Raw genomic sequence first — 72,089 nt, 5'->3', positions numbered from 1 at the left:
TGGGTCATAGTTGGCATCAAACTGGTGCACGAAATCCAAGGCTTTCTTATAAGCCACCCACTTCTCTTTCCTTAGCTCTTGCTCATCTAGATCAAACTCATTTCTGATGAGGTCTTCAGGAAACTGAAATTGATGGGGCCTACCTCTGCATGCTGCCTTCTTTCTAAACATGTCATTGAAGAAGTCTTCTGGATCAGCACACCTAGATACTACAGTGGACAAATGATAAGGCTTGAGGAAATCCTCAAAGCAATTCCAACCTCCCTTTGTTATTACAAATTGGTGGGCTATGGTAGCTGCAGGGAAAATAGTCCCTTTACCCCTGCTTGTCAACTCTGCCTCTTGTAAACCACCAATTTGTCTAAGGATCTCTGCAATTCCCACTTTGAGAGGGACCTGGTAAGGTAGCAAAAATGGGGTGCCTCTAAAACCAAACACTCTGAAAACTGTTGAGACTGGATACAAGTAAATGTCACCCCAGTTATGAACAATTTTTATGTTCTCTGTGAATTCTTTTGGTCTTATGAATTCCAGAAGAACTTTGGGGATTCTTGGGTTCTCAGAGTAGAGGAGAGTCCTAATCTTGGATGCAAATTATTTTTCAAACTTCAAGAAACTGGCATCCTCTCTATCCCATGATAACACAGTACTCCATAATTGTACCGGCATTTTTTCTCCTTCTTTCTCCTTAACAAGGTCCAGTCCACTGACAAAGTAATCACCACCTTTGAAAAGAAAAAGATGCATCAGGAGTGAGTACCATCCGAAAGGCCTATCCACCTTTCCATTCTTGATTCCTGTTAACCCTCCATGGATAGCATCAACAATGAAAGAGGCATAATCAAATGTAATTGCAAGAGAAGGATTCAAAATCTGAGCAATCATTAACAAGTAATGATTTGGCATATTTGCTTCAGCATCTTCTCCCAAAACTTGTCAAAGTGCCCAATACATTCCTTTAGCCCTTAGGGTGAACATACTTAATGAAAAGGGCTCTTGTGTGTTGGGTCCTACAACTGTTAACCCACCTATCTTCACAAAAAACTCCTTGAGAGGCCCGTTCCTGAGATGACTCCTCTGTGCACAGTAAATTTGGGCTAATGATGTGAAATTTATAGGTTCTAGAAAATTGGTAAACACATTAAGCCCAAAAGCTTTCCTGAATTCTTCAGCATTAATTTCAACAAGGGTTTTCCCATTTATATCCTGAATGCTTCTTGTGACTGCATCATAGTTGAGCGCAATTTGGGTCAATAGATCTATGTCCATAAATACCCCTGGGACTACCAATTTCCCAACATCTAATTCCCAAATACTATTTTGCGGGGCCAGAGAATTTCTCATTCCAAATCCAATCTTAAATAACCCCAACCCAGACAATCCAACATGTGGGTCTCTCAACTAGTTACCCTTGTCATACAGTCCTTCTCCTATCTTTAAACGGGGAGCTCTAGGCACTAATTCTTTTGCCTTTGATGCCTGATTAGTTGACAACGTCAACTATTCTAAAAAATCATCATAGACACTCCTTTCTGAATAATTAACTTTGCCAGAAAATTCTCTTTTAGGAGCCATTTTGAAAACGTAAGAAATGAATACCACTCTTAGACAATTTTGTGACGAATCAATTATCCTATCTAAAACACACCACACAGGAAATGCTACACAGCAGTACGAGAAAACCTGTTCTTCACTTGAAGGAATTTGCTCTACAACTGAACCGACTTGCTCTGTACCTGAAGAAAATAACTCTGCATCCGCTCCTCTGCAAAAATTCTTTAAAAGATATCTTCACCCGATTGATAGGAAATCGAATATTGTACTCAGAGTCTTAACTACAACATTGATTCTGCATGCTTCGGTCGTCCCTTCAAAATTGAATTCATATGAGAATTCGTATTTTTCACTCCAACGGGTCACAACGTTCTTGCAAGTCTTTCATTTCGCTCTTTCGCAACTTCGCGAAGCATAACTATTGGGCATCTTGGTCCTGTGAAATAGCGTCGATCGTCTGATCAAAAGAAACTTGATCGAGTGTTATACTAACTAACAGCTTTGGCTCCGCGTTGGGTCCCACTTCTCTATTGGCTACATGATACCACGTGGTGCTCAACCATTGGCCTTGAAATTTCCTTCACATTCAACTTAATACTGGCCGCGTGTCTTTCTTTTATACTGCCGGTTCCACCTTGGCGGGCCCACAACTTTTTTCTAAGACCACGTGTCGCTGGACACGTTGCCATCCACCATGACACATGGATGGCTCTCATTCACTCTCGCTATTTTGTAGGGGCTAAAGCACGAGCATCTTACCCTTACGAAATAGCACGGGCCATCAGATCATCTTTTAAGTGATCGGCATTTAACCATCTAAAAAGGCTTACGGGAGTGGTGGGCCCGCTGACTCACTTTGAACACCTGGCATCCAGTCACCTTCGGAGCTGACTTGTCACTTTTTCATACGCCGAGAGAAAGCCACTGGGCTCCAGTTAATTCTTGACAGCTGTATCCGCTAGGTCATCCACCATGACACATGGACGGCTCTCGTTCACTCTCGCTATTTCGCAGGGTCTAAAGCACGAGCATCTTACCCTTGCGAAATAGCGTGGGCCGTCAGATCATCTTTTAAGTGATCAGCATTTAACCATCTGAAAAGGCTTAAAGGAGTGGTGGGCCCGCTGACTCACTTTGAACACCTGGTGTCCAGTCACCTTCGGAGCTGACTTGTCACTTTTTCATACGCCGAGAGAAAGCCACTGGGCTCCAGTTAATTCTTGATAGCAGTATCCGCCAGGTCATCTCCTAACTGCGACCTGACTCACCTCTGGAGCCCGTCTTTTAGCCTTTAATCCTGACCCGCTGACTATTGTAACTTATGCCACGTGCCGCCATTTTACTTGCTATCATCAACTAGCTAGACCATCTATGTGGCATGCCATGTCATTTTCGCAACTTCGCTGGTTTTAAACTACGTGCAACTTCGCCTAGCGAAATAGCGAAAGTCGTAGATCCGTCTGCGAGATGCGCACTAGTTACTGGGCCCAACAACTTTAGGAAAAAAAAAACATATAAGGCATAAATTTTGCGATTTATTAACATGACCACCTAGGCAAACAACAAGGGGGGACACTTCCTACGACCCCATGACCCATTACTTAAGTGAATAAAGTAACGAAAGAATAGAAACCAGAGCGTTTAAAACAAACATTAGAGGATCTAAAATCAAAAACCCTTAAACCCTTAAGGCCTAAAACAAAGCTGAAGCATTTGAAAAAGCGCCCTACTCAAGATTTCAACAAACCATAGCCAATCATGGGAAAAGAAAAGCCCATTTTAAATCAGTGATAACAGAATATACATGATTAACAAATAATAAGACACTACTAGCAAGGGTATATCATTTTCTTCTTTCTTTCTACTTACATTTGATTAACTCATATTATTACTTCCATTTGTATGGACCATCTAAAGTAACTCATGAATACATTATTGGTTATTTTTACATAGTATTGCAATCATGAGTATCACTCACTTCTTATATAACATTGTTAGATTAATACATGATTTACATTTATCTATCATAAGGTGTACAATACATGAATTTGCTCCAAGAGTTCGGAGTCAACATGAAGAAAGCTCCAAGTCCACTTATGAAGACAACACCAAAGAAGAGGGAAAATCCCCAATGGAAAAAAGCTCCAACTACCCGACTAATATGGAACCTACAAGGAACCACCCCCTGAGCTAGGAGATCTCGCTAGGTCCCAACTCTCACACTAAACCAAGGTTGACGCTTTACCAAAGGGACTAACACCAAACAACCTCCATACACATAACCATGGACAAAACAAACAAGAGACTCTAGAGGTCGGTAACAAATCATAATAGGAATGCAAAATTAAACAAAGGACTCACATGTATGAGGGAGTGTCATCACATGCCAACCGAGAAAAATGCACTAGCCTATGGCATGCAGAGCCATCTCAACTTTGAGAGAGAAACCAAGGGAGATTAGCCTACTGTCTCCATGGTCTTCCCATGCTTAGCCTAAAACATCCTCCCTAGGACTGAGTCATGAGGCACTGATAAGTTATTATCTTTTAAAATTATCTAACTACCCATACCCATTTATTAATTAGTTATCACTTGATTAAAATATGGTAAACTCCCTTATTCCCAAAAGGTCTGGACTTCACGCATCCTTACAAGGAACCTTGTGAAAGTCTATCTTTCATGACCCCCGGGTGTCAAAAAGAGCTCACTCCCTCTACATGGATCTGAAAACAATAAAACAAAAGGCTCATACACAAGTAAAAAAAATCGGACACAACGCCAACAATGCCAAACCATGACACACACATACCCAAAGGACTAAACAACAACACATGTAGAAGAATGAGCCTCTCAGCCAAAGAAATATAACTAACTCATGATCCCACTACACTAAAACTTATCAACATCGCGAGGTATTCACACTTGCTACCACAAAATCAGCGGTATGGTTATTTCCTCCTTATGGAAAAATTCTCACTAGGCCATGCCAAAATGGGCAAGTAAATCTCTTGATACACAAGTAAAAGCAAAAACTCACATTAACCATTGGTTTAAATCAACGACGCAAACGGCCTTCAGATGCAAATCATAAACTGAAAAGACTCTTAATTGGAAAATGGTCAACTTAAAGGCAATCCACAAATACAATGATATGTTCACGTGTATATATATATGTATGTATGTATGTATGTATGTCCATTAACATTTAATATCACCAATTTACATAATAGCATTAAATACAATAAGCCATTGATATAATATCGTAATATAATGATTACATTATTATCACTTAGATAGAATTTGCTTATTGACATTCTATCATTAATTGATTATTTAAATGCTTTAATCTATTAAAATCCCATTAACTTAATACTTTATTATTATTATTATTATTATTATTATTATTATTATTATTATTATTATTGATGTCATGGAAATGGGGACAAGGCAACAACAAAGTTCAATGTTAATAAGTTAGTTTCAACCATAAAACCAAAACAAAGAACTAAAAACCATTCCAAACATATCAAAAGAGATTTCAAAAAAGCATGAAAGAAGTTTAACAAAACAAAAGAAAGGAGAAGAGCATCCCTAAGATGTTTCCATGATGCCTTTTGATGCTTCTCCCTTGTTTCTTCCCTCTCCAAGTCCCAAATGAGTGTAGCTCTCAGCTTTTAGCACTAGTCATGGATGCCATATGGAGATTCAAGATGGTTGGATGTGATAAAAAAATGCTATGCAAGTGTAGATAGTGATGCTATGAAAAAACTCTATGCTAATACCAGTATAACAACAATACTCTAATGCTTCCTCTTTGCTTGAGGAGAAGGGTTCTATTTATAGAAGAAATGGGGAAATGAAGGGTTAAGATTGAGAAATCTTAACAAAGGTTAGGATTGAAAGATATTCAATCCATGTGAGACTTTCAACCCAATCCCATGTTGACAAGTGTCACCATGAGGAGGCTTGAGAGGAGAGATAAGGAGCATTAAATGCTTGAGGGGACATTATGGTTACCCTAGGGGGTTGGGTTAGGGTTAGGTTAATGGATATTTCTTTTATCCAAGGGATAAATGAATGTGCAAGGGTTAAATGGTTACCTTAGTCAAAGAAATAAATTCTTTGAAGAGACCCATGAGTCAAAAGGATGGTTAAGTTAGAGGAAAGTCTCTAACCAAAGGTAAAAGGTGAGTTAACCATAAATGGTTATGTAAGAGCCTTTAATGGTTTGGAAGACTTTAGAGGTTAACCATTTGAAGACATAAAGCCTTTAATGGTTATTGAAGACTTTGGAGGGCTTTTTGAGAAGTGACTTCCTTTTATTTAGGAATGTGACAATGATTAGGATAGGATTAGGCTAATTAGAAGGAGTTAGAAAAATCTAGAAGGGATTTAGGCATGCAAGTGGATTTTGTAGGAGAATGCAAGTGGGAGGAATTTTGGGATTTTCAATTGAAATAAAAATCATTTATTTCAATTAAATGGTGTAATTTGCATTTCAAATAAATATTAATTAAATGCTTGAAGACTTTAAGGGAAACCTTTAAAGGCTTAAGAAGACTCTAGAAGGAAGCCATTAAGTTTGAAGACTTTAAGGGAAACCATTAAATGCTTAAGAAGACTATAGAAGGAAGCCATTAAGTTTGAAGACTTTAAGGGAAACCATTAAAGGTTTCAAGTGGGTGAGGATAAATAGGATTTTAAATAAATAATTTATTTAAAATAATTGTGCAACTTGCATTTGTAGGAAAACGCAAGTGGGTGGAGGATAAAGGTGATTTAAATAAATATTAATTTATTTAAATGTGAGAGATGGGATTTTGGGGGATTTAAATAAATATTAATTTATTTAAATGTGAGAGAAGATTTAATTAAACAAATATGATTTATTTATTTAATTAATGGTCTGAATTTGGTTAAGTGAATTAAATCAAATAAATTAAATAATTTATTTAATTAATAAGAGAAGAGGGTTAAGATGAATTAATTAAATATTAATTTAATTAATTATTGATTGATGGTTAAATAATCAAATAAATACTAAATATTCATTTAATTAAGTGGACAAATTTATGTGACTACATTTGCCCCTCTTTGAGACGGTGCGATTATATCACATCGTTTCAAAGAAAGAAAAATAGGTGTGAAGAAACATGCCCCATAAATGTTTATTTAGTGGGTGGTATGCCCCCTCGAGAGATGGGCCAAAAAAATTTTAAAAATCGGGCAACCTCTCGAAAAAGAATGAGAAGTGGAGGGGAGGTAGAATAGAAAAAATTAGCAATGACGGTGAAAGAATGGAAGAAAATAGAGTGAATACAAAGAAATGGCAAGCCAGTGAGTACCCGTAGGTTATGCAGGAGATACAGTGCAAATGTGGTGTTGTGCTTTTGATTGATATTGTACAATTGATCAAAATTGGTTGGACCATTTGGTGTAATCGGTTTAATTGCCCCGGTCGAGTCAAAGCATGATAGTTGATGTCAGTTGTTCGCTTGGACAGGATAAAGTCTGAGTAAGTGAATGAAAGTGACCTGATGGTGACTCAGACAATTGATGTAATTGTCTGATGAAGTCAAGGGATTTGAAGGCAAATACTCGTTGAGACTTAGACAATTGATGTAATTGTCCATTATGATTGTGTTTGATTGGTTGATCAATTGATAGTGTGTGTGTGTGATGGATGATTGTGGTGAATCATAGTAGCCTCGTTGAGACTAGGTCATTATGATAAATGTCTATTGTAGTCTAGGTTTGCCATAATCGATTACATGTTGAGACCCGAAGATACTTGATCAGAGTATCTGTTGATAGTCTACGTGTGTGTGAGTCGATGTGCCTGTGTAGACAGAGTATTTGGCTTGATTGGGTTGATGGGAGATGATGTAGAGTATGTGATGTTGATTATCAAGATGGGGAGGGTGAGGGGAGGTTCAATGTTAGATAGAAGAAATGGAGGACCTATGACTCATTCCTATGGAAGAAGAGGAAAATAGAGTATGCACCCTTTGTCATTACTATGAATGCATGATATGTATCTATTATGAATGTATGGATGGATGGAATGCAACGGAATGTAATATATACATATGAGATGGAATGACGATCCATAGTGCTTTATTTTTCATCATTGATTGTGGTAGTATCAATCTTGGATGAGGCAGTAGGAACCAAGGATGGAGCATTGTACCTACAAGCAAACATCATATATAAAGAATAAAGAATATGGACCCTCGATAATGGTTCATGCTCATATGGTCGAGGTATATGCTGTAGTTAGCAAGCCATAGTGATCCATGACTGTATTTTGCATAAGATCACGTAGCTTAGTGAACTTCCCACATAGACACCATTAGTACATGCCCCAAAACTTCATTGGAATAATTCGCAGAATACATACAAACAATGCTTAGGAACCATCTCGGCCACTCTAATCACTTGTGGATATCCTGGAGTAGCATAGGAACCTGATAGAAATGAATAAATAACCTACAAATCAACCAAGTACTTGATAGCTTAAACAGAATTTTCTTGTCAAAGACAATGTTATTATGTCTTTGTTTTGGGTAAGGAAGGATGCATCATTGTTAAGACAGTTTGCGTGTCGATGTTGATTGTTTGGTCGATGTGATAAGTGGTCATCGTTTGATTATTTCACAATGTTTGTTTGGTATCTGCTTTGAAAAACATATGTACAAGGTGTTGACATGTTTTTGTTTGTTTGATGTTTTCTGATGTTTTTGGATTTTGTGAGATAGTTTTTCAATGTTTTTGGATTTTGTGAGATAGTTTTGAATGAAGAACTCAATGAATCACAAAATAATGTAGAATCCACTTCCATCAATTAGATTAAGGGTATTGCCGCCAGTTTAGATATGACTATGAAAAAGCGGGATGCAAGACGCATGAAGTACTATCCTTGATTGCAGATCAATAACAAGCCATGGTTTTGGACTGATGGATGAGTGAATGTAGTGAATGTGATCACAACAAGTTTGAAAGACAATGGAGCCATAGCCTTTACGAGTGGTGCCCGTTTGCCACGTTTTCACCATCGCACTTACCCGAGGTGCCACTGGAGTGGTTGTTCACCATTTGGATGCATGATTTTTCTTTATTATTTTGATGTTTTTGTATTTTCTTTAGGACATTTATCTGAATGTTTTTGGTGTTTTTCTCGATATGCGTGGGAGCCTGATACTCTGTATAGCTTATGTATAAAACTGTTTGAGGTGCATGTTGTTGATCGGATCCGCTAGCAATTCTCCTTCTGAAGTAGCCAAGTGATATGCCCCAAACCCAAATACAGCAATGATAACATATGGACCCAGCCAATTTGATTCAAACTTTCCCTGATGTTCTTTGTTTGGTTGGTTACAAGGATTTTCTCGGAGAACAAGATCACCTACCTCAAGTGTACAAGGTCTAACCCGATGGTTATTGCTTCTTCTCATGCGTTGTTGATAGGCCTTGAGGTGATTGTATGCAGCTTGTCGCTTCTCATCAAGTAGCTCCAAGTATTGAAGATGTGATACTCTATATGCTTCATCATCTATCAAATTATGCAAGGAAACCCATAGAGATGGTATCTCAACCTCGATGGGAAGGATGGCTTCTGCACCATAGACCAATGAGTAAGGACTTGCACCTGTAGGGGTTCGAATACTAGTTCGATACGCCCATAGTGATGGATTTAATTGAACATGCCAATCACGGTCGGCATCATTGACTGTCTTCTTGAGGATTCTCAATATGTTCTTATTTGATGCTTCGGCCTGACCATTTCCTTGTGGGTAATAGGGAGTGGAAAAGTGGTGTTGGATATGAAACTTCTCACAGAGTTCATGGACATCCTGATTTTTGAAAGGAAGATTGTTATCCGTGATGATGGACATGGGTACACCATACCAGAAGATGATGGAATTAAGGATGAATGAGGCGATCTGATTGTCAGTGACTTGGGTAAGTGGAACAGCTTCGATCCACTTTGTGAAGTATTCAGTGGCGGTAATAATGAATTTATGGCCATTGGATGAAGATAGATAGATTTTACCCACAAGGTCAAGTCCCCATTGACAAAAGGGCCATGAGTCAAAAGGATGGTTAAGTTAGAGGAAAGTCTCTAATCAAAGGTAAAAGGTGAGTTAACCATAAATGGTTATGTAAGAGCCTTTAATGGTTTGGAAGACTTTAGAGGTTAACCATTTGAAGACATAAAGCCTTTAATAGTTATTGAAGACTTTGGAGGGATTTTTGAGAAGTGACTTCCTTTTATTTAGGAATGTGACAATGATTAGGATAGGATTAGGCTAATTAGAAGGAGTTAGAAGAATCTAGAAGGGATTTAGGCATGCAAGTGGATTTTGTAGGAGAATGCAAGTGGGAGGAATTTTGGGATTTTCAATTGAAATAAAATCATTTATTTCAATTAAATGGTGTAATTTGCATTTCAAATAAATATTAATTTATTTAAATGAGAAAAAGGAAGATAAAGCATTAAATGCTTGAAGACTTTAAGGGAAACCTTTAAAGGCTTAAGAAGACTCTAGAAGGAAGTCATTAAGTTTGAAGACTTTAAGGGAAACCATTAAAGTCTTAAGAAGACTCTAGAAGGAAGCCATTGAGTTTGAAGATTTTAAGGGAAACCATTAAAGCCTTGAGAATACTCTAGAAGGAAGCCATAAACTTTGAAGACTTTAAGGGAAACCATTAAAGGTTTCAAGTGGGTGAGGATAATAGGATTTTAAATAAATAATTTATTTAAAATAGTTGTGCAACTTGCATTTGTAGGAAAATGCAGGTGGGTGGAGGATAAAGGTGATTTAAATAAATGTTAATTTATTTAAATGTGAGAGATGGGATTTTGGGGGATTTAAATAAATATTAATTTATTTAAATGTGAGAGAAGATTTAATTAAACAAATATGATTTATTTATTTAATTAATGGTCTAAATTTGGTTAAGTGAATTAAATCAAATAAATTGAATAATTTAGTTAATTAATAGGAGAAGAGGGTTAAGATGAATTAATTAAATATTAATTTAATTAATTATTGATTGATGGTTAAATAATCAAATAAATACTAAATATTCATTTAATTAAGTGGACAGATTTATGTGACTACAATTATTATTACTATATGTTGCACCTAGCCCCATGACATTCAGGTTTCCACACCCACTCCCCTGCCCCCCCAATTCCACCTTTTCTGATTCAATTTTTTTATTAATTTAAATTTTTTGATTAATTTTTTTTTTTAATTTAAATTTTTTGATTAAATTTTTTTTTATTAAAATCCATATCTAAATTACAGTCATTGTGCCAAAATGACAACAGACTGGTAGAAGAAGAATGGGAGGTTTTAATCATTCAAATCGCATTTATTTCTATATTTATACACTAATTTAAAAATCAAACACACTAATTCCTTTGAATAAATAATACAGTTAAAATAATCAAAACAAGTAGATAATTAAAGATTATAATTGCTAAATGACAATAGCGTCAATAACGCGAAAACCAACAAATATTCAATAAATTAAATTAACTTAAAACGTAAATGGCCAAATAAAATCTTGAAATCTCAATATGAGCATTAATCAGATTTTAAACGCGAAAATAGTAAATAATTAAAAATCGTTAAATCTTATTAGCTTTTAAAATAACAAGATTACTAACGAGGCCGTAACTGGCATCAAGTAAACACTCAAACACAACCAATCAAATGCCAAAATTAAATATGCTAAATAGTAAATCAAACACTACTCAAGGAACTTAAATAAAATAACTGGATAGTCAACTAACCATGCCACATACTCACAAGTCATGACGATGATGATGACATGACGAACTTGCCAGACTGATAACAAGGACTCGACGTCAACCCTAGACCTAGAGTGCAGGAAGGGAACCAATGACATATTTGAACCACATATTTCCATTGGCAAGAGGTGCGCTCGCACCTGTCAAGCCAGGAGAGCTCGCACCCAGTTGCCCAGGAGGAATGAATTCCTTAGTACCTGCAACCCTACAACCATAAAATGATACATGTGCATATATATACGTACATAACATACAAGTGGAGGAATGTGACAACGGCACATCCCACTCGCAATGAGTGATGTGACGTTGATTCCCCCATGCATATATTCAAATAATACTCATACAATGAGCAATACATCTTACATAAATCAAAACTGGGGTTAGTATTTCCATCTCATAATAAGCAATAATCAATTAAATCTATCCACCTAAGCATCAACTTGACATAAATACATGTAGCAATGAGAGCATCATCATGATATCTAATCACATAAGGTCACAATGAAGCATGAGCAAAATCAATATTATTAGAAGTCATGAAGCATACAATATCTATCAATAATCATCAATGAGCACATATAAAATCCAAAATACATCTATGCATCTCGTGAATCCAAACAAGTCTATCATATCCATCGCACAAAAATAAATATCTAATCAAGTCTATCAAAATGGAATAAGAGTCTGCTCAAGTGTGGGCATTACATCCTTCACCCCTTTTCTTGGCTTACTCCTGAAAGCCTAAGAACAAGTAGGGGTATAGCTCTCTCATCCGGCCTGCATCCTCCCAAGTGGTCGATGTCTATTCATTCGGGTCCCACTGGACCCTTACCTGCTCTATCCCCCATCCTCTAAGGGACATCTCTCTGCGCTGAAGAATGTGCATGGGCTCTAAAGAAAGTTGCCCATCCTCGACCTATAAGGCATTCCAATCAAGAGCATGAGATATGTCAGGATGGTATAGTCTCAAAACTGATACCTGAAATACATCATGGATTCGAGACAAGCTAGGCAATAATGCAAGGTGATAAGCTACATGACCAATCCTCTCCAAGATCTCAAATGGTCATACAAATTGAGGTGCCAACTTAGAGCCTTTTCCATAACGGATTGGGTTCTTTTATGGGCGAACTCGTGAGAAAACCCTATCAACAACTAAGAACTGCCTATCTATCCTATGAGAATCTGCATATTTATTTTGTTTGTCCTATGCAGTTGTCATATTGTCTCTAATGCGAGCAACCTGCTCTCCATATCATGTAACATCTATAAACCAATATGCACCTTGTCCTCTAATATGTCCCAACTGAGCGGAGTACAACATGGTCTCCCATATAGAGCTTGGTAGGGGGACATGTCGATGGAGTTATGGTAACAATTATTATAAGCAAACTCCACTAAGTATAGATAATCCTCCCATTTGGACTGCTGATCCATAACATACATACTCAACATATCCTCTAAAACCCTTATTCACCTGCTCTGTCTGACCATCCATCTCTGGGTGATATTTTGTATTGTAATTCAACTGAGTCCCCATATCATGTTGCAATTCTATCCAAAATGCTAAAGTGAAGACAAGATCCCTATCTGATATGATCTTACGTGGGATTCCATGTAGTCTAACTACATCTCTGACAAAAAAATTGTGCAACTGTGGATGTTGTGTATGAGGATCTAATCAATGAAAAATGTGCAACCTTGCTCAACCGATCAATGGTGACCATAATGGCATCATGTCTACGAGAGGAAATGGGTAATCCAACTACAAAATCCATGGAAATAATATCCCATTTCCACTCCGAAACTGTATGAGACTGTAAAAATCCTTACGGATGTTGATGCTCTGCCTTAACCCGCTGACACTCAAGGCAACATGCAACAAAATCTATTATATCTCTCCTCATACATGCCCAAAAATAGAGTTGTCTCAAGTCTGCGTGCATCTTCTTGACACCAGGATATGCCAAGTAAGGTGCACAATGGGCCTCTGTCATGATCAATTTTTGAAGTCAATCGGATGGTGGAACATAAATGTGTCCCATATACCTCAAAATACCATTGTATCCACTGAATAACCTATGTACCTACTCTCCAAGGTTGTACCTGATGTTATCTCTGAACTAACCTCCTGGTACCATGCATCCGCGGGTAATTCTCTAAGTATGTGACTCCTCAAATCCACCTCCAAAGTCACTGCTGATATCTCATGTCTCTTGTGGCTCAATGCATCTGCCACTACATTCTCCTTACCCTATATGAACTTCACCTCAAATTCACACTCACACAAGAACTCCATCCAACATCTATGCCTGGCATTCATATTTGTCTACGTAAATATGTACTGTAAACTACGGTGATCCAAGTGCAACTCAAATCAATGCCCTAAAAGAAAATGTCTCCAATGAACCAATGCATGTACTACTGCCGCTAACTCATTGTGAGTGGGGTAGTTCAACTCATGATCCTTGAGTTTGTACGACTCATAAGCTATCACTCTGCCATTCTCCATCAATACTACTCCTAATCCCTCCAGTAGTACAAACCACAAAGTCACCCAATGGATCAGGAACTGCAAGTATCGGTGCACTAGTCAATTTCTCCTTAAATGTCCTAAAGGTTGTCTCACAATGATCTGACCAAATAAACTTCTTCCCTTTCCTCTGGAGGGAAGTAATGGTATGAGCAATCCGTGAAAAATCTTGCACAAATCTGCAGTAATAACCGGCTATTCCCATAAAATTGTGCACCTCACTCACATTAGTGGGTGTTGGTCAATCTACTATCACCTAAATCTTTGAGGGATCGACTACGATACCCTCTCCTAAAATAACATGGCCTAAGTATCTAACCTCTATTTGGAAAAACTCACACTTCACCAAACTGGCGTATAGATGATTCTCCCTAAGACACTGCAAGACTTGTCTAACATGATCCTCATGCTCCTCCACTGATCTGCAATAAATCAAAATATCATCCAAGAAGACCAGTACAAATCTGTCCAAATAGGTCTTGAACACACCATTCATCAAGCTCATAAAGATTGATGGTGCATTCGTAAGACCGAATGGCACAATTGTAAACTCATAGTGTCCATATCTGGTACGAAATTATGTATGGTGTATATCTACCTCATGGATCCTCAACAAGTGATATCCGGACTTAAGCTCAATTTTGGAAAAGACCTTTGCATCCTTAATTGTTGGAATTATGCCTCTAATTCACTTGACCTTTATTCATACTGATCAAGTTAACTCTAGTCGATGAAACAATGTGAAGAAAATCTGTGAACTCTATCGGTATATCCTTTGCCGATGAACTTGGCATATCGGAGCTCGGAGTAGTAGGTTTGAAGTCATCCCAATGACCTGACAAATTTGTCTTCAATCATCGAGGTAGCATCAATTATCGGATGGATGAAAGGATAAAAGACTTGCAGTTTAGATCCTGATCCAACGGTCATCGCTTTACCGCTATGGAAAGATGCACATATGTTATTTCCTGTGACTTGGCAACCATGGTGGGGCCTGGCATAAGTGAGCGGTCCAGACGAGATCCAACGGTGGTCGTTATGTCATGATGGGAAACTACTCATTATTATATTCCTTGCGACATGGCAACCAAGTGGTGGGACCCGGCAGGAGAGCGGCTAAGGCGAATTAAAGGCCGAGAAGATCGAAATGATTGAACAACGATCACAAAAGATCTGACGGTGATCACTAGGTTGCGATGGGAAATTGCTCATGAGACTTTTCATCATGACCCAATGACAAAGAATAATTCCGAGCGGATAGTGAGTTCGTGCTAAGATGTCAGAGTAGGGACCTGGAACCAATCAGGGGGTGCCACGTGGTGGAGCACAAAGAGAAAGATCAGACGTTTAGAATAGTTGATTGTTTGTCTTCCCGATACCCGATGGAGTTGACTTGTCTGAGCTGGGGTTTTTTAATACGAACCAGTTTGATTCCTAGATGCATGTGGGATAATTGTTTTCTCATGAATGCAGACCGATGCAGACAGTTAGATGTCTAACCGATTGGTGCAAACTGACAGTTGAACGGTCGACATGAAAATGTATATGAAGCCAAGAGGAGACTCGAACATGGTTGTTATTCTGATGATAAGCCGTATACTATGGTGTGTAACCGAAGTGATCAGAGTGAACATTTGTGCTATGATAACAGACTTTATTGTAAAGTTTCTTTGTTGAGAATAAAGTGATCTTGTTGTCGGTGGTGGGTTTTTTCCTGAAAGGGTTTCCCACGTAAATTCATGGTGTTTATCTCTGTGTATGTTTGAATTCTGACATTGTCTCTGTTTCATATATGCTAATCTTAGTATTCTGTAAAGTTATAAAACACACTAGTCTTGTTTCCCCTGCAAATTGACATTAGGGAAGCATTTTTCCACATTGTGCTTTCCTTACATTAATCTGATCAAATAAATCATCTATCTGAGGCAAAGATAACAGTTCTTCACCATCACCTCATTCAGTTGTCTATAGTCAATGCACAATCTGAGAGAACCATCCTTCTTCTTCACAAACAACACCGACGCACCCCATGGGGATACGCTAGGATGGATAAACACCTTCTCCAACAACTGCTCAAGTTGTACCCTCAACTCACTCAAATCCTAGGTGGTCATCTTGTAAGGAGCCCTAAAGATAGGCTCAGCTCTTGTTACTAGATCAATCTGAAAGTATGTGTCTCGCTAAGGGGGCATACCAGGAATCTCACTAGGGAAGACATCTGCAAACTCTTAAAGGATAGGATGTTGTTGTAACAACTCCTCTCTACTAACCTCCTCATCCATATCCCTCAACCTGACTGCAAATAACTGACAACCCTTTTGTGCACACCTCTTCATCTGCATGGTGAAAATCATGCGAAGAGAAATAGGTCTTTGAATTCCTACAACATCCACACTCTTTCTGCTATCATCTACACACCACCCTCTTACCCCTGCAATCTATTTGTGCCTGATGCTATCCCAACCAATCCATACCAAGAACTACGTCATAAGATCCCAAAGGCATAATACGCAAATCCACAGAGGTATGAAGGTCTCCCAAAACTAGAGGACAACTAAGCATAAGGGAATCCACTACTGCCTTGGACCTCGAAGCTAGCTCTACCTGCCACCTATCATCCTGCTTTGTCGTAGCAAGCTCGCATCTCTACTAAATAAGGAGTAATAAAAGAGTCTGAAGCTCCTGAATCAAATAAAACAGAGCAAGGGATACCACCTATCACACCTGATGTCTCAACCATGGTAGCCTGGTGCTTGGCCTGACGGTTATCAACTGTCGCGAACACCCTATGAGTACTACTTGAATCTCCAACAATGGGCTCTGGTGGAGCTACCCTCTGCCAACCCGATGTCTGCGATGTGCATTGAGGACAATGAACGGCTATATGGCCTTACTGCCCACAAGCAAAACATCCTCTCTTGTCCTGAACTCTACTCCTAGAAGTAGCACTCGGTTGTTGGACACTGCCTCTACTAGAGGTTGGTTGTGAACTATGGGCTGACTGTGTAGGAGCAGGTCTCCTATAACATTGTTGACGGTTGCAGCTCCTATCAGCAGAGAATCTAGCCCCTCTCACAAAACTCTGACATGTGTCTGCTTCCTCTTGAACCGCTGGCTATTGCGGAAAGAGGGGTGGCTTCTAGCCACATCTGTACACTGGTGTTGAGAACCTCTGGCAGTTATATCTCTGATAGGGGCACTAGCTATATATATATTTTTTTGGTGTTTTAAATTTTAAAGAAAATGAATAAAATTAAATAAATTAAAACTTTTTTTGATTTACCCACAAAGGGGAAGGTGCTCACAGCACCTCCCCAAGATATGGTTGATGAATAAATGATGAATAGTTAGTACCAAACCGGTACTAAGAAGGGGGGGGGTGAATCAATACAGGCAAAAACCACTTTTACTTAATCCGGTTTGACTACAAACAGTGCACTTGACTGGCAATCACTAACACCGGTCTAAACCAGATTACTACCGGTTAAACACGGTGAGACGGTGAAGGATCTAAACTGGTAACACTTAACTTTCCACACAATCTAGTCATCTTATTTCCACTTCACCCATACGCACACACTAGTGAAATATCAACAGAAATGTAAAGACTTACTGGTTCAACATGCTTTACCGCTTGACAGAAAATAGCAAAGCATCACATGAAAAGGCATCACACATAACACAGATATTTTTTTTAAGTGGAAACCCAACTGGGAAAACCCACGATGGGGATGAATACCCACAAGTTGTTCTTTGAACCCTTTTTAAAGTCCACTCTGTTAGGAGCCTAGTCCGGTTAGAGACTTTTACAATAGGTTCTGTTACGAACTTATCCTACTAGGGATCACCCGGTTAAGGGTTAAACCTTGTTAAAGGTTACCTGGTTAGAGGATTTTTAAGAACTCAATGATTTTGAGTCACCCTGTTAAAGGATTTTACAGCAAGCCGGTTAAAGCTACCCTATTAAGGGATTTTCCAACTGTTGAAGTGGTTAGAGGCGAAGAGGTATTACAATGATCTGGTAAAAGCACTTCAATGCCAATGCAGATCCGCTTTAGTTCCTTCCTTCTGCAATCACACTCTACAGGTATCTATTATCTTATCTGGTCTCGCAATAATCATGTATCTCTGCACTTAGATACACACACAACATTTGCCAATAGCCTCAACATGAAAAACAACATCGACCTTATAGGAAACAGATAGGTCAGTAGCAAAAACCCTAAACCCTAAACATTTAGGTCAAGCAATTCAGTCAGTTCAATCCTAACTATTGAACATGTTGCATTGATTACAACAGTCTTGAATAGATCTCAACACGTTCTCCATCGTTCATTCTTCATTGCTTCTTGGAGGTTGATAACCCATCACACGTTCTCCATCATTCATAAAGACTTCACATTCCTGAGGTAGATAGGATCAATCTCCTTCATGCAAGATCCTTCATGCGCACAAGGCTGACGTGGAAACACAATCTATTCTTCATTACAATGCTAACTCATCCTTGTCACACAAGCATAGAACACTTCAACCGGAAACCCTGAAGCTAAGACTACCAACTGGTAGTCATACCATATGAAGCCTTGATACAAAACATTCCATATAGTGGTTCACATTCCAACATACCGGTTCACTAGGACAAACATACCACTTCACTTTTTCACATATACCAGTTCACAACATCATACCAGTTCTTCTTGCATCACATATACCGGTTCTCTTGCAAGTTGCTTACTTCAATATACCGGTTCACTCTTCAACATATTGACATCAATGACAACATACAATACCATCATGTCATCATACTCTGCAGGTATGCCAACAATCTCCCCCTTGGGCATTGATGGCAATATACAGAGATATCTCTCCACTTCACATCTTCTCCCCCGATGTTGCAGATATCTTTTTCGCTTCACATCTTATCCCCCTTTGACAACAATGCCAAAGTGAAGGTAGATACATTTATGTTCTACTATGTTGCTCCCCCTAAGGAGTAGCATCCTTCATCACACTAATCCTGAAAAAGATATATCAATGTAAGTCCTGACTGATGTGGAGTGCACACCTTTAGTTCACCTCTTGAAGGGGCAGCACCCCTAATTCACCTCTCAAATAGGTAAAGGTAGCCTTTGGTAGAGGCTTGGTGAATATGTCTGCTAACTGCTCCTTACTGGAAACATGTTCCAATATAACTTCTTTGTTCTGAACCTTTTCCCTTAAGAAATGATACTTAAGCTCAAAGTGCTTGGTTCTAGAATGTAAAACCGGATTCTTGGAGATGTTGATCGCACTTGTGTTGTCACAAAATATACTTACCAGTTCAGATATAGGAACTTTGAAGCCATTTAATACATGCTTCATCCAGATTGTCTGGGTGCAGTTCGTAAATGTTGCAACATACCCTGTTTCTGTTGTAGACTGAGAGATACAGCTCTACTTCTTACTCATCCATGAGACTAGTCTACCACCAAGAAAGAATGCACCACCAGTTGTGTTCTTCCGGTCATCCACATTACCAGCCCAGTCAGCATTTGTAAACACTTTCAGGTTGAAATCACTAATGTATGGATACCATAATCCATAGTCAATAGTTCCCTTTAGATATCTCAGAATCCGCTTGACTGCTACCAAGTGGGATTCTCTTGGGCTTTTCTGGAACCGTGCAGTAATGCCCACTGCATGTGCAATGTTCGGTCTTCTATGTACTACATAGTGCAATTTACCAATAATTGATCGGTATTCTTTCTCATTTACCAGCACTGAGTCATCCTACTTTGATAGTTTACAACCAATCACCATCGGTGTACCAACCGGTTTTCTTTCTTCCATGCCAAAGGTCTTCAACACCTCTTTGACATATTTGGACTGAGTGATAAAGATTCCATCCTTCATTTGTTGAATCTGTAGTCCAATGAAGAACTTAATCTCCCCTATAAGTGACATCTCAAATTCTTTTTTCATCTCATCTGCAAAGTCATGACTCATCTTGTCATCTCCTCCAAAAATTTTCATCAACAAATACCTCAGATTAGAATCTGATCTCCTTCTGACTTCAGGTAGATATTATTATCCTCTCTTGTTCTCTCAAATCCAATCTTCACAAGATGGGAGTGTAAGTGTTCATACCATGCTCTAGGTGTCTGCTTTAGTCCATACAAGGCCTTATGTAGCCTACACACCATGTCACTGTCTTCTGATAGGGCAAACCCATCTGGTTGCTCTATATACACCTCCTCTTCTAGTATTCCATTCAGGAATGCAGACTTTACATCCATTTGATATACTTTAAATCCCTTGAATGTTGCATATGAAAGAAGCATACGAACTCCTTCCAATCTGGCTACTGGAGTAAAGGTTTCTCCATAGTCTTCTCCTTCTTCTTGAGCATATCCTTTACACACCAATCTGGCTTTGTTTCTAACCATTGAGCCATCTTCATTCAGCTTATTTCTGAAAACCCATTTGGTGCCAATGACATTTTTATGCTTCAGTCTGGGTACCAAAGACCATGTACCATTCATTTCTATCTGGTCAAGTTCCTCTTACATTGCCTTGATCCAATCTTCATCTTTATGTGCCTCTTTGAATGTTTTAGGCTCGAATTCAGAAATCATGCAAGATTTTTCTTTGACTTTTCTTCTTGTAATAATTCTTGCATCCTTGTCTCCTATGATCTGCTTTGGATCATGATTCAGCTTTACATACCTAGGAATGATCTTAGTTGTTTCCTCTTGCTTTTCTTCTTCATCATCATCTTCATCAGCATCAACATCTACCAGTGTAGGAGCACTGTTACTAGTGCTTGGCTATTTTGCAACCGGTTCCCAGAAGGTTACTACCGATTCATCTCCTGCTTGCTCACTGTCGGTTTCCTCAAATTTCTGAGAGGTTTCATCAACTCTAACATTGATGCTTTCAACAATTCTCTAAGTCCTATTGTTGAAACATTTGAGATATTTTCTCTTTGTGGAATACCCTAGGAATATTCCCTCATCACATTTAGCATCAAACTTGCTCTGATGTTCACTCCTCTTGATATAACATTTACTACCAAACACTCTGAAGTAGCTTACCACTGGTGTCTTACCGGTCCAATACTCATAAGGTGTTTTATCCTTGCCCTTTTTTATGAGGACCTGGTTCATTGTGTAGACTGCAGTGCTCACCACTTCTCTCCAAAAGGTGTGAGCAACCTTCCCTTTGATCAACATAGTTCTAGCTGCTTCAACCACAGTGGAGTCTGGGAGGCAGACAGTTGCCTCTTGATGTCATTCTCTTCACAGTATTTGTTGAATTCACCGGAAGTGAATTCTCCTCCTTGATCAATTCTTAAGCACTTAATCCTCTTACCGCTTTCTCTTTCAACCAGTGCTCTGAAGGCTTTGAACTTTCCAAAAGCTTTAGATTTGTCCTTCAAGAATGTGACCCACATCATCCTTGAGCAATCATCAGTAAGAATCATAAAATACCTATCTCCCTGCACACTCCTAGTTTTCATAGGACCGCACAAATCAGTATGCACAAGATCAAGTAAATTGTCTGCAGTGAAAGGTTTACCTTTAAAGGTTGAGGAAGACATTTTCCCCAGTTGACACTCTCTGCACAAAGGATTTTCTGGTTTGCTCAGCATAGGCAATCCTCTAACTGCCTTGATCTTACTAGCCTTCACAATATTGTCAAAGTTTACATGGCAGAGTCTCCTATGTCATATCCAGCTATCCTCAAACTTAGCCATTATACATGTACTGACATTAGCATTTAGCTGAACTAGGTTACCTTTGGTCTGCATACCGGTAGCCATCAGTTCACCATTCTTTCCTTTGATTTTTCACACTCCATTTTTGAATTCCAGAGTGACTCCATTATCATTCAGTTGAGCGACACTCAAAAGGTTGTGTCTGAGACCTTCTACCCAATACACATTGTCAGCACTGCTTCTTCCATTCAGAGAGATGGACCCTCTGCCTTTTACCATACATGGTGCATCATTACCAAAATGAACCACACCACCATCATACTCTTCCAGAGATAGAAACTTACTCTGGTCACCAGTCATATGGTGAGAATAGCCACTGTCAATAATCCACTCATTGGAATTATCAAAGCGAGAGACAAGAGCCTTCTTGTCTGAAAAATCTTCCTTGACCGCTACAAACACAATATCTTCATTTTCTTCATCTTCTGATTCCTCATCAGTGACACCTTCATCAACTGCTACAAAAGAGTTTCTCTGGTTTCCTCCTTTGAACTTCTTAAACCTCTCTGGTTTGTCCTTGTTGTCACCATTAGGGAAGTTTACAACAATGTGTCCTATTCGGTTACAATAAAAGCATTTCAAAGGAATCTTACCTCTGTATTTACCAGTTCCCTTGGGAAGTCTCTTGGCAAGAAGAGCTTCGAATTCCATCAGGATCTCCTCATCATCCATTTCTCTACTTTGTCTTGGTTCACCACTGGTACTAGCTTCTTTTCCTTTTCTAGATGGTGGAGCAGATGCTCTGAAGGCTGATTCAATCTTCTGAATACTGCCATCATAATTATTTAGCTCATAAGTTGTTAACTTTGCAATGATGGAGTCCAGAGATACCTTTGTCTTGTCTACAGACCTCAACTCCTAAATAGCAGCAACCCTTATTGCATAGATCGGTAATAAGGATCTCAAAACTTTGCTAACAACGGTGGAATCTTCCATTTTACCACCTGCGCTCTTGATATCTCCAACAATAGTTTTGATTCTTATTCCATATTGTTGAATGGTCTCTCCTTCAACCATCTACATGTCTTCAAACTTTCCCCTAAGGCTTTCTTCCTTATCTTGTTTCACATGCTCATCACCACCATAGATATTCTCAAGGGCATCCCATACTCATTTGGGATTCTCTTTATCCTAAACATCAATAAACTCAATGTCATATAAGTAGTTGATTAGGGCTTCCATGACTTGCCCATTCTCCTGAATCTCTCTCTTTTGATCGTCGGTGAGAGTACAGGTGGGGATAACATAAGCATTCTCAACATAGCTCCAGTGTTGAGCACCCATGCTTTTGATGTATATCTTCATTCTATCCTTCCATATTTTAAAGTTGTCTTTGTTAAACTTTGGACCTTCCCTCTTCATCATTAGAGTAGGATCTTTAACTCAAGCGATTAAGCTTACAACACAAAGGACTTGGAAGATTCTCTGATGCCAATTGATGAATAAATGATGAATATTTAGTACCAAACCAGTACTGAGAGTGGGGGTGAATCAGTAAAGGCAAAAACCACTTTTACTTAATCTAGTTTGACTGCAAACAGTGCACTTGACTGGCAATCACTAACACCGGTCTAAACCATATTACTACCGGTTAAACACAGTGAGATGGTGAAGGATCTAAACCGGTAACACTTAGCTTTCCACACAATCTAATCATCTTATTTCCACTTCACCCATACGCATACGCTAGTGAAATATCAACAGAAATGTAAAGACTTACTGGTTCAACATGCTTTACCTCTTGACAGAAAATAGCAAAGCATCACATTAAAAGGCATCACACATAACACACATTTTTTTCACGTGGAAACCCAACTAGGAAAAACCATGGTGGGGATGAATACCCACAAGCTTGTTCTTTGAACCCTTTTTAAAGTCCGCTCTGTTAGGAGCCTAGTCCGATTAGAGACTTTTACAATAGGTTCTGTTAGGAACCGATCCTGCTAGGGATCACCCGGTTAAGGGATGGCTAAAATACCTGGTTAAGGGTTAAACCCTGTTAATGGTTACCTGTTTAGAGGATTTTTAAGAACTCAATGATTTTGAGTCACCCTGTTAAAGGATTTTACAGCAAGCCGGTTAAAGCTACCCTATTAAGGGATTTTCCAACTGTTGAAGTGGTTAGAGGTCAACAGGTATTACAATGATCTGGTAACATCACTTCAATGCCAATGCAGATCCGCTTTAGTTCCTTCCTTCTGCAATCACACTCTACAGGTATCTATTCTCTTATCTGGTCTCACAAGAATCATGTATCTCTGCACTTAGATACACACACAACATTTGCCAACAGCCTCAACATGAAAAACAACATTGACCTTATAGGAAACAAATAGGTCAGTAGCAAAAACCCTAAACCCTAAACATTTAGGTTAAGCAATTCAGTCGGTTCAATCCTAACCATTGAACATGTTGCATTGATTACAACAGTCTTGAACAAACCTCAAGACGTTCTCCATCGTTCATTCTTCACTGCTTCTTGGAGGTTGATAACCCATCATGCGTTCTCCACCATTTATAGAGACTTCTCACATTCCCGAGGTAGATAGGATCAATCTCCTTCATGCAAGATCCTTCAAGTGCACAACGCTGACGTGGCAACACAATCTGTTCTTCATTACAATGCTAACTCATCCTTGTCACACAGGCATAGAACACTTCAACCGGAAACCTGAAGCTAAGACTACCAACCAGTAGTCATACCATATGAAGCCTTGATACAAAACATTCCATATACTGGTTCACATTCCAACATACCGGTTCACTAGGACAGACATACCACTTCACTTTTTCACATATACCGGTTCATAACATCATATCGGTTCTTCTTGCATCACATATACCGGTTCTCTTGCAAGTTGCTTACTTCAATATACCGGTTCACTCTTCAGCATATTGACATCAATGACAACATACAATATCATCTGCACGTATGCCAACAATGGTGGGTGTTGTTGCTACACCCACCCATATCGTGGTGGTGTTGTATCAGCACCACCATGATATGGTAGGGTCCAGCAGCACCCCCATATCGTGGGGTGCTGGGGAGCACCCAGCCCCACGACATTGAGGTTTCCACAATCACGTCATCCCCCCCCCCCCCTGCCATTTTCTAATTCAATTTTTTTTTGAATTAAAAATTTTTTATTAAATTTTTTTTATTAAAATCCATATGTAAATTACAGTCATTGTGCCAAAATGACAACAAACTGTTGGAGGAAGAATGGGAGGTTTTATCAACAACCAAATTGGAGAAATAGAGTCCTATTTTCAAAAAAAATTAAAAAATTAATCATTCAAATCACGTTTATTTCTATATTTATATTTATACACTAATTTACAAATCAAACAAACTAATTCCTTTGAATAAATAATACAGTTAAAATAATCAAAACAAGTAGATAATTAAATATTATAATCGCTAAATGACAATAGCGTCAATAACGTGAAAACCAACAAATATTCAATAAATTAAATCAACTTAAAGTGTAAATGGTCAAATAAAATCTCGAAATCTCAATATGAGAATTAACCAAATTTTAAATTTGAAAATAGTAAATAATTGAAAATCGTTAAATCTTATTAGCTTTTTAAAATAACAAGATTAATAACGAGGCCGTAACTGGCATCAAGTAAACACTAAAACACAATCAATCAAATGTCGAAATTAAATATGCTAAATAGTAAATTAGTCACTACTCAAGGAACTTAAATAAAATAACTAGATAGTAAACTAACCATGCCACATACTCACAAGTCATGACGACGATGACGACATGGCGAACTTGCCAAGACTGATAACAAGGACTTGACATCAATCCTAGACCTGGAGTGTGGGAAGGGAACCAATGACATCTCTGAACCACATGTTGCCATTGGGAAGAGGCACGCTCCACCTGTCAAGCCAGGGGAGCTCGCACCCAGTTGCCCGGGAGGAATGAATGTCTTAGTACCTGCAACCCTGCAACCACAAAATGATACATGTGCATATATATACGTACATAGCAGACAAGTGGAGGAATGTCGCAATAACACATCCCACTCGCAATGAGTGATGTGACGTTGATTCCCCCACGCATACAGTCAAATAATAGTCATACAATGAGCAATACATCTTACATAAATCAAAAGTTGGGTTAGTATGTCCATCTCATCATAAGCAATAATCAATCAAATCTATCCATCTAAGCATCAACATGACATAAATACATGTAGCAATGAGAGAATCATCATGATATCTAATCACATAAGGTCGCAACGAAGCATGAGCAAAATCAATATTATTAGAAGTCATGAAGCATACAATATCTATCAATAATCATCAATGAGCACATATAAAAGACAAAATACATATATGCATCTCGTGAATCCAAACAAGTCTATCATATCCATTGCACAAAAATGTCTAATTGAGTCTATCAAAATGGAATAAGAGTCTGCTCAAGTGTGGGCATTACAGAGACACCATACCAAACCTTTGTTTGTTTACTATTTTCGATCTTCTCTATCTGTCTACCTTTTTATCTATATCTCTACATTTTAATCTCTCCCTCTACTTCTTTATCGATTTCTCTCTCTCTTGGTCTCTCCTCTATCTTCATATGTACTTTTATCTGCTCTAAATTAATGCATTGCATCCCTTTTTTGATTTGTTGATTTTTAATCTAATAAATAAATTTTATTTAATTATGAATACTCATCATCAACACTAACTATTGATACAATAATTTGTTAAAAATATTGAATATTAAATCAACGGATGTTATAACAACTATTGGAACATGCTCAGCTATTAATCATTTTCTTTAAATCAAATCTTAAATAATAAATAAACATATCTTTGAATTGACATATGTAAACACTATATAACCTTGATGACAAATACAAATAAAAATTAATTTAAAAATTAAAACAAGAAAAAAAAAAAGTATTCTTTAACATTTGATGATGAATAATCAATTACACATGTTGTATATTAATTTGTTATTATATGTTTTGTTTAGATTCCTTTTAAATTTTTGTTTTAGGTTAATTTTGAGATTGTAAAAAAGATTAGATTTGAATGTTGACTTTTAAATTTGATTTTTATGTGAATTTAACTTAAATGATTGTAATTTATTTTTAAAAAATCATCTAAAATATCATAAATGGTGTGTTTGATTGTTTAGCCCATCTTATTTGATTGTGAATAAAAACATGTTTCATGTTTTTAGCTAGCTCGGTCACTAATCCAAATTATTAGTGATTTTGAATCTTTGTATTGTGAATAAAATCACAAAGTGATTGTTTCTTTGTATGTGTATTTTAAGATTTTCCTTTATATTTTATCAATTTTCATAATACTTATTTTGATTTGATACAAGGAACCATGTTTAAAATGCAAAGTTAGTTATTTATGTTAAAATAATTACACAATTGGAAAACCAAAAATTATACACAAACACAAGAATTTATCGTGGTTCACCAATTTGGCTACATCCACAAAAAGCAGGGCAATGATCTCTATTATTACTGCAACTTACATACATAGGGCTTTGCCCTCATTTATATACAATAGCCTTCAAGAGAAGACGAAGAGACATAGAAGGGAATATGAAATGAACAGTTGGACTTCATAATCCAACAATCTCCCACTTGAAGTTCGATTCATGTTGCGACTTCACATTTGAACAACCTCCCACTTGAAGTATATCACCTGCTTTCCATTCTCAACTAATATCCAAATGCAGTCACCAAATCCCATGGTAATAAACAGGTTGAGAATCAATCACCATAGTTGGAATAGCAACCACAGCTAATTGCTAATCACATCCAACTAACCATACAACATCAAATAAAATCATGCCAACATATCCAGCCTATACAACAATTTTGTGTAATCCAATCTTCCAACAAAACACACCAAAAAACCGTTCATATGCAAAAAACTAGAAGACACTTACATAGCAATCCACATGTGCATGAGCAATGTTAACCAATAACTCAAATCTACCAATCGGCACTAACATAAAAGGTATGGCAATAATCAAATCACAATGGCATGCAACCTGCAACCAACCTGCTGCAAAATCTCACTTGACATCCTCCAAGTCCTCATGAAAAGACCATATATTGTTGTTAAAAAAATAATAAAGTACAAGAACAATAGATGACTTCAAAAAACTTTAGGAAGAAACATCCATGCAAACCATATCTCATCCTTCTACCAACACCACCAAGTGCTCAATTGTGCCAAGTATGATCTCTTTTACCTCCCCAAATGAAACCATTAACAACACCCAACCAACATGGATATAAGTTCTTGTAATCAAGGAAGATCAAACTCAATATCATTCCAAAACTAGGAACCATCTCCTACAAGGAGATAAATCTGTTGCGTAGACCAAGAGTGGGGGCTAAGAATGCTCCTCCATGATACACCAAGTCACAATGACTCACACCAAGAGAAATCTCCTCTAGGTCTCTAATGAACTCGCGTCCATCACCAGGTGTAGGCTCCTCGGTCTTCTTGTTGAAACCTCCAAAGAGAAACCATCTCAACAAATTTTCTCTAATCCCAAGAGAACTCTAGCCTCACCCAAGCCTCTTAGTTTTCAAAAGAACCTCCATGGTCAATCCACCAATGTACTCAATATTAAGAGCACTAACAAGACTAATGTCAAAACTCCCACTACACGTCTGCATTACTTGGGAACACAACATGACAACTTGATCTTATATCTTCACAAATGAAGACCACATGCTCCAATGAGCATAACCTGTCAAGAGAACCTGTATCATGCCAACCATGGCATGTAAGAATCAACATCTCCAATCACATGAAGATAAACATCTCTTGACAACAAAAATCTCACTACCAAACCAGAAAGAAAAATAAACTCCCACTGAAAAGTGTGATACTGACACTCTTTGTTCTTTCCTACATATAGTTCGATGTCTCTTTCTTCCCTCACACTCAGAGGTTTTCTTTCTTTTACATAATTCACATCATGGGCCTTCACATGACCTCTCCTTGATTTAACACCTTGTAGCCCCCTTTTTAATCTCTCTATGTATTCTATTACAATATGTGTTGCACTGAGCATTTTTGCCTCATCTCCATGCCCTTCTCTACTTTATTCCCTTGTCTCAAAGGTACCTTGAGCCTTGAGCTACTAATCCTAGTATAGTCCTAGTCATGTTTGTGAATAAAGAGCAAAAATATTAACAAAGCACAGGAAGCAGCAATAAGGTTTCCCTCGAGCATAATCTTGAGGGAAAAAGGCGCAATGTCTCTGGTAATCTGCTTCCCTTCCAGAACCAGCAACTCCCTGGGCTTCTCGACAAAAGCGAGCATCACCAGAATGGTAATCCACGTCAACAGCATGGTCGGCAGGGTCACAAAAGGCATGGCCACCATGGCCAAAATCCCAAACACCGTTCCAAACAACACTGAAGTGTACAGAGCGGACCATCTTTCTCTCTCCCCCTCTCTCACTCTGTTTGATGAAGCATAGCATCAATTTGATATCCATATTCCATGTCCAATTCATCAGGAGTTTGTTCCCCATGTAGGTTGTGTCCATCAACCAGAAATGCTATGGAGTTGAAATAAATAGACTGCCTATCACAATAGGCAGTCATTAGCTTCTTGAGTTGAGTACTTTGTTTGATACTGAAAAAGACCTCATTCCCATCCTGTCCCTTGACCTTGAGATTAATGTGAGCACCGCCCTGATCCATGGGCTTCTTTTCTTCCTCCTGGTTAGCGGACCCCAGAGTTCCGCCATTATCCACACTCGCCATTGACATAGCCAAAATATCCTCAAATAATGATGATTTTCAGAAGATAAAAGCTCTAGAACTGTTGTTACAATGGCGGCAATGGAAACAACGATCAAGACAGAGACGTAAAATGGGCTGCAATAGCGGATTTCAACCTCGCAATTATTCGATTGGGTTTCCTCTAAAGAAATGGCACATAGAGAATATAGGAAGTAGCTTGGGTAATCATGGGCTCAAATTCATTCGCTACATGAAAGAGAAAAACGACTGGGAAACCCATCTACCCAATTTTAGCTTGTATGTAACTGAGTTGCAGTGAGCCCGAGTCTAAAACCGTATAGTCCTCGCCTTCTAACTACATAGATGCCCTGCAACGACCAACTTAAAGCCACAAAAATAGGCAATAGCCAACCAATTTAAGTGACACAAGTTCCTATATGAACCAATCAATTTAATATGGCAGCCATAGATTCGATGGGATTTACAAATATACCAACACATGGAAGCATTGCCTTCGGCATGGCTACTGCCTGCTCTGTTTTGAATTCCCTGCCCTTAAAACCTACCCTCCCTGGATCTTGTAATCGCTCTGATATCGATTGTTAAAACAAAAGACAAATTGGAAACACACAAATTATACACAACATAGTATTTAACGTGGTTCACCAATTTGGCTACATCCACCAGAAAGCAGAGCGGAGATCTTTATTATTGCAGCTTACATACATAGGGCTTTGCGCTCATTTATATACAATAGCCTTCAAGAGAAAACGAAGAGACATAGAAGAGAATATGAAATGAACAGTCGGACTTCATAATCCAACAATTTAAATAACCTTTGTAGTTTTGACTTTTTGCACTTTTAATATTTAGATATTTGAAAATTTACTGTTTTAAACTGTTCCAATTAAATGCTTTAATAAAAATTAGTTAAGTTAATTGTTTTAAATATTTATAAAACAAATACCATTTTACATTTAATTACTACTGTTTGTTGTTCTTATAGTAATTATCTGATTGTAAATGTCTTTTGGGTGAAATATCTAATTCACGCATGTAAATTAGCTTGTGAGTGGGAAAGAACTAAGTGGATTTTTGTGAAAAGTGGAAATAAAAAGGAAAGGGGAATGAGTTTCAAATGGATTCGTTCATTTGGATTCTAAATCTCTCTCCTTCCTCTTTGCTTGTTAGTTTTTCTTGTGGATTATTCAGTGAATTGTTACATTTGTAGAGAAGATAGGTATTTAAAAAAGTTGTTTTTTAAAAATAAGAAAGGCTTCTTGAAATTATATTTATTTAATTATTTTATGAATGTGTGTTATTTATGACTTTTATTATGTTCATACAAGGTGGTACATGGTATTCTATTCATAGGATTGCAATTGGAATTAAAACTTAAAATCAATGTATTTTAATTATTTCAAAGTTAAATGTATCATAAATTTAGGAAAAAAAATTATTTTGGTATATTGAAAAAAAAAATTCTCCAACCATTATATGATGTGAAAAGTGGGGTGTTGTGCTTGTTTTTTAATAAGAAAGCAGTGAAAACCAGGGCACTGACCTTTTACATAGTTAAAACTATAAACAACACTATAACATCAAACTACCATAACAAGAGTCTTTCTGAACCAGAAACAGCAAAAATAACAGAGCAACAAGGAACAAGGGAAAGCATCCCAAAACACAAAAAACCAACACAAGACCTAAGGGGTCAACTTGTGAACCCTAGTCCTATCAGTGACATTTTTCCAATCATCAAACAGAAACTTGTAGAGTTCCCTAGCTTCATCTTTGTGAGCATCGTTGTCCACAGTACCCTCTCTCAGGAGGGAGAGTGAGGTTGAATTGTGAAGGACCTACATGCAGAAAAATTTGAGACAAGCAATCTGGGAATCCCTGGCCTCCACCTTATGTTTCAAAACCGTGACCTCCTCAAGAATGGCCTTCATGTCCAGCACTAGCCCCAGGTTTTCAAACCTCTGCAAAATATCCCAAACATCCGAATGGATATTTTCAAGTTGTTTCATGGTCGGAATCCCATGGGGGATATCAATCTTTTTCTCCTCACCCTCCCTATTAACAGACTTCGCCACGGGGACATTTTTTTCTCATTCCACCATCTTAGCCAAATACGCAACAGGAGCACTGACCCCCTGGGCACCCAAATCCTCCAGGTCCGCCATATTCTTATTCTCGTCACCCTCCTTGTTCACAGTCTTCGCCTTCGGGTCCACCTTTCCCATATTAGCCTTCATATCCAAGTCTGCAACAAGAGCTTTGGTCCCCTGGGCCCCCAACTCATCTGGTTCTGCCATTTTCATCACTTTGTTCGGGTCCACCAGGTTGATAGTCACCATACGTTCCATATCAGTCATGGCATTAGTAGCCTCATTGAGGGGTGGGGAAATGAGCAGCCGCGAGTACACCCTGTGAAAATTGGAAAAACCTAGGTATAGCCAAGCCAGATGAAAAGGTTGAAAGTGGGAGCGAGGTCGTGGCAAGGGGTTGGACCAACATAAGATTGCGAGGAGGGCAGAGAGCCAGATGAAAATTGTAGAGCCTATAGATTAAACCCTGGTGAAGCAAAACAGGCAGCTTGTCCTCATGCTTGGGATCAAGGGTATCTTTCACAAAGGTTTCCACAGAATGCATGAGGAAAAAAGGTAGACACAACAAGTCATTATTACGAAAATGGTTAAGCAAGGGAAGGTGGTAGTAGTAGAATACCTTAAAGCGACCTTACAGCGTGAAGTATTTCATCACCATCAAGCAAATTTGGTTCCATGGGTGCTTGAGTTCTTCACAGGCAAACCCTCTCGGCAACTTAATCAGTTCCTCCCTTCTTCTGAAGAAGCATTTAAGCCCTACACTGTTAGAAACATGGGTAGTACGCGTCCATCGCCTTCCTTCCAAAGCAAGACCCGTCGTCTAGGCAATGGATTCCTCTGAAACTTCAAAAGAAACACCACCCACCGTGACTCTCCGCCCAGACCAAGAAGCCGCATGGTGAATTGTATTTTAGATGATTTGTTTTCATGTTTTGAAAACTTTTAATCTTTCGTCATGGTGAATTGTGAGTTAGGTTTGGTGATTGCAACACAATTTAACAAAATTCAAAATATTGGGTATGTGATTTGTTTATATTTTGTAAAATGAAAGGTCTCATTGGATATATTTTGTCCAACCTATTGAGTATGAATATTACATGTTTTGACCTCATTTCTCATGCCCTAGCTTTTTGGGCCAAGTTTGTTCTTTTGATTTAGGTTTGGATACTAGTGTTAGGGGTAGAGTGGACCCATACCTACCCTCAAATTTGAGATGGCCCTATATGAAGTTTCATATTGGATAGCAATAATAAGATGGTATTAATGACATTACCTGTGTTGAAGGCCTATATGGAATCTCGCAAGATAATGATGACCCTTTATGTTTGACACCTAATAGTCTCATCTTTTTTCTCATTAGGTTCTTGGTACTTGATATGTCCTTTTGATTTTGTTGCAAAAGTATCAGTGGTGTATTGACTCATTGCTTGTTGTTATTGATTGTCATAACCCTTAAGTAACCCTTATGCATCATTGTGTTTGATTAAGAATACTATGTATATGATCATCTAGTGTGATGATTTCATGTCGTGCTTTCCATATTATGACCATTTGGTGTAAATTGATTTGGCATGTGTTAAAGGATTCATTACTAATATTTTTTTATCTTTGATTTATGCACTGGAGCCTTGATTTGTGTGTATTCAAGTGTGATTGTCCATTGGATTTATTAAGGTATTGTTTATCACTAAGTTATGCATTGGGCCCCTATTGTGTGCATACTCAAGTGCAGTTGTGTATGTTGTCGATTAGTCTATTGGTGGAACCCATTTTAATCCTTGTGTTAATTATCTCAATATCTTGCTTGAGACCCTAGATTTTTTTATGAATTTATTAATCATTTTTATAAGTTTACATGGCTGAATATTCCTTGCTTGGATCCTCCTTCCATGATTGTATTTGTTTTCCCTTCTTCATATTTTATTTATGGATAAAAAAGTGTGTTTATTTCATCTTGGGGAGGACTATGTCTGGGTGCATCTATGGTTGTTTCAAATATGACACTCTTGGTTTTCATGATTGTATTTGTTTTCCCTTCTTCATATTTTATTTATGGATAAAAAAGTGTGTTTATTTCATCTTGGGGAGGACTATGTGTGGGTGCATTTATGGTTGTTTCAAATATGACACTCTTGGTTGTGTGGTGAGTAGAAATATGAAAATTAGTAGAGATAAAAGGTGAAATGTTCATTGTGAACCTCTTCGATCCTTGTGTTGTTTGTGGAATGTTTGGTCTTATGTTTGATGGTTGATACACCATTTTTGCCCAATTCCTTGGTGATCCTCCAATCTCAAGGTTGGTAATGGTTTTGGCTTATCATAAATTAGGAGGTGGCTTCCTCCTATTGGTCATGGGCTTGAATGGAGGTTATAGCTCATTCCATTCTTGGAAGATCTTACAGATGTAGGCTCTAAAGGGGAAAGGAAAACCAAATCGATCATTTTAACCCTATTTTCCACTTATGAAGTAAAGTAAACATGATTTTTTATATCATTTGTTATGTGGAAGAAGAAATGAGATCTTAGTCTCCTTTATAGGAAGAACATACATAGCTACAAATTTCAATTGACCTAATATTAATTATAAAAAGAAATGTGGAAGAAAGAATGAAGTGGTTAAGTTTAAGAAACCATCTGTCTTTTCCCCATTGGTATTTATTAAGTAAAATATATGTTTGAGTTGTAGATCAAGTTAAAAGGGGAGCTTCTAAAAAATGGGTATGTTAGTTTTTTTTTTCTTTTTAATGTGGATGAATATACTTAATTTAATTAATTATGAATCACAAAAATAGTTTTCCAATGTTTAGAGTTCGGTGGCAAAAACATGAAATGAGCAAACTAGAGTCAAGCTTGTCAAAATCAACCTTTTAAAAAGTATCTAGTCCAAAAATGTTGTGGAAACATGATTTCATAAAAGTCAAGGTCCCATAATGCAAGAGAGCATATGATTTTATAGAAACCTACTATCAAACCATGCTTGGTCTTTAAAACAACAAACCTATGGTCAAATTGCGGCTATTCTTGAATACCTACAATCTAGTAGTGGTGAAGAATATAAATTTTCATTGAAGTCATGGTCTAATCTTGATTTGACCATTTTTGGACTTGTATGAATTTCTCTTTTTTATTTTTATTTGGAAGATTCTTCCAAGGGGGAAACTCCCTTAATGTTAATAATGATTAAAATATGTCAATATATCAAATTAGGTCACATATAGCATATTTTGTAGTTTCTTGCTTAGGACCTTTCACTTCTCCTTCATCCTATAATCCATATCCCTTGCATGTGTTGTTGAACAAGATGTACATGATTCCTTCAATGAGTTCTTTGATGCATGTCTCCATCTCTAATTTTAAGAGGTTCAAATTATCTTTGATGTGTTTTTAGTAATCTTTTAAGTTATTTTCTGATCAACCCCTCGCACAATTAACACAAAAGCCATCTTGAAGGGTTTGTTCTCCTTTAGTACCTACTTTGAGATAACTCCTCCCACATGTCTTTAGTCACATCATATTAATTCATAGTATATATTGTTTTTTATTACATGAAAAATAGGTTTTGAAGGGACCCGAAACCCTTTACAAATCAAACAAGGGATAGAACTTGACCGCTCAACAAAGAGGAGAGAGCCACAACCAAAAAATAGATGTTGCCCCAAAAGACAACAGGCAACCCAACCAAAGACGGGGCCAAAAAAACCAGCCCAAACAACCAACCACAAGGGCCCTCAAGATTTACAACTGGCCTTGTGGGAACGAATAGTCATATCAAAAGAAGGCTTGGACATCTTTAAATGCTTCCCCTTTACAGTAATCCATCCTTCTTCAACTTTAGCTGCCGCAACAGACCAATCCGAAGAGCCCAGCACCGATTTATCCAGATTGGAAGAATGAGCAGAAATAGAGGGAGCAACAACCATTGCGGACACAAGACCACATCCAGCAGATGGGGCAATAGTTGTATCAACACACGGTGAAGCAGCCGATAGGTAAGAGACAACAAACCATTTTCAGCAGAAGAGACAGCAGCATCTTGTACCACAGTATCTTTAATCAAAGAAACATCCTTTGTGGCATCTGAAGAATCTTTCTTCTCTATTAAAGAATTTGAAACAGCCATAGTAGAACCCCCAGCATCCTGCGTCTCTTTAGAAGAGTTCAAAGAATTCTTTACAATCGAGTAATGTTGGTATGAGGCCCCCGACCACCATGAAGCCACTGGATTTTTCTTCTCAAGCCCACAATTCTCAATCGCATGGCCTATTTTAAAGCATCTACGAAACCTGAAAGGAATTCCTTCATAATCCAAAGTTTGGATCTAGCTGCCAAAAGAGGAATTAATGACAATCTCAACTGGTAGTCCCTTAGACACATCTAGCTCGACCAGAATGTGAGCAAAAGAAGTATGATAAAGCTCAAAGGATTCATTATCCACCATAATGAAATTCCCAATAGCATCACCAATTTCCTCAAAGAGAGAATCAGCCCACAAATGGAGAGGAAGGTAAGGAAGCCGAACCCAAACCGGAATTTTGTTGAATTTCTCAGAAAGGGGGGTTAAAATCAGAGTGCCAAGGTTTGGCCAAAAGCGGCATATTATCTTTCTCACAGAAAAAGCTTTCACATAGAATTTATCTTCTATCCTTGGCATTCTCAAATTCAGCAACAAAGAAACCTTTAGCCATAGGATATATGTGAATTGTACTAGAAATGAGAGGATCCCAGTGTTGAGAGATCCATTTATGCAGCTCCAGAAGGCTGGGACAAATAACCCTGAATCTACAGATAGCACTATGCTCTGTAAAAACCTTCACATTGTTCTTTATTTCTCGATCGGTTCCCTTATTCAGATTGACAGAGGCGACATAGGAGACAGGGATAAACCATCTGCCTCCCCCTCTGTGTAAATTTGAGGCATTGCCAAATCCAAAACCCTCGAGCGTAATAGTTTAAGTAGACGGATCCTGCAACACCCGAGCAGAGTCAGGCCTAGGGCCCTCAGCAACCACCGACACCTAGGAGGATCATGCACGATCGGGTGCAACGGCAACAACCAGATCCAAGTTACCATCAGGGAGAGCATAGGCAAGGGAGCGGGTAGGAGCAACAAGCGGGAACATTTTCGAAAAACAAAATCTCTATTTTTTTCTAAATATAGTTTATAATGGCCAACTTCACTAGTTATGCTTTCTCAAAAATTTGAAAATGGTTGAAAAGAAAATTTCAATGTAGTCATATTTGTCACTAGCTAACTCTACATAGTCATCAATGTTGTTTGTAATTAGGGTGGTGGATTCCAATTGCCTTGGGCAACATTGGAATTCGCCTAAGGGGGACAGCCCCTTCTCCAACGCATAAGGGTTGGACCCTATACCTCACGCCATCTCCACGCTACACTAAAGCCAAACACGCCATCATGATAGGGCCAACCCTATCCTAAACATTTCGCATTAAGCAAATTAAATGAACTAAATAAATTAAAAGGTTTTAATTTATTTTGCAAGCCGACATGTTAAAGGGGTTTTCTCCACATATAAATAAGCATAAAACCCACATCACAACTCACTCATTCAATTCTCATTTTTCATGCGAAATATATATGACTGGATAATGCGAACTTCGGAGAGAAAGACTACATCTGCACCTACAGCAATTACCTCTGCTACATCAGCAATTTAGATCTGCTAGTTGAGGTGTGAAATCCATCATTAGAAGTTAGCGAACTTCGTGAAGATAGAGCAAATTCCTTGAAGGTCTGCAATCTGGGTTAAAGGAGCAACAAATCAGCAGCAACCAACACACATGTGACAGCAAACTAATCTGTAATTCTTTCTGTGACAGCAACATCTGCCTCTACAAGTTCTTGAGATAAGTGTTGTAATGATTACATAACCATAATCCATAATCAGATCCGAGGATCTTTTCTGGCTGGGTTTTTCCTCCTAGGAGGTTTTCCCAGGGTAACTGTGTCTTGTCTTTATTTCATTCTCTTTCCTTACTATGCTTAAATCTGAAAACTATAAATCTATAATCTAATTAATCTAATCAGTAAACAAATTCTGATTTTCTGAGTTTTAATTAATCTGAAAGTGTTAAAATCAACATGGTATCAGAGCTATAGGCTAGATCAACTTTCAGATTTTAGAATGTAGTACTCCTTTATTTCCAGATTGTTGTCGCATTTGCAGGTCAGGTCAATGGGGCTGAAAGTTGAAGATGGGCTTGATGGGAATCTCAATTTTACTGCATGGAAGGTTCGAATCAAGTTGGCTCTAGAGGAAGAAGATCTTCTCCAATTCATAGAAGCGAAAGAGCTAACTGAACCTACGGATGCAGCTGAGCTAAAACAATTCAAAAAGGATGTTGTCAAGGCTAGGAAGATTCTCATTGATTCAGTCAAATACCACCTAGTCACCTCTATTACCTCATTTACTATTGCAAGGGAAATGTTCAGCCATCTACAAGGTACATATGAAGTTAACAATCTCAGTAGGGCAATTACTTTAAGACAGCAACTACTTAATATCAAAATGGAAAAAGAAGATTCTGTTATTTCCTATTTTATGAGAATTTCATAACTAAAGAATCAACTAGGTTTAATTGGTCATAACATGGAAGACAAAGACCTTGTCATGATTGCTCTAAATGGTCTACCTCACTCATGGGAGTCATTTATCCAAACCATAAGTGGCAGAACTGAGTTACCCACCCTTGATCGCCTTTAGAATGATTGCATCCAGGAAGAGTCTCGCCTCATCACAAGAAGGCAAACCAAAAGTCCCCATGTAGATGATCAACACATGCTTGCAGCCCAATGCAAGAAAGGGGGAAATTGGAAGAAACCTTATCCAAAAAGAAATAGGGAATTCAGACCATTTAGTTCCCAACACCCTTGGAAGAAACCAAGAGATATCTCACGTGTCCGATACTTTAGATGTGAAAAATTTGGTCAATATGTTAAAGAATGTCAGAATAATCCTACCCAAAAAGAAGCCAACCTAAATGAAGTCTCAGAACAAAATGATGACTTCTTATTCATCTCTTCTCTGTCTAGCAGTATTCATACAGATAGTAATACATGGTTGATTGACAGTGGTGCTTCTAGACACATCACAGGCTATTGTGATCATCTTTCAGACTTAGTAGAAAAAGATACCAGCCTTCACGTGGTAATTGGTGATGACGCTCGTTATTCGGTAAGAGGTTCTGGCTCTACTTCTTTAAATTTAGACTCTGGTATTTCTCTGCACCTTAGTGATATCTTGTTTGTTCCTGGAATTAAAAGAAACCTAATTTCCATATTTGCTCTAGAAGATAAAGGTTATCAAATTGCATTTTCTGAGGGAAAAGTTCTTGCTTGGCCTAAGAAATCTAGTTTTAAATCTTCGTGTAATCGGTCATAGATATGATAGTCTTTATAAGCTCTCTACCAACCCTATTCAAGCTCTCATTAATGAGGTTCCTGAATCCTATGAGCTATGGCATAGAAGACTTGGACACTTGCATTATCAAACTCTTCTCTCTCTTGAAAAGTTAGTCAAAGGTATGCCTAAACTCAGTCAAATTCATGATAATACTTGCAAAGGTTGTGCTATAGGTAAAAATGTTAAAAGTCTTTTTCATAAAACTGAAAATAGAGCTAAAGACAAACTAGAACTTGTTCACTCTGATTTATGTGGTCCTATGTCTATAGCATCTCCTAGTGGATTTCTTTATTATGTAATCTTCATAAATGATTTCTCTAGGAAAACTTGGATCTACTTCTTGAAATCTAAAGAATCTGATGAAGTCTTAAGTAAATTTAAAGAGTTTAAGGCATTAACTGAAAACTCTTTTGGTAAAAGAATTAAATGTCTAAGATCTGACAATGGAGGTGAGTACACCTCCGGTAGCTTTTATGATTTTTGTGTTGAGTCAGGAATTAAGAGGGAGTTTTGTGTTCCATACAATCCTCAACAAAGTGGAGTTGTTGAAAGAAAGAATATGACTATTGTTGAGGCTGCAAAGGCTATGATTCACGATCAAGATTTACAGACCTTCCTATGGGTTGAGGCTTCTAGAACAGCAGTGTATATCCAGAATAGATGTCCACTTTGTGTTCTAAAGAACATGACCCCTGAAGAAGCCTTCACAAGATCCAAACCAAACATCAGTCACCTTAGAATTTTTGGAAGTCTCGTTTATGTTCATGTGCCCAAGGAAAAGCGAACCAAGTTGGAACCCTCCGGAAAGAAAGGCATGCTAGTCGGCTACAGTGAATCCTCCAAGGCATTCAAGATATACATCTCGGGTCAAAGGTATGTTGAGGTAAGTAGGGATGTTACATTTGAAGAAGATATTGCTTTTAAGAAATCAAAAGGATCTTGTGTTATTGATGAAGTTAATGACAATCAAGATATGAATGTTGATACTAACCCTGAGATTCAGAGGGAGCCGGTTGAACCTCCACCTCAAGAAGAACATAATGATCCACCAGAGCCCATGAATCCCACTGAAATTCCTAGTGACATTGTCGTTACCAAAAAGAGGCCTCTTTGGGTAAGAAATACCATTCAAGAAGCCGAAAGATTTGCAGCTCCCAGTGGCACCTTCCGTGAAACTAAGAGACCTCAAGTATTCTCCAACTACGTTGCATTGATGTGTAATCTCATTGAAACTGAACCTTGCAATGTTGAAGAAGCCTTGAATCATCATGCCTGGAAGCTTGCTATGGATGAAGAGTATCAGTCAATCATCAAGAATGATATTTGGGATATTGTGCTCAGACCCAAAGGTAAATCTGTTGTTTCCTCTAAATGGTTATTTAAAATTAAACATGATGTTGATGGTAGTATTGAAAAATATAAGGCTATATTTGTAGCTCGTGGTTTTTCTCAAAAAGAAGGCATAGACTATGAAAAAAAAATTGCTCTCGTTGCTAGATATACTTCTATTAGGACGATAATAGCTATTGTTGTTGTTAGAGGTTGGAAACTATATCAGATGGATGTTAAGACTGCCTTCCTTAATGGTGTCATTTAGAAAGAGGTCTATATTGAACAACCTGAGGGTTATGAGATTCAGGATAGATTAACTCATGTGTGCAGGTTGAAGAAAGCTTTGTATGGCTTTAAACAGGCTCCTCGTGCTTGTTATGAAAGAATTGATAAATACTTGTTAAGTCTAGGTTTTTGTAAAAATGATGTTGACTCTTACATATACTTTAAGTTAGCTAATGATGAAATGCTAATTCTAATTCTATATGTGGATGACTTATTTCTTACTGGTAAAGATGAACTTATTATTAGATGCAAGAAAGAACTAGCTTCAGAATTTGAAATGAAAGACTTAGGTCTAATGCATTATTTTCTAGGTCTAGAAGTATGGCAAAGATCTAACGAAATTTTTCTAAGTCAAGGAAAGTATACTATTGACATTCTGAAAAGATTTAGAATGATGGATTGTAATCATATGTCTACTCCTATGGAATCTAACTTCAAGAAGTTAAGTGTTTCTACAGCTAACTCTGATTTTGCAGATCCATCAGAGTATCAGCAGTTGATTGGATCACTGATGTATCTAGTTAACACTAGACCAGACATATGTTTTGTTGTGAATTCTCTCAGCTAGTTTATGAGCATGCCCAAACATGTTCATCTTGTTGCAGCCAAGCACATCCTAAGGTACTTGCGAGGTACAGTTGGTTTTGGGCTGAAGTATCCACTTAACACTTCAATAACCTTGGAAGGTTATTCAAATGCAGACTGGGCTGGAACCGTCAAAGATAGGAAAAGCACGTCTGGTATTTGTTTTAGCTTGGGATCCGCGGTGATCTCTTGGGCTTGCAGAAAACAATCCTCAGTGGCATTGAGTACTGTTGAAGCTGAGTATATTGCAGCAAGTGTAGCTTCTAGAGAAGCAGTGTGGCTTTGTAAGCTTCTTTCTGGGCTGTTTGGTCAGCCTTGGGATCCTACAGTTATTCACTGTGATAATCAGAGTTGTATCAAAATGTCTACCAATCCAGTGTTTCATGATAGGTCAAAACATGTGGAAACCCATTATCATTTCATTCGGGATATGGTGCAAAGAGGTGCTATTCAGCTGAAGTATGTCAGCACCAATGAGCAGGTTGCAGATATTTTTACCAAGCTTCTATCCAAAGTGAAGTTTGTGTACTTCAAGGACAGACTTGGTGTTGTGGAAAATGAAACCCTAATTGAGAGGGAGTCTCAAACTCAGTGATACATTGTGTTGTATTAAACCACCCTCTGCGGGCAATGTAAGGTGGTATTGTAATCTTCTCAGGGAGAAGTGTAATTATTAACCATCCTATGCGGGCAATGTAAGATGGTATTGTAATCTTCTCAGGGAGAAGTGTAATTGTTAACTATCCTCTGCAGGCAATGTAAGATGGTATTGTAATCTTCTCAGGGAGAAATGTAATTGTTGACCATCCTCTGCGGGCAATGTAAGGTGGATCCAGTCTATGCTTGTGTGCAAGTTGGAAGGTTATATTATGTAGTTCCATTATATGCTTGTGTGCAAGATGGAAGACTACAATATTCTGATTATGTAATCCATCATTTGCTTGTGTGCAAGATGGAAGATTATGGTTATGTTCTCCTCCCTAATTAAGAGGGATTGTTGTTTGTAATTAGGGTGGCGGATTCCAATTGCCTTGGGCAACATTGAAATCTGCCTAAGGGGGCCAGCCCCTTCTCCAACGCATAAGGGTTGGGCCCTATACCTCACACCATCTCCACGCTACACTAAAGCCAAACACGTCATCATGATAGGGCCAACCCTATCCTAAACATTTCGCATTAAGCAAATTAAATGAATTAAATAAATTAAAAGGTTTTAATTTATTTTGCAAGCCGAAATGTTAAAGGGGTTTGCTCCACATATAAATAAGCATAAAACCCACATCACAACTCACTCATTCAGTTCTCATTTTTCATGCAAAATATATATGACTGGATAATGCGAACTTCGGGGAGAAAGACTACATCTGCACCTACAGCAATTACTTCTGCTACATCAGCAATTTAGATCTGCTAGTTGAGGTGTGAAATCCATCATTCAGCGAACTTCGTGAAGATAGAGCGAATTCCTTGAAGGTCTGTAATCTAGGTTAAAGGAGCAGCAAATCAGCAACAACCAACACATGTGACAGCAAACTAATCTATCATTTTTTATGTGACAGCAACATCTGCCTCTACAAGTTCTTGAGATAAGTGTTGTAATGATTACATAACCATAATCCATAATCAGATCTAAGGATCTTTTCTGGCTGGGTTTTTCCTCCTAGGAGGTTTTCCCAGGGTAATTGTGTCTTGTCTTTATTTCATTCTCTTTCCTTACTATACTTAAATCTAAAAACTATAAATCTCTAATCTAATTAAATATAATCAGTAAACAAATTCTGATTTTCTGAGTTTTAGTTAATCTGAAAGTGTTAAAATCAACAATCAAACCATTATGGAGACTATAACTTTCCTCACATGATCAAATTCAATACAGAATCTCCTATCAAATGTTCAACAAGAGAGGACTCTTGCAAGTATAGGGAATATATTTTAAAGTGATTATGGACTCCATATTTAATGTTCATTAAGAAACGAGAAATCTTTTACTAAGGTGCATATTCTCCCATGGGGAAGGATGACTTTTTTTATTTAGCAACATAAAACTCACCAAATATTTTTCCTATATATTGTTGGTACTTATGTGAAATAGTGGTAGGTCTTCCTTTCCTATTTTTGCCTTTGTTGAAAATAGAGATGAATCTTTGCACTCAATTTTTCCACAAAAGTACTCTTTATAGTTTCCAATTTGGTTTCAAGTAGTCTAGATTGTATTGTTGTATATCTTCATATCACCTTTAGCTTTATTTAAAATCAAAGATCAACTCACCTAAACCTTACAAGCAATAACTCCTTTAATAACAATAACTGTATTTTGGATTCCATTTACAATGGAAAATTGTAAAAAGCACTTAAGAGTGTTAGAGATGATGATTTTCGTTGACTACTAATACATGATATTTTTTAACTTTTTTGTGTCCTAGTTCACCTCCCTAAAGTAATGTTGAATAAAATAGTTCCCTCTCTTATCAAGAATTAGCCAAATTAGCTTCAAGATCTTTCTTAATTTGTAATTCAAAATCATCCATTGTTAGATGATGTTGATACAAATCATCAAATCACTCTATATTTATATTGGTGACATTTTTTTGCTTGCCCAATTGGAGCCTAGTAAGGAGTGATTGTAGTTCTGCTTCATTATTTGTTCCCAAATTAATTCACCAGCATTTTTGAATAATATACCCAACATCCAAAATCCCTAGGTTGTGTTGAGCAATGCAATCAAAAATTAGTTATGGGAACCATTTAATTTTGTATCTCTCAATCTTTGACTTGTAGTTAAACTTGCTACTCTATAAATGAGGGGAATCCTCATATTGTTCCATCTTTTCATAACTAGGTCATCCCACTTTGTATACGGGAGAGATCTTTGATTGGTACCTTTCACTTTGGACGTGATTACCTCACAAATTCAAACTTTGATCTTCTTTATTACAACCTCCACCCCAATATCATTTTCATTGATGATTCTTTTATTCCATTTTTTCATATGTTTCAAATCACTATTGAAGGTCTTAACGTCCACATGTCTGCCCAATAAGATTTGTGCTTCATTCTTAGCCAATTCTTGAAGCATTATATGGGATCATTTAAAAATGCATTGATCCACCTGTTGACGTGTATTTTGTACACAATCATACACAGAATAAAATACCAATAGGTATCTTATCCTCTCTTGAGAAAATAGTCTCTAACTGCTGAAGATCTGCAAAAAGGATCAGTTAGATGGACTCCAAGGTTCTTTTAGTGGGGTCTCCACGTGTGGACAAGCTTTTTTAGTGGTATGATGTGATTTGCTGTTTCCTCCAAGGCGTCTTACGGATTCCAAAGGCTCGAAGATTTTACTAATTTAAAAAGAACTTTCAAAAAATGGCAAAAGGACAGGGTTTAAGGAAGTCTAATCTAGCCTAGCCCTATGAACGACTTAGCATGAATGAGATTTGGCAAGACTCAACCAACTTCAATTTTGCCATAAGATAACAACTCAATTGAAATTAGTGCGATCTTCTAAGGTAATAATGGTGTTCAATGCATCAAAAACCAAGGACACTACTATGAAGGTACATATCCTAGATGCGAAAATGCTTGAAGGTTAAGGACTCAAAATGTTTTCCAGTCGACCACGCAAGGCGTTCCTACAATCAGCAAGAAGCTAGTGGTTTGGATAGCGAATCCTACCAAATATCAAATCTCACACTTAGTCTTTCAAATTAACAAACTACTTTGATTGAGCGTGATTCAAGTACATCCAACAACCATGAAGATAACTTAAGAAATTTGCAACAAAACACCATAACTTCAATATTTTATTGATTTCCAAGTCGTCATATACAACAATTGATTGAATTTCTCTCTTCAAGACTCAATCTTGCTACAAAATGAAAATTGCTTCTAACTCTAATCTCTCTATTACATCAACTATTATCTCTCACACTTATTCACTATTTTTCTATTATCAAATGAAATGAAAAATGGGGGTATAAATAGCATCCCCAGTTACAATGAAAGGTCCAGATTGAAAGTAAATCAATGGACAAGATCATGACACCTAAACCCTAATTAGGGTTTGTTACAAATGACCTCCTTTTTACTGAACGATATTAAATACATAGCCAAATATTAAATTTGGCACAAAAATCTAGGAGGTATCAACCAATGAGAAATAAGATGTCATGTCATCTGTAACAACCTTTCATCTAGAATCTTATTCCCTTTCCAATTCTCTTTCTTAGCATATGCAATGAATTTTGTCACGATTCCTTCGATTTCTGTGCTTGGAATCTCGGGAAGATTCTTGATACTCTCTTCTAAGTGGATAACCTGATCAAATGCATCTAGAAGAGCCGTGTCCCAAGTAGGTTCAAGTTCCTTTGTTCTATCAATCAGGAGCATGGTGGCATACATCTGATCATACTGCTCATCTGTAACATCTGCGTCCTTGCGAAAGATGATCTTGATTCTATCTTCAAATTCTTGTAAATCCACATCTGTCTCGACCTCGATCCTTCTGCCAAGAATGGTACGAAGTACCTCAAATACTTTGTCCTGGATCGGATTGATCACCTCCTCAACTTGACCACATCTAACACTGATGTCCTTAAAGAGAACACTCTTTATATGGAGTAAGGTTGACCACTGAAACAAACTGTGAGAATCACCTTCTAAGATCCTCTCTTGTGCTAAAATTCTTCTGGATGTGTGTCTTATAATTTTCAAGACAGGGATGACAACGTCCTTGGTATGGGCAAATGCAGCTACTGTTGCCATCAATCTGTGAATAATCTCAAGAACTTGGATAGCCTGATGGGTGATCTTCGACATCCTTGTAACAAACTCAATGGCCACCGTGTGAGATCTATCCATCCAACTACATGTACGTTGGACCAGGTTCCTGAATCTTTCTGCTTCATTGATTGATTGAAGGGGCAATGCCTGCAATGGTGATCTAACTGGATCCTGACGTCCCAAAGGTTCATTGATGTGACTGAAATATGTCCTCCATGCACCGACCTCTCTCTCAAGCTTTCTATTCTTTTCTACTTCTTCTCTAAGCTTGTCCTTCAATGCCTCAAATGTGTCGGTGGCATCATCTAAAGTCTGCTCTGCTGTGGATGGTCCTAACTCAATAGTCTGTATATGATAGTCTTCTGCTAGGATCTCACCCTCATATTTGTCTGCTGCTGGTGTAGCTATCTGCAGTTTTCTAGATCCAATCTCATCTCGAATCATCTTGGACATCTTTGTAGCCTTCTTCTTCTCTGTTGTCATATGTGAACGTCCCACGAGGCTCTCTAAATCAATTGCACTGTCCTCGTCCTCAATTACGATCACCTTAGTCAATCTTTCCTTCAACCAATCTGGGATATTTGATCTTGTCTCTTGAACTTGAATTTCTTTATGTACTATTTCTTCTTGTCTGGGAGGAGATGTTACTTCGTTATCTTCTTCTAAATCATAGTCTTGGAGAGATCCATCGGATGAAACATGTTGTGCCTGTCCTTCCTCCTGTCTATCATTCTGTACCATCGATTCCATGGATTCTTCCACTCGAACTGTTCTATCTTCTGGTCTGGAAGAAGTACCTGGTGTTTGATCTTTGTTGGAACCTTGCTTTTTCTTGGAAGACTCTTTCTTTTCTGATCTTTCCTTTCTCTTCGAACCTCTTGAATGGAGATTGCCCTCACTGGCACATCGAAGGTTACCTTCACCTGAATTCCTAGGATTAGGATTGCCTTCACTAACACTGGCTCCACCTTCGGCTGGCTTTTCTTCCAAAGTAAAAGACATGGCTATGCCCTGTTCTCTCAACTTCTGATGCTGAACGTCTACCCATCTGCGAGTACAAGACAAGACTGGTGCCATCAAATCATCTAAATCCACGGCCTCGGGCTCATTCCAATTCAAACTTATTGTTTTGCTTTCTCTATCATATGAAGATTGGATGTGCCTGCCGTTGTCCTGAGCTTGGTCGGCTACTCTGTAAATCTTACATTTCCTGATGAAATCCAAAGGCAATCTAGAATGTACCCTTCGTTTCACTTCGAGATCATCTAGGAGATTCATCATAAAATCTTCAATTTGGTGCTCATGTCTAAATCTTCTACCGACCGTCTCCTCTAAATGTCCATGTGGATCAAAACTATTCCTCCAAGCAAAAGATGAAAAAGGATACAAGGCTAACTCCTTCTCTGCGTCATCCATGGCTAAGACATTAGGACATACCTCAACTGAATTACCCAAAATAATAGGTACCTGAACTCCATTCTGATGTCTGTGTCTGAATGCCTTCACATATGCTGCCAACTGCCTTGTTACTTCAAGTAACACAATTCTATCTGTCGGGTACCTCGGCAACATGTATGGAGGTAAAGGACATCCATACACTCTAATGTAAGTGAACTTGGGAAACTGAATGAACCAAGCACCGTACCTCTTGATGAATTCCTGGGCATCCTGAGATAATCTGTTGTGAATCCCTCCTTGCAACGTCCTTGTGATGTTCATCGTGAAAGTATCATTGATTAACTTGTAGTTCTTCCCTGGTGGATGATGCAAGTAGGTATAGGATTCACAAACTCTGACCTCGCCGGGTCCTCTTCCAATCACTCCTCTGTGAGGTAGTCCTGCGTACTCAACGCTCCTGATTAAGGCATAGATGACGTATGAACTCATGTGGAAGGACTTAGTAGCCCTGAGTCTTCTCAACTGTATGTCTAAGCAATGGCTAATTATCCTAGCCCAATGTATTGTACCCTTTCCTTGAACAATCACCTGGATGAAGTAAAACATCCATTTCTCAAAATAGAAGGCATGAGGTGCTCCTGTAACTCTGTTGAGCATGGTAATCAAATCTCTGTACTCCTCCTGGAAATCAATCCTGTGTGGTGTGTTCGGTACTTTGCTCAGACGGGGACGACTCTTAAGTAGCCAGTTCTTGTTAATTATGCTTAGGCAAGCATCTGGATCATCATCGTACACTGATCTGGCTCCTTCAATGCTCTTGTATATCATGTCCCTGTGCTCTGGAAGATGGAAGGGTTCACTTATGGCTTCCTCTGAAAGGTACGCCAAAGTATTTCCTTCATTGGACACAATTGTCCTGGACTGTGGATTGTAGTGACGGGCACACTCGATCATCAACTCGTGGCACTGAATGGCTGGAGGAAAACCGGCTGCCTTGATGATGCCACTCTCTATTATTCTCCGGGCGACAGGTGATGGCTTGCCGATGTAAGGGACCTCTCGAAACTTCTTCGTGCTAAAGTTCCCCAAGTTTGTATCTCCAATGTTGCTCCACTTGGATACGATCTTGGTCTCCACTTCTTCGGTCTTCTGATCTTCTTTCATGAGAGCCGAGCGGCTGGTGGATGCTCCCGCCTTTGGGGTTGCCATACCTACACAACATTTCATTATAAGAAATAGATTTTGCAATAAATAACGTAAATAAGAGAGATAAATTTTAGGAAACCTCATGATAAGTCTCTAGAGTCATCATTTCCTAAAATACAACGATTGAACCAAGAGAAATTCAAGAATCAAAAATTTCAAAATTTGAAATATGACGATGAATGAATAAAGCAATAACAATTAAATCGCCATACCTCGATAGAGAGCTAACTCTAGAATGCAAAAACAAAATTTGCCTAGGCAAAATTTGAGGTATAAAGTAAACTTCAATATGATCTCCTCAAAATTGACTTCGCCACCTCTGGAGAGAACGTGATCTTCAATTATCGCCTTGGACGTGGTCTCAAATGGATCTTCAAATTCGCCTTGGTGTGGTCTCCAAGTCCTTAGCAAATTCGCCTCAATGTATCCTCAAGTTCGCGCTTGGTGTGGTCTTCAAATTCGCACCACCCTTGGTCTTCAACGTAATTCGCACTCTATACTTGATGATATTAGCGCCACCTTTGGTTTGAAATCGCACCACCTTTTGATAACTAAGCGCGCCACCCTTGGATGAATGAAACTCGCACTATATTCGCCTCTTCTCAATTCGCATGAAGGAAGGTAAAATAATGATGTAGAAAATGATAATTCCACTCCCCTTATATAGCGCGTTCATCCTTCCCCCCTTAGGCCGACTTGATAAAAATAAAACCATTTTTTAAATGATTTGCAATAAAATGACAAGGCCGACTTGCCTAATTGAGCGCTCAAATCGATTTTTATATTAATTAATTAATTAATTATTAATGCCTTGCATTTTTTTAATTTGCAAATTTCGATTCTAATAAAGGCAAAATGATTAATAAATGTTTAACGCCATATTAAATGCTAAATAAATAAGATTTTCAAATTTTAAATCGATTTAGCATTTAAGGAAATTTGAATTGTTTAATTTGGCGCCAAAAATATGAAAATAAAGGGACGTACCTCATCGCTCTGGTCCCTTGGAGAGGGACAGGAGCGATCCATGATTTTGGTCTTGATTCTTGCGTTTTCAACGTTCAACTCCTTCATTTCCACGTTCCAAATTGATCATCTGGTGGTCCTTCGAATTTGAATTTCTTTCTTGTGCGAGCAAGTGCATCTTATGACCATTATCGCCCTGGTCCCTTGGAGAGGGACAGGAGCGATCCTAAGGTTTTTGCTTGAAATTCTCCATTTTGGTACGATCCTTTCCTTGTATCATCTTCCAAATGCCATTTAAAACCTTGTGCGTCCTTGTCTTAACGTGATTTTCAAAGAATATCATGTGTTTTGCCTAACATCGCCCTTGTCCCTTGGAGAGGGACAATAGCGATCTCCATGTCTTCACGTTCATCTTGTATCTTTTGACCTTCGAACTTCCATTGTAAGGCGAATAACGTCTATGCTCATTCCTTTCGCGCTTATTCCATTTGTCTTCATTATGTGTTTGGACGTATTAAAGGGACCATCGCCCTTGTCCCTTGGAGAGGGACAGGAGCGATCCACGTTTTCTCCTTGACCTTGGCAACTTTACACTTTGATCTCCTTTGCGATGTCCTTCAAACGTCGTCCTTCGCACTTCCTAACCTCGCTTCGCTTTGATCTTGAAGGAACGTGAGTGTTTTTGATAGTATCGCCTTGGTCCTTGTCCAAAGGACAGGAGCGACGTGAGGCTTTTACATTATTTGGCGATGTTTGGACGTTCAACACTCTTGCAAATTATCTTCAAACGATGCCTTGGACCATATGCTATCTTAAGACGTCTTGACTTAGCTTGATCTTGAAGCAAAACAAGGAATCCAAAGCAAATCGCCCTGGTCCCTTGGAGAGGGACAGGAGCGATATGGTCCCTAGGTCCATTTTGGTGATTATTTAACGTTTGAAATCTTCATGCATCACCTTTCTACCTTTCCGTGGACCCTCTAAGACCTTGCGAAATCTTGTCCTTACGTAAATCTTGCTCAAAATGATCAATACATCTAACATCGCCCTGGTCCCTTCCTGAGGGACAGGAGCGATCTATGTTATATGGTGTCAATTTCTTCATTTTAACGTCCCTTGAGTGTTTGCGCATGATGAAGATGCCTTGAAATGTCCCTCGCCACCTTGTCTTGACTTGTGTCGACCTTGAACTTTGGAGGAACGACCTTGAACTTGCGTAGGGAGTATTATCATCATTGTATCGCCCTGGTCCCTTGGAGAGGGACAGGAGCGATCCTTCCCTTGTGGCCACTATCTCACTTTGCCAGGTTCCAAGTTTATATTCAACGGACTCGTCCTTCTTCACTCTATTCGTCCATGCCTTGACATCATTTGTAACTTTGCAAGAAAAGCAATTATATCAAAAATCGCTCTGGTCCCTTCCTGAGGGACAGGAGCGAACTAGGCATTTAACACTGTTATGGACGTCCCAAAAATCTTCAATTTATATTCAACGCATTCATCTCATGTTTTCCCTTGTTTTTGAACGTAAACTTGCCTTGACCTTTGTCTGGATTTTGCATAATGAAGGAAATCGCTCTGGTCCCTGGGAGAGGGACGAGAGCTACAAGGTACCTCGTCCTGGTCCCTTGGAGAGGGACAAGAGCGATTTGGTCAATATAGGTCATTCTCCTTCGTTTTTGCATCTCAAATTATATTCATTTGGCAAAGCATCTTCCCTTGGACGTCCTCAAATCATTAAGTTTTCGAAATCTTGCAAGGACAAGGCGAAATTTGAATTGTAGCTCCGGTCCTTCACTGAGGGACAGGAGCGATTTTCCTCCTGGAGGCATTTCTGTGCTCATGAAAATCTTCAATTTATATTCAATGGAAAGATCTCGCCGTTCTCCATCACGTCCAACTTGAAATTTGCCTAGACTCTGCAGGGATGATGAGATATTTGAAAATGAGCTCCCGTCCTTCACTGAGGGACAGGAGCGATTTTACTCCTACAGGCCAAAATAACAAGATTTTACACATTTTAACACTTCACGAGGCGAAAACAAATCAATTCCAATGCCCAGGATCAAAATTCAAAAAAGTCAAAATTTGGTCAAAATATTCAATCGAACAGAAATTCACATTGACGGTCAACACTTAGACAAATTTAAGCTCTGCATGAACATTCCAATTGAAAATTAGACCATTTTGGCGAAATCATTGCATTCAAAATTTGCATTCTAGAAAAGAAGCTCAAAAGCTCTCAAAAAACAACTGGATCTTGGCTTGAAAAGGCAAAATTTAAAACCCTAAGGCTTGGCCCTAAATCCAGACAACTAACTGACTAACAAAACCCTAAAAACGAAAGCGAAAACGAGCAAAAAACAAGCAAAAAGAGGGGGTCCCCATTTGCGATGGGGCGATGTGTGAAATGGTCACAACACCACCCTAAGCACTCACTAAGCTAGTGCTAGCATTTGCTTATAAATTAATAGTTCATTAGAAGAAGACCATTAATTCCTCTACCTACTTACACATGGTGTGCCAAGATGGGCTTCAATTCCAATTACCAACAACCTATGTGTGAGAATCATTTTGTGCAAAGAGGTACACGAGAAGGATTCGTCTTTGGGGAGATTCAAATGGTTCCAACAAAGATGTATTAGCCACTACTTATTGATTTCAATCATATTAAGAAGCATGTATCTTAGTTTTACTAAATAGTTTCTTGATTTATTTCCCACCTGAATGATTTGGTCCTCTTTTGAAGAGATGAAGACCTCTCGTGAATTAATTTCCACATGCAACTTATCCTTCTACTTTCTCAACTGATAAATTTATGCCTTCTAAGCTATTCCATTCCCATTCACTCCCAATATGCTTCAGCATAATTTCCATATCATCAATGACTTTGGCTCCTCATGTAACAAACAAGGACTCTTTGCAATTAGCCAAATCAAGGAATCTCACCGGAGGAGGAAATTTGTTCCAAGTGTCCTCCCTAAAATTTACACTCTTCCCATTGTTTATGACTGAGGAGAGGTGTTGTGTAATTAGGCCCCTAGTTTGGAGTACAAAATTCTAAATGTGAATCATTAGATAGATTAGAAGTCAAGAGAATCCTTGAAGGTTGTACTAATTCCAAATGTCTTAATTGTATGATTTGACTCCACCTTACTTTGTTGTTTCATACTTCTTCCAAACCAGCTTAGCCCCCAATGACATGTTTTGTTTTTTACCAAACAAATCCCCAAACCCCTATCTATCCTCCCTGCACACACCAAATCCCTATTCACCATAGGATTTCGTTCCAGATCAACCAAAAACTAAAGTGTTTGTTTTATTTAAACATAGAATCCACGCTCTGCCACCTAAGAGCTACTGCCTTTTCTTCCCACACATTGCAATACATAAACACTTTCAAAACAGATCTACAACTTACTTATACCCATGACCTCATAGAAGTGCAACGATGCTCTATGGAGCAATTCCTCATATATCACAATTCTCTTTGCACACAAATGGCAATTTCCATCTCCAATTAGGCACTATTCTTCAAATGTAATGAGTTTTGGACAAACTTTACTTTAAATCGCCTCTTGGCAATAACATGAGACTTGAATGGTAAACTAACAAACAAAACCTTTGATCTGTTTTAAACACTGTCCTTCAATGTTTGCAACTTCACAAATCTCTCTGCTGGAGCAGCCTTCTCTATGCTTTGACTTCTTCCATTAGCCGTGGCGAACAGCGGTATCTCTATCTTAACAATATTTCACACAATCTTTTTGGGAACATCTACAGGCGGTTTATGCTACGATGATTAATCTTCTCACAATCTGACGATCTCCTCTTCTTTGCACACTCTATCCAACTGTGATTTGGTTACAGCTATGACCGAATGGAACAGCTCTTTTTGGTGCACAGCTCGGCCTCTATCAATTTGCACCTACTCTATTTGAACAACTTCAAACATTTCAATTACTACACCTTTCTTTACGTTAACGAACTCTTTTGGTGGTTCCCTTTAGCATGGCTTACTAAAAATGCAAACGCTTGATCCCACTCTTTGATCAACGCTTCTTGGACAATCTCAATTTTCCCTAGATCTGTGATTTCCCCTAGTTATTCGATGGAGGACATCCTTTGTTTGATGTCAAAATACTGTTGTGATCTAATTTTAGAAGTTCATCAGCCCCTTATTGAATGTTGCAGCTTCAGATTTTATTCTCTTGCAAACATTCAAACTTTGGCCACTTGATTAACTGCTACAGTAGTTCCAAAGTAATGCTTACTTTGCTCAATGCCTTCAAACGTCAATTAAAATTCTTTCACTCTTTCTCCAAGCTCTACATGACATCAACAGCCCCTCAATTTTCAGAGGCTTGCCTTCAACAGTAGTACAAAATTTCCACCTTTTTCTTCTTTTAATATTGTGGAAACTGTTGATCAACAAATCCGAACCATTGCGCAAGTGAGGAAACCACCACAGGAAATACACAGGCCGATACTATAGAAAATCAACGGGTTGTGCAAAAGAAAATTCTATTCCAACAAATCTTCTTTGCACAGCCTTGTTTTAGCCAAATAGAATGCGGAATTGATCTGAAGAGTATGTCGATCAGATAATGTATCATTCAAATACAAAGCCTTCCACACAATACTGCCGATGCAAATAGATAATAAATATTAAATTCAGATTGCTCTCACATTTAGCAACTACACCGACTCTGATACCAAAAATGAAGAAATCAGTCACAACTAAAGCAAAAGCACAATAATAGAAGGAAGGGATCGAGAGGATATCCCAATCTCCGAAATCATATTTAATTAAATCATCTTCCCCTCTATCCCAATGTTGCATAAACAGTCCCTTAATATGATATGAGGTGACCATAACAAAAACTATTTCCTCAACTATTCCCTACAACATCTCCTTAACCATCTCCTATGATCTCTCCATAAATTGTCCATGATCTTCTCAACAATCTTTATCCCTATATTCACCCAATTCTCTCCATCTCTCATTCATGCTTAGACTTCTAGAATTAGTCTACATTTTTCATCATATTAATCATTAAACATTACAAATATGAATTATTCTCACACACTCCCTCTTTAACAGTTATTTGTTATTTTCATCTTTGTCATTTGGTCCTTGCTCCTTCATCTTTACATCTTTTGTCTCCGTCCTCTAGCCTATGTTTCTTCATCCTCGTCTTGAACCTATAACCAACAATTTTGGCAAATGCACCTATCCACATTTTTCAAGGCCCAACAAAAATGCTCTTCTGGCTATTGTACATGTTTATCACTCCCAAATATCCTACAAATCCTCATGTGCATAATATGTAAGGGTCTACATCAACAATACCTCAAAAGATACACAATTGCTTCCTACCAAAAAATAAATCCATCATTCACATAATCCAAATAGAAATTGTTGTCCCTATAGTTGGTTATTTACAAGCCTCATTACATTTGGATCTCCTCCACGAGCATCCTAAAGATGCTCAAAGTCCAACACCTCATTGCTCAGATATTAACAAAGCCATCATTCAAAACTGTGCATCTTCCTCGCCTTGTGCTTGATCACAAATGTGAAAGTCTACAAGTAACCAGATCAATTGACATGAAAAGCAACTATTCTTATATTTGCAATCATTTTAATGTTTGTTAATCTATGTAATCTAGAAAAAGATGAGTGTTACTACATCAATGTTAAAGAAGTGTTACATCATTGTGAAACATGCATCATTACAAAGAGGTGAGCATTACTACATTAATGTCAACCCTAATTGGCCTTGCAAGAATCATCTTTCTTCCATACCTCAGTTCAGCCTTCGAAGATCGCTAGTATTCCCAAACCATCTTGGAGGATAAGATTGGGGTCCCATGGAGGGGGGCTTCCTAAAAAGTAGCACTGGACCTGCTGAGATCTTTACAGAAGCTGGTGATCTCATGGATATAATACCTTCATCTTCTATACTATGTGCGAAAATTAAAAAAATTAAAAAATTCATTTTACTACCAAAACATATTTATAATGGAAATCTAACCTTATGTTCCCATGCGGCTGCTTAACCCTATTTTCTGCTTAAATTTAAACAGTTGTTCCCATGCAACTTTAAAATTGTGAAAAAAGGATAATTTAGAATCTTTACCTATTCTGGTGGAGCAGCTATTGTTTAGGAATTACAAATACGTTGTGGAAGAGAAGTGGGGGCTGGAAATAAACAGCGACTGCTTATTAATAAAAATGCCATGTGGCTCCACAATTTACTTTCCCTCTTTTTTTTAAGATTTTATTTCTAATTTTTTTTACAAATTTTGAGTGCACAAATTAGTATTGTTTAAAAATAAGTAACAAAGATAAATATTCATGGGGTCAGCTGCTCCACAAATAATTCCTGAAAATATTGAGCAGCAGCTGCTATAGCCAAAATAAGCTAAGCAGCCACATGGGAACATACCCTAAACTTAAAAATTTCTAACCCCACCCCATTTTCACCCGCTCAAATATTCAATCCTAAATGTAGGAGCTTCTATTTTTTTTTAAAGGATTCCAAATTATCCCTAGAAAAGCTTTTTTTCTTCATAAAACGACCTTTTTCCTAAAAAATAGAAGCTTAAGCCCCCATAGAACCATACCCTAAAGAGCTCACTGTCACCTGATTGTTTTAAGAAACCCTTTCATATGGAGCCTGAGGACATTCTTGACAAAATCTATTTCCTTCTAAAAAGGCCTAGATTATCAAACTCATGTATTCATCGATATCTTCACATGGGAGTATGTTGACATGCTTGGAATGGAACTAATGTTGTATTCCATAATCTTTGACTAACATGCAAATCCAATCCACCATAGATAGCATCCCGTGCTTTCCCATGTTTTCTTAACTGGTTAAAGAAGAGGTAAAGAAAATCATCAGTGTCAATTTCATAAAAGCCACGGGCCATCCACATCAATTTCCATTAGTATAAGCCATCGAGAAATTCTGTATGTTCAAATTTGTCTACTTGAGATCCGGCTTGTCGATTTCCATTAGATAAGCCATTGAGAAATTCTATGTTCAAATTTGTCTACGTGTGATCTCTATAAAAGCCATTGAGAAATTCTATGTTCAAATTTGTCTACGTGTGATCTCTATAAAAGCCATTGAGAAATTCTATGTTCAAATTTGTCTACGTGTGATCTCTATAAAAGGGGAATGGCCCAGATACTTGAGCACTTCACAGAGAGAAACATGAAGATTCCCTCTTATTTTGTATGTCAATTTTCTCAAATAGGCGCGTTCTTTCATCATTTGTTTGTTTATAAATTAAGACTTTATCATTGCAGATGGCAAAAATTCAGATGTTTTTAAGACCGTCTCACTTTACTTGTGCATTTTAACCATGGAATATAACTTTGATCAGTATTTCTAGAAACAAATCATAAAGTTAGGTAAAGAGTTGAAATCTTTATTCTGCAGAATTTAATTTAAAACAGATAACAAAAGGTCCAGCACAAGCCGGATCTGTGATCCTAACCTAACCACTTGTGGATGTGGGCAGGATACAGCAAAATGGGGTTATGTTCACAAACCCGTTAAGGATCCAATAGAACCCAAGCAAACCTAGGCAAATCTACCCATTTTTCTATATTTCTTGAATTTGCTTTTATTTTTTGTTTCTTAAAATAAATTCACCTGACTTTACCTTTAAAAATATATATATGAAAATGGTGTAAAACACGAATGTCTGAGTGTCTGAGTGGTTATGATCTTCATTTGGGCTTTGGTGGCAAGGGCTCTGCCCCTCAACCCCACCGTGTATGCTAGCCTTATATTGCAACAAGGAATCAGGGGTGCCGCCTCCAGACCCCACAAGGTTGCTACCCCAAAACTCCCACTAGGGTTACTACCCCTCAACCCTTGTGAAGTTGAAGCATATAGAACCAAAGCAAATTGTTTTGGATGCTTTTCAAATCACAATGGCATTAGTTGTGGTTCTTCAATGTTCTTATACCATCTAATGTCAATGATGGTGATTATGCTGATAACAACTTAGAAAATCCATGACATTAAAAATTGATTGTTGAACTTGCACATTATTTTAATATTGAACTTGAAGTTTAAACAACTATTTTATAATATTTATCATTTATTTTTATATGACATCATAGAGTTTATGGTGGTATTCAAAACTTCATTCCTGCTTTTAGGCTGCAAATGAATATATGATTATTACATGTTTTTTTTGTGCAGATGAGACCGAAACCAAAACAAACCCAACCCAAAAGAAAAATATTTACCAGATCCACAAAACGGAACTAGGTCCATACCAGAACCGGTAGCTTAGATTGACACACTTTAACATCTACCCGGATTCAATTGCACACCTGAGAAGGAGACCTGTCAATACAGACATTTGGCGACAGATATTAAAAAAATGAATACCCATTTCCATAATTTCTATTATTCTTCAACTCCACCGAAGACACCTGGAAACCATTACACTAGTCTTCACTGTAACTGTTTATAACAAGGTTGCCAGGTTCAACGTGTAGACATAGTATGAAGCGAAGTTAATAAATTGGGGTTCACCAAGAATGTCGCCTTCATATGCAACAACAAAAGAATGCCAACCATTCTCTAGTGCCTGAAATAAGGAAGTTTGTTGTCTAATCAGGAATAAGGAAATTTTGTAGGCTAAGACTGCAAGGTCTGTTTGGCATGAACCGAGTTCAAAATTGATACCTCCAAACCTTAGTCTCACCTGGAAACTGTGTATCTCCCTAACGCTGAATAATTCCTAAACTTGTAATCCGACGAGGTAAGGAAGTAAGTTCTGCAATTGGCGAGATGCTCAAACTCCGGTTAAGCTCGTGATCAAATGAGAAATCATACAATTAGCAGACCAGTATGACAAGCAAAGGACTTGGGAGTTTGTGCTTGAAATATTAATAAAACAGAAGTCTGGGTTTTGCTGATATATCATATACTCGAAAGAAAAAATTCAGATATAAATTAAAAGTTAAAAAGACTTTTCTAATGAATTGTTTATTGAAAATTTATGTTTAATCTAAGCAATCCCAGTAGGGCAAGGTGTGTCAAATGTGCAGTAGACAGCAACTTCTTAACATGTAAAAGAATGTACAAAGATTCAATGGCATTGAACAAATCATATGCTCGTTTAACTACTCATTTTATTAGCAAATTATAATTCAAAAGAAAATGATTAGAAATGTAAATACCTGTACATTGCACGGTATAACAAGTCACGTTAGAAAAATAATATCAGTTCTTGCACTTAACTACTTCCTTAAATTCTTCCTTCAATTTTTGGGGCCATTCTCGCTAATAATGTCTTCTGAACTGAATTTGATGTAAGCAATCCCAAGAGGGAAAGGTGTAACAAATGCAAAGTCAACATAACTTTCGTAAACAGTTGCATCTTTGATATGAAAAATAAGCATTTACAAAATCCATAACTAAATGTAACTACTAATTTATCGTCAATTAAAGTTCAAAAGAAATTTTGATAGAAATATACAAAATCTGGTACAGCAACTAGACCATGTTAGAAAATTGATGACGTCAATTCTTGCACTTCCTTAACTACTTCCTTATAGTCATCTTTCAATTTTTTTTGGTCCTCCTCACTGATAATGCCTTTCATAGGGCTTGTAAGGACTAAAACACAACATGTTGGCCTCTTAGTAGCCCCTGCACCTGCAAGATCCTGTACAAAAAAAACAGAGTCACATCATATGAAAGAGTAAAACAACTAATTACAGAAATGCTGAAATGCAGGATCCCATGTTTTCCCATCCCAAATACCTCTTTTGATGGAACATAAATATATGGAATCTCTGCTTCTTCACATAAAATGGGCACATGGGTAATTACATCAATTGGTGAGATGTTTCCAGCAATAACGCACAGCCTGCGAGAACCAATTCTTAAGTTGGAACAATGTAAAGGAAAAGAAATAGCAACAAAAAGTTACTTTCACTCCAAAACCTACCTTCAAGAGGGGATTTGTGTCATGATTTCCATATGGCCATGTATTAATCCATAAAGAAAGGGTGTTTAGCAGAAAGAATGAGTGCAAATTACACAGGGATGGCTACTGACCAAAGTTAATACTACAAAAACTGCATCATGCACCCACACTAGCACGAAACTATTGCAAATAATTTTCATGATAACATGGGTAATTACTTTACTGTGATCTATTCCCAAATTACTAGTTTAAAACTTTAAATCATAGTAGCAAAAATCGTTTGGGGAAAAAATCAGCAAACCAAAAGTATAAGATTTTTTGAAAAAATCAGCAAAAAATCGGATTTAAGAAGAAAAAAAAAAAAATTGTAGAAAAAGAGACAAAAACTACCCTTCAAAAAATTAAAGGGCATTTCCATAGCATAGAGATATAAAGGACAAATAAAATAGAGTTTAACCCATGAATTATAGAAATTGTTTTTTTGTTGTTTATATTCATATTGCTGATTACATGGGCAAATATTCAGTTAACTTTTTAAGAGGGCAGTCACCAAATACACCAAATAGTTGTCTACATTTGAGATCAAATACTAGCTAAGTCAATGAATTAAGTGAGATCAAAAGTTAACAGACAAATAGTAAAAGTGGAAGCCATTTTGAAGTGATCCAAGAATTTCATTGTGATTGAGACAAGGAGTTTTGTAGGGTTAATACAATATTTTAGAAAGCTTATCAAATCATATTCCACAATTGCAATGCTTTATATCGTAAAAACACAAATCGTTTGGAGAAAAAATTGGCAAACCAAAAGTAGAAGATTTTTTGAAAAAATGGGTAAAAATTTGGATTTTAAAAAATTGTAAAAATTGTAGAAAAATAGACACAAACTACTTTTTTAAAAACTTAAGGGCATTTCCATAGCATAGAGATATATAGAGTAAATAAAATACAGTAGATTATATTCATTTTGCTGATTACACAGGCAAATATTTATTTAACTTTTTAAAAAGGTAGTCACCAAATACACCAAATAGTTGTCTAAGTCATGAGATCAAAGATTAGCCAAGTCTATGAAGTAGCTGAGATCAAAATTTATCAGACAGAGATCCAGCTATTGTTAGGAATTTAGTAAAAGTGGAAGCCATTTTGAAGTGATCCAAGTCTATCATTGTGATTGAGGCAAGGAGTTTTCTAGGAGTAGTTCAATATTTGAGAAAGCTTACCCAATCATATTCCGCAGTTGCAATGCTTTATATTCCCTGATGGCAATCGGTAAGTCTTTTATATGGGGTAGAATTCAACAAAAGGCATTTGTTTAGCTTAAGTAAAAGATTAGCAAGCCACTGGTTTTGGCAATACCTAGCTTGCGACTACTATTTTAGGTAGAGACAAATTTTAATGATGTGTGTTGGAGGCTCTTTTATTACAACTATGTAAAGCTTGTTTGTCGTCATAATGAATTGTATGTCTTTGTTTGAGCAAAACTTAACTATATCAAATATAAATTAAATATCGTTTATCTATATCTATATACATTATATATGCCTTCAAATGTTTAGTGTTGTGGTAGAAACACTCCATTGGTGAGGCAGCTACCAAGGTTCAAACCCCTGCTAGGCCATTGAGCTCACGAACTTTATGCCTTTGTCGGGTCGATGAGCTCATGGGTTTGAAAAAGTGAAGTGTGGACAATGATGAACCCCTGAAAATGGACAAAATAACAAACTTTTTCAACGTTGATTCCACATTGACTCTGATTCCATCTCAAATCAACCCTATTGCTAAGCAATTCAGTAATTTCATGAGTTTTTCTAGGGTTTTGCAAGTTTTTACAATGATTTTTTTTCATTTTTTTGGCCATTTTGGGGGGTTTTTACATGATTTAAATGCAAAACATCATTGAAATTTGAGTCAATGATTGGTTAACGATTTTTTTGTGAATCAGGATGTTTTCAGGGAATAAATCAGCTAGCTCCAGGGTTCAAGATTAATCAGGTATAATCGCGATTATTTGCAGATTATTGCTTCTATGGAACTTTAAATAAGCAGGGAAGAAAGCATACAGACAATTACATTTTATTGGTCGTTGTTGAACTACCAACCATATTTTCAATACAATTTTATATTTCTATTTTTCTTTTTAACAGGCAAAGGAAGGCAGTCCTCAATGGTACAAGCATCAATAAAGAAAAGAAATAGCTGAAATGTGCTTAGTTTACAAATTGAGAATACAAAAAACAAGGGAATCCTCTTCAGAAAAGAACCAAGTTCCATTGCTATTAGACATGATACAACGTTAAGACATAATATTAGACTATAGTTTGTACACAGGCATCTATCGTTTATATTAATACACTAACACCACATAAGTTAAGCCTAATATAGCTTCTAATTAAGTTACAAGTTACAACCACCTTGTAACTTCCCATTCAAATTATAAATACAAGCATAACACACATTCAAGTGTATGCCAAGTAATTCTCTCAAACAATGACTTCATTATTCCAACAACTGCAATCATTGTTCTATAAAAAACATATTGTGACATTATGTTGATTGGTTAACCACAGATTTAAACCAAAGCAGATTAAAAAAATAACCCTTAAAAGACAAATATTTGAAAGTTACAGCATACTGTAGCATTATCTTCTGTTGATGATATAGCGTCAGTAGAAATCCTACAGGCCGACTCAGCAAGATCAAATGTGTGAATGGCCTATTGGCCTTACACATTTGATGAATCTATAACTTATATTAATCCTTTGATATCTTTATTAAGTCACATGCATTATCAGGTTTAATGATTAAACATACAATATCGAGTTTAACATATCGGATTTGTTTCAAAGGGGCCGACTTTTGGTTAAAGTCTGCCACCCCTCGTTTGAAGGCATGTGATGCTTCATGAAGGTCGTGCCTCCTTGATGAGAGCCGACTCTTGGATATCTCCTTCCGACGGATATATATGGACGTAGTCTTCCCTCTTTGGAACAGAGATAAGACAACAAATTTGATCATAATCAGGCAGATCGAATTCATGTACAAGCAGATCAATTGATGGTGAGAAATTTATGTAGTGTGCTCGGGGGTGACGCTAGCAATTTATCATCTATGGTTGGGAGGGCAACAATGATCTGAGTCATTGCCCGTGGTTAAACGAGCACTCAATTTAACATGTCTGATTGCTTACATCTCTGATCTTCAAAATTAACATGGTATCAGAGCCAGGTTCCTTCTATAGAGCCTAACCACTTGAAGGTAGATCTTGTACTCTCAAGGGAAATTCAATCACAAACAATTGCAGATTTAAGATCTCTTCCAAATCGAAAGGTGACTATAGAGGATAATGCAGCGATTACACTCGCTGACCTCCGCCCTTCATAGTGGCGTCGGTCAAGCGTCTAAACAAATTAGGTGGCAATCAGGGGATCGAGTCTCCCCAAGCCTCGAGAACAAGTATGATGGCCCAAAATCCTTTGCGTCTGAAGTTCTATGGGGAAACGCAGACAGTAACCTGTGCAAAAAGTTGCATGCTGCCCAATCACAGGATTTCACCCAAGATTTCAAAGCTCAGCATTGTCAGCGTTGAAAGATGTTGGCTTGTGACTCGAACTCGGGCTGTTGTGCTCGATTCAAATTCTTTGAAGAAGATGAAAGGGCTAGAGACGGAGCCTGCAGCCCTGCGGAATCGGTACTTGGATTGGCTTTATCAGCACAAGGAGCTCGGATTGTATATCGATGTCAGCCGAATGGGGTTTACGGATGAATTCGTGGAGGCAATGGAACCCAAGTTTCAAAGCGCTTTTAAGGCCTTGGAAGAGCTTGAGGCTGGTTGGATTGCCAATCCGAACGAGGGCCGCATGGTTGGGCATCATTGGCTCAATATGTCTAGTATTGCTCCCAATCCTAATTTGCGGCAGCAGATTGAAAGAACACTTGACGCTATCTACAAATTTGCTAACGATGTAGTCAACGTCAAGGATGGCCTCTTTGCTCAGTGCATTGCTCGATTCTTGTTGTCAGCTTCCCAGTGTGAATTCACTTTGAATTTGGTTTTGGACGAGTTGCAGAAGGATCCGTGGGCGGCGCAGAGCTACACGTTGCACTAGCACTGCTCTCAGCGTGGGCGCGGGGCTGGTTGGGGCTTGTGTGCCTGGCACTACTGCCAGAATTATGCTTTTCATTGGCGGTCACTCTACCCAAGGTTCAAGCACTGATGAATCTCTATTCAAGGAAGGAAGATTGCTTGCATTTCTTCGCAGAGGAAGAACCAGCATTCAGAGGGAGTCTGACATATCGTCAGAAGCAACCTTGGACGAAGAGGTCAGAAGGTTGATATTTGCTTCAGAGGGAGCTTGTTTTTCAGCTTTAAAGGGAGCCTAACATTTCAGCTTCAGAGGGAGCCACGTAATCATGAAGATTTGGCTAATGCATTTTTCTCTGTGATGGAGAAATTTGAGGTGAAAGCCCTTGTTAATGAGTTCTTCTTTGAGAGAGAGAAGTTCGAGGTGCAATCCCTTGTTAATGAGTTATTCTCTGTGAGAGAGAAGTTCGAGGTACAATCCCTTGTTAATGAGTTCTTCTCTGAGAGAGAGAAGTTTGAGGTGAAATCCCTTGTTAATGAGTTCTTCTTTGTGAGGAGAAGTTCGAGGTGTAATCCCTTATTAATGCATTCTTCTCTGGGAGAAGTTTGAGGTGAAAGCCCTCGATCCACCCTCTACGAGCAGGTATGGTGGATCCACCCTTTGCGAGTAGGCATGATGGAGATGCATTCTTCTCTGTGAAAGAAGTTTGAGGTATCAGCGCTTGTTATGCATTCTTCTCTGTGAGAGAAGTTTGAGGTATCAGCCCTTGTTATGCATTCTTCTCTGTGAGAGAAGTTTGAGGTATCAACCCTTGTTGTGCATTCTTCTTTGTGAGAGAAGTTTGAAGTTTCAGCCCTTGTTATGCATTCTTCTCTGTGAGAGAAGTTTGAGGTTTCAGCCCTTGTTATGCATTCTTCTCTGTGAGAGAAGTTTGAGGTATCAGCCCTTGTTGTGCATTCTTCTCTATGAGAGAAGTTTGAGGTTCCAGCCCTTGTTCCACCCTCTGCGAGTAGGGTATGGTGGATCCACCCTCTACGAGCAAGTATGGTGGATGTCATGTGAGAGACTCCATGACTTAGCATTTGTGTGTATTCACCCTCTGAGAGTAGCCATTGTGGTCAAACATCACGATTAGGTGATATGCTATCACAATGAGGTGATATGCTTCTTTCATTCACATGAGTGTAGTCATTATGTTAGTGATCACGATGAGGTGATGTGACTTGTAGAGATTAAGAAGGATTCCTCCCTAGCTAAGAGGGAGTGTTGATGATATAGTGTCGGTATAAATCCTACAGGCCAACTCAACAAGATCAAATGTGTGAATGGCCTATTGGCCTTACACATTTGATGAATCTATAACTTATATTAATCCTTTAATATCTTTATTAAGTCACATATGCATTATCAGTTTAATGATTAAACATACATTATCAAGTTTAACTTATAGGATTTGTTTCAAAGGGGCCAACTTTTGGTTAAAGTCTGCCACCCCTCATTTGAAGGCATGTGATGCTTCATGAAGGTCGTGTCTCCTTGATGAGAGCCGACTCTTGGATGCCTCCTTTTGACAGATATATATGGACATGGTCTTCCCTCTTTGGAACAGAGATAAGACAACAAGTTCGATCATAATCAGGCAGATCGAATTCATGTACAAGCAGAACAATTGATGGTGAGAAATTTATGTAGTGTGCTCGGGGGTGACGATAGCAGTTTATCGTCTATGGTTGGGAGGGCATCAATGATCTGAGTCATTGCCCATGGTTAAAAGAGCACTCAATTTAACATGTCTGATTGCTTACATATCTGATCTTCAAAATTAACATCTTCCACTGAAGCAGAGTAAAAAGGAGTTGCCAGTGTCAGTTTGTGATGCTGTTGAATATGCCAAGTTTTGAGTGGTTTGCAACTTCCTAATATTACAATGACTACTATTTTATGTGACAATAAGTACTCTTGAAGTTAGTGAAGACCCAGTTTATCATGCTCACACCAAGCATACTGAGGTTCATCATCAGCAAGTGTTTGACATTGATGATATTTCTCTCCACCACTATACACTTCTAGAGAACAGTTGGTCAATCTAATGACTAAACCTCTTGGTGCTATTTGTAAGGTTCATTAGTACTACTATTATCCCATAAAACATTGCAAAATCTGACCAAATTTTTTCTTTTAAAAGCATATTACTTTAGATACTAATTTGTTATTCCAAGTAATTTTGTTTGCTACAATTAGTTTGTGTTCACAACCAAATCAGGCTTAAAGAGGGATGTTGCATGCCACCTTGCTGCTACATTGGACTAAATGGCTTCTGCTGATAACTGCTAACATCAGCCCTCCAATTGTTAGCCTGCTCAGACACATGGCGATATCTCATTGCTTCATCTCTACACAAATCAGTGGTCTGTGCTATCTCAGAGGATTAGTGGTGGCACTTTGTTAGTTTCTAAGAACACCCAAGTGGTGGCAGGGACCACTTCTGGTACACATGGCACCATCCCATCAGTTCTTGATAAGACAAATCAATAGCTGGCAAAGGTTCAAATGATTGTCAATGCACTTGCTAGGCAATCTTCTGAACTTTCAGCTGACTACAAAGGTTTCCTAAATCCCATCTGCTACATGGCATCATCTCATTTTACTGGATTATCATCAACAATTCATCAAACTTCAGCGACAAGAGTAGCAGTATCCACTGGGATGCATAAACTGCTTACTAACTGGCACATTGTTTTTAGGTAATTCCTCTATCGACTTATAGGAATTCAGAATCATCCAATGTAACAATTAATCAGATCATAAACATCAGTTAGCTACAACAAGCAAATCAAGCCCAATTACACTTGTTGAAGCTGGCAAAGGTTCAAATGATTGTTGTTTCAAACTCAGCCAGAGACAGAATCATTGAAATCAGGATATAGGATTGCTACTATGACACTGTCCCAAACACTCAATTTCTCAGATGTCAGTCATCTCTACTCTCTCTAAGACAATTTTAAACCTCAATTCAGCACCACCATATTGGTCAAAGTCCACATTCTGTTGATTTTAAAGTATGCAACCCTAATCATCTCATTTCTAATTTAGCACATGTTTAATTAGTCTTAGTTACTTTACTTCAATCAATTACATACTCAGCCCATATATCTTGACTGTTATTTATAATTGATTTATTCCCTCACTTAACATCCACTTAGAAATATTTGAGCTATGCATTTTGTTTCCCTCAAACTATCTTTTCCTATTTACACTAGTGGTAAAATACAGAATCAATGCTGATACATTGCCAAGGCTTATCCAAGATAGGTAAGGAATGATGCTTCCCAAAAAAAATTCCCTACCCTCCACAACTTGGCAAATGCACCTATCCACATTTTCAAGTTATTAAGCCATTCAAGGCCCAACAAAAATGCTTTTCTAGCTGTTGCAGAGGTTTATCACTCCCAAATATCCTACAAAACCTCGTGTGCTTCGTATATTTAAGAGTCTGACAATGGTACCTCAAGGAATGCACAATTGCCTCCCACAAAAGAGTAAATCCATCATTCACGTAATCCAAATAGAAATTATTGTCCCTATAGCTGGCTATTTACAAGCCTCATAAGCTACTCCAGAATCTCCTCTGTGAGCATTCTAAAGATGCTCAAAACCCAGCACCTCATTGAGTCATAGATATTAACAAAACCCTCATTCAAATTAGAGCATCAAAAACAGTATTTGTCTGCCTTGTGCTTGATCAAAAACATGAAAGTCCACAAGTTACTGAGTCATTTGGCATGACATGCAACAATTCTTATATTTTTAAGCATTTTAGAGCTTGATAGTCTATGAATACAAACTCTGTTGCTGTTAAATAACCTCCTCAATAACATTAAATAATGTTCTATGAACAATAGCATGCAGTACCCAACTAGGAGTGCAATACTTCCTCTTAGAATCATTAAGCTTTTGTCTATGATATGCTATGGTATGCCCTTATCAGATAAGCGCAGCCTTCACATTTTAAGCATCACAATCAACTACAAAGTACTTGTTAAAATCTGCAAGCACTAGAACTTAAGTTTTTGCTACACAACTCTAAAAATCTGTAAACTTAATCCCACAACTCGTCCAAACAAAGCCTCCCCTTTGTGTATTAACAAAGTCAAAAAAGCTGTAATTCTTCTAATACCTCTGAATAAAACTTTGATGAAAATTTACCAAGCCATGAAATCTCCTATATTATGGCACTATTTGAAGTTGATCACTCCATAAATAACCTTTTACTTTGTTTGGATCCATCTCTAGCTAATTCTCTAAATTTATATACCCAATGCACACCAACTTGCATTGGCAAAAAAATTTACATACTACATTCACAAGTAGCTTAAATGAACTTGTGATCAAGATTACAAGTACAAATCAAAATATTGTCCAAATAGACAACAATAACTCTGCATATGAATAAAGGCCCAATTTCACAGGATGTTGCATGGGTTGACAGTTTTGTGTCAAATGATGATTAAACGCCTATCCTAGGCCATTAAAGCATAAAAGGTGGCACTTGATCTCTCGATTCCCAGGACATTACTAATTAGTTTGGTCTCCTAGGTCTCCCTTAGCACGCTTTCTATCTGGTGCTACCTTCTTTTTGTATGTGTTAATATTGGTTGAAGTCCTCCCTTTTCCCCTAATCAACTTGGGGAGGATTTTGTAGTGGCTGGAAAAAAGCATTAGTTGTTGTTTGGTCTTTCATGTGATTTTTGCCTCATTTTTCTAGCTAGATAAAAACTACCACTTTCAACAAAGCAGTTTCTAAAGAGCCCATCAGTTTCACGTAACTTGCCAAAATTGGAAATTTAAGCATCACAATTCACATTTTTTTGTAACTCTCTCCACACAGAAATAGATTCCTTTTCTGGAGAGATGGTGCACCTGTACTTTAACTAAGTTGGTGAGTGTCAAACCACCCATCAACAACAACCAAGCAATATAGAAAAATTAGAACTACTTACTGTTTAATTTCAGTCGAAGATGCTTCTAAGGTTATTGAAACGCTTAATGCAAATATCTCAGTTACCATAGAAAGCCAGAAAGAGCTGGCCTCCAAAATTGAATATATTTGCATCATGTAGTCTTAGGCAGTTAAAGGCAACCACAAATAAAATCCACCACCTATTGTGAGTGTTGTGATCCAAGCTAATTTGAATGAGACCAACAAAGGCAAGTGAAGGCCTTTAAACTAAAGCTAAGAAGACAAATGCAAGTGAAGGCCTTTAAACTAAAGCTAAGAAGACAAATGCAAGTGAAGGCCTTAAAATTAAAGCTAAGAGGCCTTTAGAAACAAGAAAACTCACTTGATTTGGCATAGAACTTTCCACACAACACCTTATAAAAATGAAATCCAACCAGAAAGGGCATGGTTTGCTTATGATGATTCCCTTATCATCAAGTTCCCAAACCATAGAGTCCAAGTGTTATGATACAAGAAACTTAATTTCTCTCTATCTGAAAAGATCTATACAAATGAAGACCTAAATAAAATCCAGTACGATGAATTGAAGGTGAACAAGATCAAAATGGCTGAAACAGGGAAACAAGGGAAATGGATTGCCAAGTGTACCGGAAGAGTTTGAATTCATGATACTCCACCTCAAGGCTGTTCAAATCATGGAAACCCCCAACCTCCTCATGACACCAATATTTGTGTTTTGAACTTGTGCTTTCAATCACAATATGGAATTGAGGCAGCTTACTCTTCTCACCAAGTTCTTCAAAGGACTCAATTCACAAATCAGACTTTCTTTTTAGAAGACCTGAAACTAACAAGAAGCCACTTCCTATCTTTTGAAGATATTCTTGGTTGTCAATACATGGGATGAAAGTCCGCCTTGGCTCAAGAGGCTCGGATTGCATGTCTTTACACAAATTTCTTAACTACCTTCCTCCAACTTGAAGGCTTTGAATTTTGAAACACATGCTAGGTTCAATTGGGTATCATTAGCAAGCAAACCTCCCTCCAAAAAAAATCATCAACATATGCTATTTTCCACCAATATCATCACCTTATACCATTGAATATGTTGACAACTTCCCTTATAAAAATTTGCAACCTAAAATATCAAAAAAAAATTGCTATTGGTGATATATTTCTTTTAGGTGACTGCAAAGCACAAACTGGTTGTATGCAATGCATAGAATCTAACCTCTAATCAGAATCATTAACAACTCAAAACTAGATCACAAGATGATGTTTTATACTGGACTTCCTCAAATAGAGCAATCATGTAATGTTCCCATTTTTTGTCACTCCAGCATCATCATTAGCTCCAACTTTCTCAGAGCGCGCCAGCCTTTTCAGAATGGACTTCAGTTATTCGCAACTGTGTTCAGGGGATCAAGATGAGCTTGTCGATGCTTTCTAATTGCAGTTTCGCCTTTTTGGGTGCACTCCAAACTACTTGGAGGAATATTTTAATTTTGGAAAGCATCAAATTTTACTAAGCTGGATCTCCAGCAAGCTGCTGAATAGGGTGGCATGTTTAGAATTCACCTTCGAGAAATTTTGTATTTTCTGCAATTTGGCTGGATGTGCAGAAAATAATTTAATAGTTAAATAATTAAACTAAGTTGTTGAAAAAAGCAAAATTAAAATGACAATTTACTTTCATTATTTAATAAGGTGAATTATAAGGGACCAAGGTGCCGGAAATGTTAAATATGAAATAAATTCACTCTTAAAAAGTGATTTTAAATTATTTTTTTGGAAAGGTCCCCTAAATAGATATGAAAGGGCTGAAGAGGCTTATTTTCATTCATTTTGGATGAAACCCTTTGTGAGAATTTGAGCTGTTGTTCAGCTTTTCAAGCCCTAGGACGGAAACCCCTACAGCCAAAGTTTGGTTTCAGTAGTGAAAAATCTACCCTAGCTGACATGCAGGTGGAATCACTCAGATTTCACATACGTTTTGAAGATTTACTGGAACAATTTGTGTTGAAGGTTCTTCGTATTCACAGGTCTGTCAGGTTTGCAGCTACAGCTTGTGAAAGTTTTTGTAGACAATCAATTATATTTTATTTGCTGTGTGTGCAAGTGATTTGGAGTCAGAAGTTGGTGCAGTGTGTGCCTACAGTAGAAGAAACAAAATTATTATATATATAATTATTGATTCCTGATTATTGAACCCAACTCGCAGCAATTGTGTCATATCATTCTTTAGTTTTAGCAAAGTGAGTTGAATCTTTGTTTAAAGGTTTTATGCTTGTGAGAATTCCAACACTGAGCATTGGTGGGCCCCTTAGCACCATACAACTCTTATCTACCTTGCACCAAGGAGAAATCGAGGCACAGAAAAGGAATTGGAGTCTTAAACTTTTATCAAAAACAGCAAATGGACTAAAATCTGACATGGCTAATTGTTTGGGGGATCAAAGAAGGTCAACACATCATACTGAAAGGTAATCATCACTTTCCAAGCCTGCTGTAATAAATTGTATGGTTATTAAGTGTCATTCTTTATGGAAAAAGAATGGGTTTATCAAAGAAGATTTGATTAGTTTTCTTGTGCCAAACCGAGCCGCGCCATTTGATGGTATTGATAGCTTATGAATCAATTCAGAAATTTATAAAGCATTAATATTAGTAAGGAGCATTGGGGATGTCCCCGCAGCGAAATGGTTGTTGTGAGCCCTGTTGAGAGGGCAGTCTTGGGTTCGAAACCCCGCAGGATGAAGGACAGTGAAAGGAAGCTTTGCATGCTCAGGAGAGAAGTTCACACTGCTCGTTGGAGGTGTCTATCGACCTTGTCAAGGTTGACCAGCGAGCTATGTACGCATAACGGAGAGATAAAGAGGTGAAGCGTGTTGGACTGATAAGGAGTGACCCCTACACTGACTGACAGAACCACAACGTGGGAGGTGTTGTTGTCTCTCCATACAAGGAGGGAGGATTGACTGCACACGATGGAGGGATACGGAGGAAGTTCAAGCCACGCATGCACACAGGATGCGCAACGGAGAGATAAGGTGGAGCTGTCACGCACGTGCAAGAGACGCCAAGCACGTGCAACAAAGAGATAAGGCAGAGCTGTCATGCACGTGCAAGAGATGCCAAGCGCGTGCAACGGAGAGATAAGGAGGCGATGCCAGTGTGCAACGGAAAGATAAGGGAGTTGCCGAGCATGGAGTATTAGAATGGCAAAGGATAAATAAGGGTGGAATTGCCAAAAATACATCTGAGTATGAGGCCCCTCAAAAATGTGGCCTCACTGGTTCGTAGCATCAGTCAAAAGCGTTAAAAGCTTCAACCCCTTACTGATCAAAAAAATATATATTAGTAAGGAGCATTAGAAATTAAAAGGAATCGTGGGAGGTATAAGGTGAGTCAACTCTTTAAATTTGAATCTTAGGAAGTTGCTTCAGCTGCTTGGAACTGAAGAAAAGGGGTCAACTTGGTATCTTTTCAAATTGCTGTACACTTGCTGTCCATAAAGTATACCTTCAGCAGATAAAAGGATCTGTTTGTCCTGA

The 72,089-nt window shown here is 37.9% G+C and overlaps 2 protein-coding genes across 2 annotated transcripts in view; both read right to left on the bottom strand.

Annotated features, from left to right (window-relative positions):
• Window positions 1-29,139: 29,139 nt before the first annotated feature.
• On the bottom strand, window positions 29,140-29,475 carry LOC131027163 (small ubiquitin-related modifier 1-like). The gene has a single exon (XM_057957158.2). The coding sequence runs from the start codon at window positions 29,455-29,457 to the stop codon at window positions 29,140-29,142; it is 318 nt and encodes a 105-aa protein (XP_057813141.1). The 5' UTR covers window positions 29,458-29,475.
• Window positions 29,476-58,921: 29,446 nt separating this feature from the next.
• LOC131027016 (H/ACA ribonucleoprotein complex subunit 2-like protein) overlaps window positions 58,922-72,089 on the bottom strand; it is a 21,941-nt gene continuing 8,773 nt past the window's right edge. The window contains exons 3-4 of the mRNA XM_057957013.2: window positions 59,326-59,431; window positions 58,922-59,227 (exon numbers count right to left, since the gene is read on the bottom strand). Coding sequence (XP_057812996.1) covers window positions 59,066-59,227; window positions 59,326-59,431 — 268 coding nt within the window. The 3' untranslated portion in view covers window positions 58,922-59,065. The remainder of the gene's footprint in view (window positions 59,228-59,325; window positions 59,432-72,089) is intronic.

This window comes from Cryptomeria japonica, chromosome 2 (genome assembly GCF_030272615.1).
Source record: "Cryptomeria japonica chromosome 2, Sugi_1.0, whole genome shotgun sequence".
NCBI lineage: Eukaryota > Viridiplantae > Streptophyta > Pinopsida > Cupressales > Cupressaceae > Cryptomeria > Cryptomeria japonica.
This window is presented reverse-complemented; position numbering and strand designations above follow the sequence as displayed.

Coding starts and splice junctions, on each gene's coding strand:
- LOC131027163 (XM_057957158.2), bottom strand. CDS start 29,457: ATGTCAATGGCGAGTGTGGATAATGGCGGAACTCTGGGGTCCGCTAAC.